The sequence below is a fragment of the Mesoplodon densirostris genome, chromosome 18 (assembly GCF_025265405.1).
Source record: "Mesoplodon densirostris isolate mMesDen1 chromosome 18, mMesDen1 primary haplotype, whole genome shotgun sequence".
NCBI classification, from domain to species: Eukaryota; Metazoa; Chordata; class Mammalia; order Artiodactyla; family Ziphiidae; genus Mesoplodon; species Mesoplodon densirostris.
In genome coordinates this window covers 2634938-2706184 of record NC_082678.1, presented here as the reverse complement: position 1 = coordinate 2706184, position 71247 = coordinate 2634938, and the positions used below count along the sequence as shown (strand labels likewise).

At 44.9% G+C, this 71247-nt stretch overlaps 2 protein-coding genes, 2 non-coding genes and 1 pseudogene across 4 annotated transcripts; 2 read left to right on the top strand and 3 right to left on the bottom strand.

Annotated features, from left to right (window-relative positions):
• Window positions 1-11954: 11954 nt before the first annotated feature.
• LOC132479369 (small nucleolar RNA SNORA3/SNORA45 family) lies at window positions 11955-12082 on the bottom strand. The gene has a single exon (XR_009530491.1). It is a non-coding gene; the product is annotated as a small nucleolar RNA SNORA3/SNORA45 family (small nucleolar RNA).
• A 2042-nt stretch (window positions 12083-14124) lies between these two features.
• LOC132478606 (DNA repair protein RAD51 homolog 1-like) lies at window positions 14125-15113 on the bottom strand. Its single transcript, XM_060081876.1, has 2 exons — window positions 14884-15113; window positions 14125-14833 (listed from the first exon to the last, which is right to left on the bottom strand). Exons 1-2 carry the CDS (start codon window positions 15111-15113, stop codon window positions 14125-14127), a joined length of 939 nt encoding a protein of 312 aa, XP_059937859.1.
• A 936-nt stretch (window positions 15114-16049) lies between these two features.
• Window positions 16050-54855, top strand: B4GALNT2 (beta-1,4-N-acetyl-galactosaminyltransferase 2). The gene is made up of 11 exons (XM_060081631.1): window positions 16050-16114; window positions 26328-26528; window positions 27472-27609; window positions 36755-36861; window positions 38049-38086; window positions 41023-41203; window positions 42238-42324; window positions 51144-51331; window positions 52067-52207; window positions 53851-54070; window positions 54650-54855. The coding sequence occupies exons 1-11, from the start codon at window positions 16050-16052 to the stop codon at window positions 54853-54855; spliced, it is 1572 nt and encodes a 523-aa protein (XP_059937614.1).
• Window positions 34852-35187, bottom strand: LOC132478473 (small ubiquitin-related modifier 2-like; annotated as a pseudogene).
• An 11252-nt stretch (window positions 54856-66107) lies between the features above and the next one.
• On the top strand, window positions 66108-66179 carry TRNAQ-UUG (transfer RNA glutamine (anticodon UUG)). Its single transcript has one exon. It is a non-coding gene; the product is annotated as a tRNA-Gln (tRNA).
• The last annotated feature ends 5068 nt before the right edge of the window (window positions 66180-71247 follow it).

Sequence of the window (71247 nt, the reverse complement as noted above, 5' to 3'; positions counted from 1 at the left end):
ACGGAATTAGGAACTGAAACTGTCTCCTGGAGGTTTGGGAAGAGAAGTGAATATACAGGTTGGTAGGCCTCCTTGTTTTCCTTAGCCCCTCACTTGCTTGTGCTGCCCTGATTTTACTCTGAGGACAACTGGAACAGCTCTGAGTCACCAGAGGTGTGGCCAGGCACTAGTTGTTCCAAGGTAATGGCATAACTCCAGTAGCGCCTCCTTGAGTTTATATAACCACCTTCGGCTGACCTTGAGCCAAAGCTGCTATCCTATACCTTCCACCAAGAACTCCACCCCAGGTTTTTTCACAATCTTCCCATTTCATGGTGTTTTCCCTCCATAGCTAGTTCAGCTTATTGGTAAAAACCAGAACCACACCATAGTTCACTTCTAAATATTTAGCAATTTCCATTGAGATTTCCTCTTTAAGGCATGCATCATTTTAAAGTCTGTGTCTCAGTTTACAAATTAATAAGGGTTCCTGGTGTGTGTGTGTGTGTGTGTGTGTGTGTGTGTGTGTGTGTGATTCTAACTGCTCTGCATTGTGGTTAGAGAATGTGGTCTATAAGTTGCTGACTTTTTGGAGATTTTGGGGGGCACAGTAAACAGTCCATTTCGTAAATGTTTGTGTGTGTGCTTAAAAAGAATGTATATTCTCTATCTTTTGAGTACATATATGTGTGTATGTGTATATATGTCAGTGTACATAAGTGTGCGTGCGCGCGCACACACACACACTTGATCAAGGTTGTTAACTGGATTATTCGATTCTAGTAAATCCTCACTAGAATTTTGTCTGCTTGAACTGTTTATGTTAAAATCTCCAACTATATTTGGACGCTTGTTAATTTCTCCTTATAATTACATTTTTGAGGTTCTATTATAAGGAGACAGAAGATTTCCTGATTACTATCTATTCTTTTAAGAGTGTTCCTTTTATCTTTACAAAATATTACTCCTTGTCTCTGTTAATATTCATTGCCTAAGATTTTACTGTTTGAATTTTTTTTTTTTTTTTTTTTGCGTTACGCGGGCCTCTCACTGCTGTGGCCTCTCCCGTTGCGGAGCACAGGCTCCGGACGCGCAGGCTCAGCGGCCATGGCTCACAAGCCCAGCCGCTCTGCGGCCTGTGGGATCCTCCCGGACCAGGGCATGAACCCGTGTCCCCTGCATCGGCAGGCGGACTCTCAACCATTGTGCCACCAGGGAAGCCCAGTTTCCTTTTTCTTGCAGCCATTCACAGGTGGGCAGGGTTCCCTGAGGCAGGTATGATTATATTAACAGAAGCAACGCAAAGCAAAGGTAAAGTCAAAGAAACAGATCGAACAAGGAATCCGATTTAGCTACACCTCCTCTGGAAAAGACCACTTTGAGGAAGTGACATTTAACCAGAGACTGAAAATAAAAGCCAGACAAAAGAAGCATGGAGGATTGGAGGCGTCTTTCGGGGAGAAGGAATAGCATGTGAGACCTTGAACAACCTTTGAGCCTCACCAAGATCATAGCATAATTTATTTAGGACCTTCCCTCCTTGAGGGCCCAACCCTGTACATCTAGAGCTTAATTCTTATTCTCGAGCAAATGACTCCACTTGCCTTTTGAGATTATGGCAAGCCAGGTGTTGGGGGAGGTAATCAAGAGGACCTGGCTTCTGGTTGACCCTCGAGGTGGATGTAGGCACTCCTCGCCCACTCCCCTGTCCTTGGAAGGTACACTCTGTGCATTGTTCCCACAGCGGGAGCCGTTCCAAGGACACAGCCTTGAGAGAGTAAGGTGGTGTTGGGACCATCAACATCGGTATACGTGATTGAACCCTGTTAAGACCTCTGTATAAACTGAAGATTCTGGCAGATGGATGCTGAGATCTCCTTGTCTTGCTGCTGCTCAAGACAAGCCTTTAAGTTCCCTTGCTTAGTAAAATTGCCAGCTACCAATCTGGAGTGGTCCTCTTCTTTCTTCAGTCTCTCCTTGCCCTCCGTGTACACGGGCCAGTTTGCAAACCAACACCAGGGTGTTTTGTCCCTGCTCCTTCAGTCCTTTGAACAGCTGACCCCCATCTTCTTCTTGTTTTTTAAATTTCATCATAGGACTTCCCTGGTGGCTCAGTGATTAAGAATCCACCTGCCAATGCAGGGGACACGGGTTCGAGCCCTGGGCCGGGAAGATCCCACCTACCACAGAGCAACTAAGCCCGAGAGCCACAACTACTGAAGCCCGTGCGCCTAGAGCCTGAAGCCTGCGCACTGCAGCGAAGAGTAGCCCCTGCTAGCCGCAACTAGAGAAAGCCCGAGCACAGCAATGAAGACCCAGCACAACCAAAACTAACTAACTAAATAAATTTATATAAAAATAATTTCAGCATACATTTATTGAGCATCAGCAAGGACTAGATTTGGGGAGGAGGAAGGGCGAGTGACCATGTGGATAAGAGAGCAATTCCACCACTCAAGGTAATCATCCACTCAGTCAATGAACAGTGCCTAGTTTGTGCAATTTGCTGTACAGCAGTGATTAACACAACACTGTAAATCAACTATACGTCAATTTAAAAAAAAAAGAGTTTGGCCTTTGACCCAGTGACACCAGTAATGGAGGTGGGTGTAATGGACACTGGAAGTGGCTGGAATAACCAAGCACAGAGGAGGTTCAAATGACTTAAGAACTTGCCAATTTATCAAGTGACAGCCAGAAATGGGCCCACACATAGGGAGAAGTGGAGTTCTTGTTATGGTGGTAAAATATATAGTAACCAGCCACCATGAAAAAGCCTGAAGTCAATCTGGGAGAGGCTACCCTCAGGCTGGCCCAGACAGCACCTGGTGTAAGATGTGCACAGACCTGGCCACATGTTAGGGCTCCAGGTAGACTGGAGAGGCCCTTTCTTCCCTATCTCTCAGGGCAGCAGTGAACACTGCTTGGCTCTGGGTCTAGACACCCAGGGACCACAGCCAGGCTTGGCCATGGGGAACTGGTGTTTAAACCCCTGGCTAATCAAGCTGAAAAACAGCAAACATCCTCAATTAGCTAACTTTCCCTTCCTGCCAATCACAAAGAATGCACCCTGGAACCAAAATCACAAGTCACAATGTTACTGAAGAAAAGTTCTGTGTCCAATGCACAATGAGGCCAAGCTGAGGCTTCGGAGTTTGGAGCAGAGAAAGGTTTATTTCAGAGCTAAGCAAGGAGAATGGGTGGCTCATGCTCAAAAACCCCTAACTCCCGAATGGTTTTGGGGGAGAAGATTTTATAGGCAAAATTTGGGGTGAGGGCTGCAGTGTGTGTGACTTTCTTCTGATTGGCTGGTAGTGAGGTGATGGTTGGTGTTCCAGGAATTGAGACAGGCTGGGATTTGGGACCTGGGACACTTTGCTGCAGTGCTTGCACCTGGACAAAAGTCTCCTCAAGCAACAAAATACAAGGAAACTATAAGAGACTAAAAACAACGGCATCCATGCGCAGTTGGGGCAAATTATGGACAAGATACAAAAAGACGAAAAAAAACCCCAGCTGCCATTTCTGAAGAGCGGGAGCAAATACCAGGGTGTCAGGAGCAAAAGCAGGGTACTGCGCATGCCCCCTGCACTCAACACAGCCAAAAGGGTGGGTAAACCTCCTAAGCCACCCCTTTGGCTTGACCCCTGGACACACCCCCTACCCTCACCCCCTGTAAGGGACCAGCTCATCCCCCGCCCCGTCTCTACTCTGGAGCCAGCAAGGGAACCTGTTACTTGTTTTCGCTCCCCCTCCCTGCTGCAGCAGGGGCCCCAATAAAGCCTTGCCTGAATTTCTTGTTTGGCCTCTTAATCAATTTCTATTGATGGGGGAAGACCAAGAACCCTGGTCAGCAACAGAATCTTGTGTTCAGCCTGAAGTTACCACCTCCGCTTGGGTGGGGGCCTTACTTCCTGTAGAAGAACTCAAAGGTATTGTTATGTATATTCCCTGAGGAGGAACCAGGATCTTGCCCCATCGCTGCACTATAGTTTCTTGATAGTTCCTCCTTTGTTTCTGCATTCCCTATTTCCCTATTTGAATCTGCCCTTTGGTACTCAGGGAAGGTTTAGAAGGCTGAAGCCTTTATCGTGCAAATACGAAATGGGGGACCTGATCAACTATACTTCAATAAGATTTAAAAAAAATAAAAAGTTTCAAAAAAAGAAAGTAAAAAAAAGAAAAGAAATAGGGGGCACCCAAAAAGCTTTTGTGCCCAGGAGGACCCCACAGGGTCCTTCTCGGTTCAACAATACTTCTGTGAGGCAAGAGTTAATCTGGCTGAATTAATCCAGTCCCACTTCCAAGTCACAAGAAGAGCTCCCCATTTAGATAGAGCTGGGGGGCGGGGGGCGGTAGAGTGGAGTCAGCACTGGCCTTAGAGACACAACTCCTGGGTGCAAGTCCTAGCTCGAGGCTGGCCACAAAGATTTGAACAAGTCATGAAATCTCTCACAGGCTGGGTCTTCACATCTGCGAAGCGGTTCATAGCTTTATTATCCGTTAAAGTAAGGAGGACAATGCATGTGAAAGCCCTTGGTAAACGATGAGGTGTTTTTATTACATGTAAGTGGCAAATAGTACAAGGTACAACGCTTTGCTGATTAGTCTTGCCCAGGAAACATAGCATCCCTTTCACAGCTATTCCTAGAAAATAGTTACCTATAATAGCTACTTCAGAACTCTCTCCAGCAGGGTTTCTCTTTTCTGCTGACTGCTGAGAAGCTCTGAGCTGAATTTGGGACTCACCTGCAGCAAGGTCATAGATCCCTCTGGTAGCAGATCTCTTTCCAGACTTATTTGGTTTGATTGATTGTCATTTTTCTCGTTTATTTGCACGACATTCTATTTTATGTCTCTGTCTTAAATTCCTTTTTGGGACACGGCAGGGTATAAGTTAAGTACGCAGTATATACACATAGAAACACCGGTCATTTTGCAAAAGCATTTTAAATGCCTTTATTTTTTAAAATAAATTTATTTATTTTATTTATTTATTTTTGGCTGTGTTGGGTCTTTGTTGCTGCGCTGGGGCTTTCTCTAGTTGTGGCGATCTGGGGCTACTCTTTGTTGGGGTATTCGGGCTTCTCACTGTGGTGGCTTCTCTTGTTGCAGAAAATGGGCTCTAGGCACACGGGCTTCAGTAGTTGTGGCGCGTGGGCTCATTAGTTGTGGCTCGCAGACTCTAGAGCGCAGGCTCAGTAGCTGTGGCGCAGGGGCTCAGTTGCTCCGTGGCATGTGGGATCTTCCCGGACAAGGGCTCGAACCCGTGTTCCCTGCATTGGCAGGCAGATTCTTAACCACGGTGCCACCTGGCAAGCCCAATGACACCGTTTTGTCTAGTTTAAAGCAAGGTTATGGGGCTTCCCTGGTGGCGTAGTGGTTGAGTCCGCCTGCCGATGCAGGGGACACGAGTTCGTGCCCTCGTCCGGGGAAGATCCCACATGCCGCGGAGCGGCTGGGCCCGTGAGCCATGGCCGCTGAGCCTGCGCGTCCGGAGCCTGTGCTCCGCAAGGGGAGAGGCCACAACAGTGAGAGGCCCACGTACCGCAAAAAAAAAAAAAAAAAAAAAAAAAAAAAAAAAAAAGCAAGGTTATGTTTGTGACTTAAGCTGGGTCAAATACAGTGAATATAGTAAAATACAATCGCACTTGAGATGAACCACAGGAAGCCGCCCAGCACCGCACCTGGCTTATGAAAAGGGTCCGGCAAGGGCTAATTTCATGTGAAATTCACCAGACTCTTCCAGACACAGAGGCATTAAGCGGCTGTAAGGGGCTGTTAGAGGGATTCAACCCACTCCAGTTTTCCTCCCCTGCGTCTTTTGCCGGAACTGTTCCGGTGGGGTGTGGGGTGCGGAGCGAGGTGGAGGCGGGGCAAAGGCGGAACTCAAGCGCGAGCTGCGCGGGAGGCAGTGAGGCTCGCGGACAGGTGGATACGGTTTCTATGGGAAGGAAAGCGAGAGGCCGCGATAATAGGGAGCCTAGAGGTGGGCGCGGGGATTGTTACTCCTTAAGGTGCAGCGGAAACTCCGTTTACACACGAGCGGGAGAAGTGGTCCCAGACCGAGGCTGGGAAGTTGGGAGAGAAGCGCGGGAGCGGGACTGCAGCCCTTGGGTAGGGTGCGCTACGCGTTCGAAGAGTGCTGCGAGGACGGGCTCCGACAGCCTAGGGCGGGTGACCCGGCCGGGAGAAGGGAAGCGCGGGTGCCGCGGGGTAAAACGCCGGGTCCACGCGGTTCTCCGCAGAAAGGCCCCCTTTTTCACCTCGGACCACCAACAAGGTGGCGTCTGGCCAGCGTGGGGGTTCCGCGTACAAGGGACACAAACTGCACCACTCGCCCGGGGCTTCCGAGTCACCCAGACTCACTTGGATTCCCAGCTCTTCCACCTACTAGCTGATCACCCCACTTCTCCTCAGCTTCCCCGTCCTAAAAGTGGGGCTAATAACAGCACTCGTCTCTTGGGGCTGTTGGGACGAATAAATGGTACAACGTAAATAAAGCGTTTAGCCCCCAAGCCCTTGCCTGGTATCTATCACAAGCAGGGGCTGTGGTCATTACTGTCACCTTTCCGGCAATTCCCTGGCGGTCCAGTGGTTAGGACTCAGGGCGTCCACTGCACGGGGCACTGGGTTCGATCCCTGGTCCGGGAACTAAGATCCTGCAAGGTGCGGTCGTCCCCAAAAGACCACAAAGATGCCGGGACGGACTGGCGCCAAGCTGGGCGGAAGGCAAGACCCAGGCGGTGGGCGGCGGTTGGTGGTGACGTGGACGGGTCCGACCCAAGTTCTCGCGGCTTCCTCTACCCCGGGTCGGTGCTGAGGGCGGGACAATCGGCGGGGTGGCTGCCCGGCTCCACCACCTGGGAACGTGCGAGGCGGTGGGTTTCGGGATGACTTCGTGCGGGTGAGTGTCCCCGAAGCAGAGAAAAGCGGGAGGTCAGACTTGGCCAGCCGGACGCGCCGTCGGGTAACGGCCAGGTGCGGGGGCCGCGGCAGCCAGGGCCGAGGGAGGGGGCAGCCGGCCTCTAAATTAAGTCCAACCGGTCCCCTGCGTAGGTGGGACAGCGAGGAGACAGTACCTGGGGACGGTATTGAGAGGCCCTGCTCGTTATCCAGCGCTGCGCTCCAGGGAACACTGGTTTTCGAGGTGGAAAATTCGACGTGGAGGTTGCCTCTCGTGCTTGGAGTGCGTAGCGCGGTGGTGCCGAGCGTGGGGGGCGGCCTGGAACCCGGACGCTCTGACCAGGGCTGGACATGTGGGTCCCTGGTGATGTGGGTCCGGACCGCGGGCTCTGGGCAGTCGGGAAACCGAGGCTGCTCCTTCTTACGCAGCTTCAGAAAACAGCCCAGGGTTTTGGAGTCAGGGGTTTCGAAAAGTAGGTTTTCAGGTTCAGGTGACAGCCTCGAGGCAGAGCGAGAGTCTGTTTTGGGGCTCCGGGCGCTAAAGACTCCAAGGAATAGCATAATAATTAACGGGGGAAAAGTAGACTTGGAGGGCTCATTTAGTTTTTATAAACCAGGAAGAAGGATCAGAAATACATTTTGTGCCTTTTTATCCCCAAAGTTTACTTTTTATTTTTCAAAGCTAGGACGATCATTTAACGCTAACAAGGAAGGTGTCTCCCGACAATGCAAAAACGTGTTGGTCAGATGATGTTTTATGAGCATTAAAATGAAGCACACGTTGTACAGAGGCTGTGGCGGAGTGAGGGGAAGGAGGCAGCCCTTGTGTCGCTGAAAATCCCTGGCTAAGGCTTTCGTTCCAGCACCTTTCTCATTCCCACACCCGCCCTTAATGAGTGATGAGGAGTCCTGGCACCAGGCTCCAAACTGGTGCCAACGAATTTAAAGCTGGCAAGTCCTCGGCAAACTTGACTTTCCTTTCACATATGGACAGCTGGAATCGTGAACAAAAGGTCTGGGTTTTAAATGATGTTGTTGCTGTTTAATTTACATCTCTATGATCTTAAGGCGGCTGGCCTTTGTGGCCTTGGGGAACTAACGTTTCTTCCTCCGAAGAAACTATTTCTTTTAAACTTTTCTTTGCCCTTTTAGTTTTCTTTTTTTATTAAAAAGTATCTGGCTTTGGGGCTTCCCTGGTGGCGCACTGGTTGAGAGTCTGCCTGCCGATGCAGGGGACACGGGTTCGTGCCCCCACCGGAGCCGTGGCTGCTGAGCCTGCGCGTCCGGAGCCTGTGCTCCGCAACGGGAGAGGCCACAACAGTGAGAGGCCCGCGTACCGCAAAAAAGAAAAAAAAAAAAAAAAAAGTATCTGGCTTTGAAATAGGTATTTCTGATTTTTGTCCCTCTGAGATAGGCTAGTTGACTCCAACACACCCTACCAACCCAGGAAATGATCACTACAGTAGCATGCAGTAAACTCAGTAAATGTTAGGGTTTTTTTTTTGCATATTAGTAAGCTTTTTTTATTTTTTTTTTATTATTTTTTTTTTGCGGTATGCGGGCCTCTCACTGTTGTGGCCTCCCCCGTTGCGGAGCACAGGCTCCGGACGCGCAGGCTCAGCGGCCATGGCTCACGGGCCCAGCCGCTCCGCGGCATATGGGATCCTCCCAGACCGGGGCACGAACCCGTATCCCCTGCATCGGCAGGCGGACTCTCAACCACTTGCGCCACCAAGGAGGCCCAGTAAGCTTTTTTAAAAAACTAAAATGCCAGTGACTTAGGCTAGCTGGCAGGAATAATCTAGGTTTTCATGTTTTTTATTCTTTGGTAATACTGCAGGACCTTCATCAGCAAATGCAGCATGTGGCATATGAGTCAGGGAAAATAAAGCAGCGTTATGTTGAGCAGGGTATCTCCAAAAACAGTTTTCAGACTGATGGGAAATACAGACAAGAGGGCTGTTAGTTGGTAAATTCATTTCATTTCCTTCAGTGTGGAGCTCTTATTTGTTACGAATAGGCCCTGTTCTAGATTGTGCCACAAGTGCTCACCGAAGCACTCTTTGAAGAATTATGTCCATGCCATAGTTGTGGAAATGGAGAATGAAATGAAGTTTGCCCAAGGACTGCAATGGAAGGAGCAGGTTGGAATCCAACTCCATTTGGGGATAAAGCCAATATTTTTTTGATTGTGTGGGACATTCTATTCATAATATTTCATTCCACAAAAGTTTGATAATCCTACCACGTGCGAGGCATCGTACTAGGTACTGGGAATACAACGGACGTGACCTCTTGGAGAAGTTACGACTCTAGCATATTTGACATCATCAGCTGATCATTTATTAATACTCCCCTTCTCTATAGGACAGAATTATTTTCAGTAATAATATGTAATACCAATGATAATTACTGTTGTCTGGCTTTCTTTTCATTTGAAGACAATTTTTAAAAACTACAATTTTTAAAGGTATGCAACTGGGTAAAATATTTTATGTATGAATTAATCCATAAGTGGTACATTTACACTTACCAGACAAAATATACTTGGCAGTTTGCACTGTTTTAAATTTTAAACACTAATGAAAAACTCAAAGTGGTCAGTCACACTAATGGCCGAATTGAAGTAACTGCTGCTTGGTTTCATCTTTAAAATCACTGTGCTGTTAGTGTTTATTTCACATCTATTGCGTAGATGGAGGAATGAGTAGTGCCCCCTAGGTTAGGGACACAAACTTCTCCCTAAGCCAGCCTGAACAATTCTGAATGTTACATATTTACTCTGATTGCAAGTTTACTCTTGAAAGGAACCTATTTTGCTGAGCCAGGTAGTATGTTAAAATCTCACACCATGATTGTGGATATGTCTATTTCTCCTTTTAATTCTTTCAGGATTTTGCTTTATGTATTTTGAGGCTATGTTATTAGAATAAAGAATTGTTATCTCTTCCTGTGAACTGAATATTTTATAACTTGAGGTATTTATCTGTGGTTTTGACTTTTTGTCTTAAAAGTCTACTTCATTTGATATTAATATAGAGATATCAACTTTATCTTCGTTACACTTGGCATATTTATCTTCCTTTTTACTCTCAGTTTCTATATCACTGTTTTAGATATGTCTCCTGCAAACCGTGTATAACTGGGCTTCTTTTTTCCATCCAGTCTGATTACTTTGTGTTTTAATTGGAGCATTTAATCAATTTACATTTATGTAATTATTGATACAATTGGTTTAAATCTAACTTCTCAATAAGTCCTTTCTATTTGTTCTACCTGATCTATGTTCTTCTCTTTTCTTGCGCTATTTTGTGTTCTTTTTTTTATTATCCCATTTTCCTATTGAATATTAGTTCTTATTTGTACTATTTCTATAGTAGTTACTCTATAGATTATAACATATTCTTGACCTATCATAGTCTAAAATTACTTGGCATTTTTAATCTTCTTCCTAGACAATGCAAAGACCTTGGAACAATTTTAGTCTGTTTGCTGCCTTTCCTGATTTACATGTCATTACTTTACCCTTTTTTGGTTATATTGTGCTTTATAATTTTTTTTACTGTTTTGTTTAGGAACAAAACAGTATTATTTTATACAGTCAGTAGTCATCTAGACTTACCCACTTATTTTTTTTATTTTTTTTTATTTTATTTTTTTGCTGTACGCGGGCCTCTCACTGTTGTGGCCTCTCCCGTTGCGGAGCACAGGCTCCGGACGCGCAGGCTCCGCAGCCATGGCTCATGGGCCCAGCCGCTCCGCGGCATGTGGGATCCTCCCGGACCGGGGCACGAACCCATGTCCCCTGCATCGGCAGGCGGACTCTCAACCACTGCGCCACCAGGGAAGCCCCTTACCCACTTATTTGTCATTTTTATTTCTCTTCCTTCTTTCCTTATGATCTTCCTTCTGGAGTAATGTGCCTTTAGTAGTTACTTTAGTGCAAGTATACTGGTGACAGATTCCCTCAAATGTTGCTTGTCTGAAAATGCCTTTATGGGCACCTTGATTTTTGAATAGTTCTGACGGTATAGAAGATATTTCAGTGTCTCTGGCTTCCCGTATAATCTGCTGGAAAGTTAACTAGCAATCTCTTTTAAAGGTAATCTTTTCTCTTCTGGCTGTTCTCCTTGTATTTTATTTATTTATTTATTGAAAAGCACTTGTTAACATTTAATTAATCTCCCACCATGTGGGTTCAAGCTACCAGGACACATGCCCCACCCACACCCTTAATCTCAGCTCTTCTGCTGAAGAATTTGGCCTTCAGTTGACAGGCTGCTTTGGGAGCTTTCTCTTCCCCAGAACTTTGTAGTAGCCTGATGGCACCACATCAGTGACAGGAGCCGCTCCAGTCTTGTTCTTGGTGGCATCTACTCGTGTCTGCTCACTGACCAAGGTTCCACAATTTATCAAGGTTGACAGCTGGGCAGAAGCTCTGGTTCTTCTTTAAGTGGTAATGCCTCCTATCAACTTTCCCAAAGTATCCTCGGTGACTGGGGAGAGAAGGCAACCATTTTCATTACCTCACTCCAATTAAAAAGCTATGTTTATCATCTTCACAGTCCATCTCCCCCCATTACAGTGTAAAAGTTGTTCACTCTTGCAGAAGAGTGACATAGCAGGTACTCCACTTGTTGAATAAAACAAATCTTTAAAAAGCCACCAGGGACTTCCCTGGCGGTCCAGTGGGTAGGACTCCGCGTTCCCAATGCAGGGGGCTCGGGTTTGATCCCGGGTCAGGGAACTAGATCCCACATGCATGCCACAACTAAGAAGTCTGCATGCCACAACTAAAGATCCCATGTGCTGCATCTAAGACCCGGTGCAGCCGAAATAAATAAATAAAAAATAAAAATAAAATGTAAAAAAAAAAAGCCACCGAAGACTATCAGATGGGAAAGACTAGCCTTTTCATGGAACCAGAATAAGTCACTGAGAAAGTCAGTGCCAAGACGAGAACTTAGGTCACTTGACAGCTTCTACACATTCCTATAACAGAGGTCTCCTAAACATTCCCCTAATTTGTGGGCATAAGTGGATCTAACAGTTGTGTGAGTCAATCTGACACATGTCACTAACCTGGTGACTGACTATACCATGAGGGCCACAGCCCGTGAGTAAAGTCAGCAGTTACTCCCGGAGGACTCTAGCACATTAAGGCGATAGCTGATGCCCAAGTGTGACTAGCCTTGATTCTCCTTGTATTTTATTTTATTTTATTTATTTATTTATTTTTTTTTTTTTTTGCGGTATGCGGGCCTCTCACCGTTGTGGCCTCCCCCGCTGCGGAGCACAGGCTCCGGATGCGCAGGCTCCAGACGCACAGGCTCAGCGGCCATGGCTCACGGGCCCAGCCGCCCCGCGGCACACGGGATCCTCCCAGACCGGGGCACGAACCCGCATCCCCTGCATCGGCAGGCGGACTCTCAACCACTTGCGCCACCAGGGAGGCCCCTCTCCTTGTATTTTAATCTTTACTACTGATATAATGTTCTTTGGTGCGTATTTAGTTTTAAATTTTCTTCCTTGTGGCTGAAATAGAATTTCTTGAAAACTCCTTCATTAATTTGGAAAGTTTTCAATCATTTTTTTTCTTCACGTATTACTCTGCCCCGTTCTCTCTCCTCTAATACTCCAGTGCTCACTGTATCCTCTGTGTCCTTAATTCTTTTCAGTAATTTGAGATCTTTTGTTCCTCTGTCATTCATTTTGGCAGTTATCTTCTTATTTTATATATATATATTTTTTAATGTTTTTTTTTCTGTTACTGTGGCTTTATTATTTCATCTCAGGTTTGTTCTGTAATGTAGAAATGAAAGAAGGCCTAGGAGGTATTCTGTTCTTTAAAGTCAGGGAACAGAACTGTTTTTAAAACAAAGTTGCATTAAATTGTGTCATCCTATCTCCGTACATACAGTAGGATCAACACAGGCAACAGCAGAGATTTGCACTGCCTCTCCTCCTAATACTAGCTGAGAGGCCCTTTGAAATTGGAAGAGTTGGTTAGAACCCATCCTGAGTAGAAGTTTGAAGAGGAAGGAGTATCTCAAACCCCTGAAGTAGAATAATCTGGGCAAGAACCAGCCCTATACAATACAAAACTTAAAGAATAAAAACAAAGGCCACAGGAAAGCCATGGTGTAGCCGTCTTGTGAGATCTTCTATTAGGTTAAAGGAGTATAAAATGAATCATCTGAATGTGGGACTTCCCTTTTAAATTTTCAATTTTAAAGCAATAGAAACTGATCACCCTACCCAGAGCCAAAATTATATTATGAAGGCCCTATCCTGAAATATTCAGCTTGTACCAGAATAACTCCTATAAACAGCACATTCATTACAAATAACTACTTTATTAGCAGTCCCACATTGAATCTACTTACTTGAAGAGCTTCTGAAGTGTTTAACGTTCCAGAACTATCTTGAATTGCTCTTAGCATTAAAAAAGAGTAGATGGTGAAGGGCCGGTAGCCCAGCAGGCCTGCTCAATACCCCTTATCTGAAAAAACATTCTTATATAAGCTAATTCAGACACACAAACTTTACCTGCTTCTGATTTAAGAGTTTTACTGACAGAGAAAAAAGAAAACAAACCTGTGAGGAGACCCACTCCCTTTGCCACATAGCTCAGGCATTTTTTCCCCAACATTATTCAGACAGCGAGAGAAGTCAGGTCTCTCCAGTTTCAGCTAGTTCTCTTAGAGACATAAGATTGGCCAATAGCAGTTAGTCCTGAGACAACCCCAAGGCACTATGATATCAAAGGTACTTCATACCTACACCCCCAAACCAAAGAATTCACATAGAGATTAATATACTCTAGAAGGAATAAACGTTTCAGATCAGCTTGTGACTACTGACCTGTCTCGTGTTTACACCATAAGAAAAGCCTGGGCTTCCCTGGTGGTGCAGTGGTTGAGAGTCCGCCTGCCGATGCAGGGGACATGGGTTCATGCCCTGGTCCAGGAAGATCTCACATGCCGTGGAGCGGCTGGGCCTGTGAGCCATGGCCGCTGAGCCTGTGCGTCCGGAGCCTGTGCTCTGCAATGGGAGAGGCCACAACAGTGAGAGGCCCGTGTACCGCCAAAAAAAAAAAAAAAAAAAAAAGAAAAGCCGATATAATAGCTGTTTTCCTGGCAGGTCACAACAGGAAGAGGCCTGTGAAGAACCTCAGGGAGCAGTCCTCTCCATTAGGCTGCAGCACTTAAGGTTTATCTCTGGAAAAAAGCCAACGATTCAGTCCTTGGCATCTACTCCATCCGCATTGATGGCAAACATAGCTTCAGCTTCAGGAAGACAAGGAGAGTCATAGATTCTGCAGATTCTCGTTTCCCCTCTTCCTTTTCTCAGCCTTGTCGTTGAGGCATAAGCAATGATATTTCCTCCAATAGGTTTTTTAGGATCTGCAGCAAACATGGCTGCTCCATCCACTTGGGCTACCACTGCTACACCAAACTCATCAGCAAGTCGCAGAAGCATCCGCAGAAACCTGGCCAAGTGCATCTGCCTGGCTGAAAGCTCACCTCGACCCGAATAGTCTGTTCTGTAGAGGGCGGTGGCGCTGTCTACAATTAGCAGTGCATACGTGGACTCTACCATCATGGCTGATGCTTGATAAAGGAGCTGGGTCTGGTGGTCTGTGTTGAACCCTCGAGCATATGCTACATTATCCAGGACATCACTGCCAGAGAGGCCATATCTCTCAGCCACTGCTAGCAGCCGTTCTGGCCTAAAGGTACCCTCGGTGTCAATGTACATGGCCTTTCCTTCACCTCCACCTCGGTCAATGGGAAGCTGGCATGTTACAGCCAACGTATGACAGATCTGGGTCTTCCCAGTTCGGAATTCTCCAAACATGTCTGTGATGGATCCAGTCTCAATTCCTCCTTGAAGTAGTTTGTCAGGCTCTTTGGAGCCAGAAGTAATCTGTATGATCTCAGACCGCCTTTGGTGGAACTCAGTTGCAGTGGTGAAACCCATTGGAACTAATTTAACTGCCTCAGAATTTTATCAGCTTTGGCTTCACTAATTCTCTTAATATTTATTAGCTCCTTCTTTGGTGCATAGGCAACAGCCTCCACAGTATGGAATCCAGCTTCTTCCAATTTCTTCACATCATTAGCATGTATGCCACATTGCTGTAATCGAGAAATAGGTTGTGGGCCAAAGCTCTCTTCTTCCACTGAAGTATCTGCATTTGCTTCAAGCTGCACCTGCATAGCCATTACTTAGTGTTCAATACTCCGCCTGCAGCGTAACTCGCCCGGGCGGGCTGCGTGCTCCGACTACAGTCCGCCGGACCCGCGCGCGCCCGACCCCGGACGGACTGCAGACCCCCTCGCCTGCGCCCCACTTCTCTACGCCCTTGCTCCGGCCTTCTGCACGAAACCCAGGCGAGTTTCAGCTCCTAACTGTGCTCCTGGGGCGCGTCTCAGGTCTCTTCAGGCCTCGGTCTCCGGCGGCAGCGCCCACTCCGTCTAACGCTCTTATTTTATTTTTTTATTGAAATATAGTTGATTTACAGTGTTTCAGGTGTACAGCAAAGCGATTCAGTTATATATATACATATATTTATATCTATTCTTTTTCAGTTTCTTTTCCATAATAGGTTATTACAAGACACTGAATATAGTTCCTTGTGCCGTACAGTAGGTCCTTGTTGTTTATCTGCTTTATATATAGCAGTGTATATCTGTTAATCTCAAATTCCTAATTTATTCCTCCCGCCCCTCCGCCCGCCTTGGCAGTTATAGTCTGACTTATCTTCCAGTCTTGTCTAATTGTCTGTTAAACTCATCCACTTAACTTTTCAATAGTGTTATTTTATTTTGTATTTCTAAAATTTCTGTCTGTTTCTTTTTGTATTCTCCAATTTTGTGTTAAAATTCTCAATAATTAATTTATAGTTCTTTAATACTAAGTCTATTTACTTTACAATATATGTCTGATAACTCCAGTATCTGAAGCCCTGTGTTTTTATTGCCTTATTTTCCTCTTTTTAAAAACGCTATCTCCGCATGTGCCAAACAGTGTCTTTACAAAATAGTTCGTGAAAATAATCTGAGACCTAGGATAACTTCTGCCAGAGATGATTTATGTTTCGTTCTGCTAGGCACTGGGTTCACTAGCAATGTGGGATTGCCTCAATCCAACTTCAAGAGATGACGGGAAGCCTTGTGGCCATGCCTGGGAATTCCTGTCCGATTCTGGTTCACTCCTCCGAGGTGTAAGCCATTGGAGTTCCAATGCAAAGCAAAGGGGATTCACCAGGAAACCCCCGCCCCCCACCCCCGCCGCCCATCTCCACTCACGATGGATCTTGGACTCTAACGTTTATTCCCTTAACCCCAAGGGGCTGAGATAAACATGAACAGCCTGTGAGCTGCCCACTTAGGAATCAGCAAACACATCCAGAGGAAAAAGTAACCTCCATCCTTAGCCTCCGTTATCTCTTGAATCCAGTCCCAGTAATTCTTCACTGTCTTGGTAGCCATCTGATCCTTTCAGGCAGATTTGTTGTTGTTGTTGTTGTTCAGCTTTTCTAGTTGTCATCAGTGAGAAAGTTGGTCTGAGTTGCCCAGTCCATTGGTATTGGAGGCAGAAGTCTCTTTTGCCTCTCAGGCTCTTAGACTAGCCAGTAGAGGAGGCAGGAGCTCCGTCAGAATGTTTTTCTGACTTTCTACCAATCACAGTAGAGGATGGGGTATAGCCAATTCTAATTTAGTTCAAGGAAATAAAAGATAATGTTATCTGTGTTCTTAATATAGTGAAGCAATTCATAGGTATTATATAGTTACATAATAACTCATAGTTATGTAAATAATTTGACTAAGTTTCTGTTACTTGCAACCAAAAATTCCTGAGTAAAATATTTAAAAGTAGTGTGTATATATCACCTTTGCCCACAATTTCACCAAACCTTATTTATAATTAATTAATTAATATATTTATTTTATTTATTGGGCTACATTGGGTCTTCATTGCTGCGCGTGGGCTTTCTCTAGTTGCAGCGAGCGGGGGCTACTCTTCGTTGCAGTGCGTGGGCTTCTCATTGCAGTGGCTTCTCTTGTTGCGGAGCACGGGCTCTAGGCGCACGGGCTTCAGTAGTCGTGACACGTGGGCTCAGTAGTTGTGGCTCACGGGCTCTAGAGTGCAGGCTCAATAGTTGTGGTGCTCGGGCTTAGTTGCTCTGTGGCATGTGGGATCTTCCCTGACCAGGGCTCGAACCAGTGTCCCCTCCATTGGCAGGCGGATTCTTAACCACTGCGCCACCAGGGAAGTCCCACCCTTTTTAGTTATTAACTTAATAGGCATAAAATGCTACTTCAGTGTTATTTTCAATATCAACCTTTTTAACTTACAGGTGAGAACAAATATTTTCCTGTGTGTTCACCTACTAAATGTACTTATCCTTTGGTCAGTCATTTCTTCATATTCTGTGCCCATTTATTACTTGGTGTCTTGGTGTTTTTCTCATAGGTAAATTAAGATTAAACCTTTGCTCTCATATTTGTTAGGAACCATTTCAGTAGTCCAATGCTACCATTTTTTTTTTTTGCGGTACGCGGGCCTCTCACTGTTGTGGCCTCTCCCGTTGCGGAGCACAGGCTCCGACGCACAGGCTCAGCGGCCATGGCTCACGGGCCCAGCCGCTCCGCGGCATGTGGAATCTTCCCGGACCGGGGCACGAACCCGTGTCCCCTACATCGGCAGGCGGACCCTCAATCACTGCGCCACCAGGGAGGCCCCAATGCTACTATTTTGATTTCAGTTTTTTCCCACTGTGCAGACATTTTAAAAAGCTCTGATGCATCTCTAAGTATTTAAATCTTTCTCTTTGCAGATGTTTCTATGTTGTCAAAGTGTCATGGTTCACAAAGGGATTATTGTAATAAAGCGCACAGAATCATGAGTACTTTTTTAGGCAAAAGGAAAATCTTGACTAATCGGTGTCTACTGTCTGCAGAGACAGCTTAACATCAGACCCTACTTGCTCAGGTACAAGAGTGCTTTGGGGCAATGAGGGTCACCACCTTTGACTCAGGACTCAGGCTGCCTCTCTAGTTTCTGCCTGGTCCCAAAGCTCTCTGTACTTGGACTAGGAGAACCACTTGGCAGGGTTAACAGCTTCACCTGGCTTGAAGGGACAAGTTGCCAGCAGCTGATACACATGACAAGCTCATTTCCTTATTTCTCACTGACTTTATAAACTGGATTATGGTCCTTTTTCGAATGTTTCTCAAATATGGTCCAACCAGAATAGCAGACCCATACAATTGTAATTTTAATATCCCCACGTAAGCACATAAACAGTGTGATTTTAACAGTGTAGAACATTTGTAGTTGTCTGTTAAAAATTCGGCTGTTGAACATTTTATTAGGAATCTCCTACCGAACAATTCCTATTAATGACTGCATCACAAAATGCTGTCCCTAGCTGGAACCAGCTTTGGTAAATCAAAACTCCAAGCTGAGAGGGGTCTGATCAGATGGTTGAACTTGACTAAGAGGAAGTAAAGGCCTTTTTTCTGCAGGCATGTCTATAACTTGAATAGTTTAAATATATCTATCTTGTTCTGAATGCCATTTTAGAAAATTCAGATGTTACAGAAATATATAACAAAATAGTGAAAATTCCACATAAAATTCCACTCAAGTATTTCTGGACTTTGTTTGTTTGTTTTTAATATTTATTTGGCTGCGTCGGGTCTTAGCCGCGGCACACGATATCTTTTGTTGCGGCATGTGGGCTTCTCTCTAGTTGTGGTGCTTGGGCTCTAGAGTGCTCGGGCTCAGTAGATGTTGCACGGCGAGCTCTCTAGTTGCTGCGCAGAGGCTTAGTTGCAGTGTGTGGGCTTAGTTGCCCCTTGGCATGGGAGATCTTAGTTCCCCAACCAGGGATCAAACCTGCGTCCCCTGCATTGGAAGGCAGATTCTTAACCACTGGACCACCAGGGAAGTCCCAAGTATTTCTGGACTTTGGCTTACTTTGGTTTATTCCATTTACCTATATGCTTATTCTTGAATCAATAACATGCTTTTAGTTAACTCTAGCTTTACAATAATTTTGTTCTCTAGTAGTATGGCTCTCCTTATGTATAATATCTTCCTTGCTATTCTCATGTGTTACTTCCAGTTAGAGTCATTTTGACAAATGAAAAAAAAATTTTGTTGTGGGTTCATTTATGTAGTTATTGTATTGAATTTATACATTAATATAGGGTGAAGTTCCATTTTCACAATGTGGAATTAGTCTAGTCAATAATAAGAAATTTATCTCCATTTATTTGTACTTCCCTAATATACTGGTTTTTCTTAATTCTTTTAATTAATTAATTTATTTATTTATTTATTAGCTGTGTTGGGTCTTTGTTGCTGTGCACTGGCTTTCTCTAGTTGCACAGAGTGGGGGCTACTCTTCATTGCGGTGCGCTGGCTTGTCATTCCGGTGGCTTCTATTGTTGCGGAGCACGGGCTCTAGGCGTGGGCTTCAGTAGTGCAGCCAGCAGGCTCAGTAGTTGCAGCATGTGGGCTCAGTAGTTGTGGCTCACGGGCTTAGTTGCTCCCCGGCGTGTGGGATCTTCCTGGACCAGGGATAGAACCCGTGTCCCCTGCACTGGCAGGCGGATTCTTAACCACTGCACCACCAGGGAAATCCCTTTCATTACGTTTTGACTCATGGCTGTTGGCTTATAGAAAACTGGGTAATGTAGTGTTTAAAAGTGTGGTCTGGTTTTGAATCCTGCATCTAACACCAACCAACTGTGCAAGTTGCTTTCGCCCTCAGCTAATTCATCTGTTAATTGGGTGGAGTAATGGAACGTCTTTATTATGTTGTTGTGAGAATTAAATGAGATGATACACACAAAGCTCTTGGCAGAGGGGTAACACATAGTACGTGGTCATTAGATTATAACTATAATTATTATTATTTTAAAAATATTTATTTTGGGGCTTCCCTGGTGGCGCAGTGGTTAAGAGTCCGCCTGCCGATGCAGGGGAACATGGGTTCGTGCCCCGGTCCGGGAGGATCCCACATGCCGCGGAGCGGCTGGGCCCGTGAGCCATGGCTGCTGAACCTGCGCGTCCAGAGCCTGTGCTCCGCAACGGGAGAGGCCACAGCAGTGAGAGACCCACGTACCACAAAAAAAAAAAAAAAAAGAAAAAAAAATTTATTTTGTAACTAGCTACCCTACTAAAATCTCAGTTTCTAATAGTTTCCCATTTAAAACATTTTAGTTTTTCCAAATATGCAATTATTACATCTTGTAAATAATTATATTTTTAATTACCCTTTTAGTTATATATCATTTTAGTCCATAAGCTAATTTTATTGCATTTATTAATACTTTCATGATAATATTAAATAATAGCAGTGGGCATTCTTATCTTGTTCCTGGATATAATGGAGTTTTGCATAATGCTGGCTTTGGCTTGAAAGGTAAATCTTTTGCCATGTTAAGAAAGCATCCCCCTATTCTTATTTTACCTGAGGAATTTTTACTTAATTGTTTATAAATCCCAAAGTTTTATTTTTAAAATTGTCAAACTAAAGAAAGCTTGAAACAATGTTACTGAATACACTCATACACCCTGCACCTAGATCCACCTAGATTAATATTTTACCACATTTGCTTTATCTCTCACCCCTTCTTTCAAATGGCTGAACCATTGAAAAGAATTTTCAGACATGTTAACACTTCACCCTTAAATACTCGAGCATACTTCTAAGAATAACAGCATTCTCCTATATAATCATAATATAATGATCTCACCTAAAAAAAATGAACAATCCCCTAACATGATCTAACATTCAGCCCATGCTCAAATATTCACAATTGTCCCCTAAATGGCTTTTTAAATTTATTTTATTGAAGTATAGTTGATTTACAATGATGTGTTAATTTCTATTGTATAGCAAAATGATTCAGTTATGCACATATGTACATTCTTTTTCATATTCTTTCCCATTATGGCTTATCACAGGATATTGAATATAGTTCCCTGTGCTATACAGTAGGACCTTGTTGCTTATCCATTCTATATATAATAGTTTGCATCTTCTAGTCCCAAACTCCCAATCCTTCCCTCCTCCACCCCCCTCCTCCTTGGCAACCACAAGTCTGTCCTCTATGTCTGTGAGTGTTTTTTTCTTTTGATTGCTCTGTGCGGCCTTGTGGGATCTCAGTTCCATGACTAGGGATTGAACTGAGGCCATGGAAGTGAAAGCAGAGAATCCTGACCATTAGGCCACCAGGGAACTCCCCTGTGAGTCTGTTTCTATTTTGTAGATAAGTTCATTTGTGTCATATTTTAGATTCTACATATAAGTGATTGTCATATGATATTTTTTTCTGTCTGACTTACTTCACTTAGTGTGATAATCTCTAGGTCCAGTCAACATGCTGCAAATGGCATTATTTCATTCTTGTTTGTGGCCAAGTAGTATTCCATTGTGTGTGTGTGTGTGTGTGTGTGTGTTATATACATATATACCACATCTTCTTTTATCCATTTATCTATCGATAGACATTTAGATTGCATCCATGTCTTGGCTATTGTAAATAGTGCTGCAGTGAACATTGTGGTGCATGTGTCTTCTCAAATTATAGTTTTCTCCGGATATTTGCCCAGGAGTGGGATTGCAGGATCATATGGCAACTCTATTTTTAGTTTGAGAAACCTCCATACTGTTTTCCGTAGCGACTGCACCAATTTACATCTCAACCAAAAATGTAGGAGGGTTCTGTTTTCTTCACACCCTCTGCAGCATTTGTTATTTGTAGATTTTTAAATTATGGCCATTCTGACTAATGTGAGATGGTACCTCACTGTAGTTTTGATTTGCATTTATCTAATAATTAGTGCTAAACGTCTTTCAAAACTGTTTTTTGAAACAATGATCCAGTCAAAGTTCACACATTGCATTTTGTTGTTTGATCTTTTTAGTCTCCTTAAACTATCAAAAGCTACCCCATCCCTCCACTTTTTTCTTTTTTCTCTTTTCATAGCATTGTCTTTTTGAAGAGCCCAGGCCAGTTGTCTTACAGAACGTTCCCCATCCTGATGTGTCTGATAGTTGTTGATGGTGTTATTCAGTTTGCTTCTTTATCTGCTGTTATTTCCTACAAACTGGTAGTGAGGTCTCTGAGTCTTGATTACATTTTGATTCAACATTTTTGGCATTAATACTCCATAAGTGATTTGTGTGCTTCATATCACATCATATCAGGGGGACATTTTGTTAGGCTGTCTCATTATTAGTGATGCTCATTTGGATCACGTGGTTAAGGTAGTGACTACCTGATCATTCCATTGTAAAGGTGAGTTTTTTTCTCTTTGTAAATAGTAAGCAATCTGGATGTTGGCACCATTCAATATCCTGCTCCCCAACAGCCTTCCACCCGATGGTTTTAATGTACATTGATGGTCCTGGCCAGAATCATTTATTACATTGGTGGTAGAAAAGTGGTGATTTATTTCTCTAATTCTATCATTTCTCCTACATACATTAATTTTCATTTTTTTGTAAAGAGGGGCTTTTTTTCTTCAATGGAAGATTAAGATTTCCATTACAGAAAAATTGATAAAATATATTTGCATGCAAAAATATAAGCAAAGAAAAAAGGGAAAAGTTCTGGAGATCCATTGTACAACAATGTGAACAATATACTTAACGTTACTGAGCTGTACACTTAGAAATGGTTAAGGTGGTAAACTTTATGTTTATTCCCACAATTAAACATTTTTTTTTAAAAGAAAAAAGACAAGTGACAAATTGGGAAAGACAACCTTAGCTATTTACACCACAGACAAAAGGTGAATATCTCTATACATCAAGAGCTTCTAAAATTAGGGAAGGAAAAGCCTGTAGAAGAATGAGCTAGAGCAGGGCTTCTCCAATTGTGGGCCGTAGACTCCTGAGGGTCCCAGTGACCCCTCAGGGAGTCTGCAAGGTGAAAACTTTTTCATGATCATAGTAGGATGCTATTTGCTTTTTTCACTGTGCTGACATTTGCACTGATGATGCAAGGGCAGTGATGGGCAAAACTGCTGGTACCTCAGCCTGAACTGGTGGGAGGTGTACTTTCCCACCACACTCAGGGAAAAAAGCCAGTTTACTTAAGAATATCCTTGATGAAACAGTACAATCAATTGATTTTTTTAAGCGTCAATTTTAAGTAGATTTTTTGATGAAAGGTACACGTCGAACACTCCTGCCAGAGCCTGAACTGCTGTGATCGTTGTCTCAAGAAAAAGTGCTTGTGCAATTTGAGTAGCGAGCTGAAGTAGCTGCTTTCCTTTTTTTTATAAACTTATTTACTTTTGGCTGTGTTGGGTCTTCATTGCTGCAGGCGGGCTTTCTTTAGTTGTGGCGAGCGGGGGGCTACTCTTCATGGTGGTGTGTGAGCTTCTCATTGCGGTGGCTTCTCTTGTTGTGGAACACGGGCTCTAGGCGCATAAGCTTCAGTAGTTGTGGCACGTGGGCTCCGTAGTTGTGGCTCGCGGGCACGGGCTCTAGGTGTGCGGTCTTCAGTAGTTGTGGCACACGGGTTTAGTTTTTCCACGGTATGTGGGATCTTCCTGGATCAGGGCTCTAACCCGTGTCCCCCGCACTGGCAGGTGGATCCTTAACCACTGCACCACCAGGGAAGACCGTGAAGTAGCTGCTTTTTAATAGAAATCTCTTTTTTTCTTTTTATAAATTTATTTATTTATTTATTTTTGGCTGCGTTGGGTCTTTGTTGCTGCACCCCGTCCTCCTCTAGTTGCAGTGAGTGGGGACTACGCTTTGTTGCAGTGCGCGGGCTTCTTATTGCCGTGGCTTCTCTTGTTGCGGAGCACTGGCTGTAGGGCGCAGGCTTCAGTAGTTGTGGCTCGCGGGCTCTAGAGCGCAGGCTCAGTAGATGTGGAGCACAGGCTTAGCTGCTCCGCGACATGTGGGATCTTCCCGGACCAGGGCTCGAACCCGTGTGCCCTGCACTGGCAGGCGGATTCCTAACCACTGTGCCACCAGGGAAGCCCCTGAAGTAGCTGCTTTTTAAAGGAAATGTTTTTTGCTTGGAAGAATAAGAATGAATAAGAATAAGCTGGTTATTCAGACTCCTGTACAGGGTAGATGTCTTCTCAAAAACATGGACCAAGTGATCTGACAGCTGCCAGTACTCGTTGCCAATCATAAAGTTCAAGCTTTCCAAATACTTAGGACTTTGTAAAACTTATTTCCACCGCAATGAGTTTGACAGTCTTAACATTTAGAGACTTTTCTGATGAGATTGGTGTTGATATTAATGAATGTGAATTCTCGATATTGCATTAAAAATACATCAGCAGGGCTTCCCTGGTGGTGCAGTGGTTAAGAATCCACCTGCCAATGTAGGGGACACGGGTTCGAGCCCTGGTCCAGGAAGATCCCACATGCCGTGGAGCAACTAAGCCTGTGCGCCACAACTACTGAGCTCACATGCTGCAACTACTGAAGCCCTCACGCCTAGAGCCCGTGCTCCGCAACAAGAGAAGCCGCAACAATGAGAAGCCCGAGCACCACAAGGAAAAGTAGCCCCCGCTCATCGCAACTAGAGAAAGCCGGTGCACAGCAACAAAGACCCAACACAGCAAATAAATAAATAAATACATACATACATACATACATACATACATACATACATACATACATACATACATACATACATACATAAATAAGCAAGCAAGCAAGCATTTGGAGGATCAGTGTAACTCAGTTAACCAATATTTTCCATATGACTAATGCATACTGTAATAAAATCATGAGTAGGTAGAATATCCATTCAAAGTCCAAATCATACCAGTGGATTTTAATGTAACTGTACAAAAAATTCATTGATATGGTTTCAGATTCCACACTGCTGCTAACCTTTTTTAAAATTATTATTTATTTATTTATTATTTTTTAAACATCTTTATTGGAGTATAATTGCTTGACAATGGTGTGTTAGTTTCTGCTTTATAACAAAGTGAATCAGTTATACATATACATATGTTCCCATATCTCTTCCTTCTTGTGTCTCCCTCCCTTGCACCCTCCCTATCCCACCCCTCTAGGTGGTCACAAACCACCGAGCTGATCTCCCTGTGCTATGCGGCTGCTTCCCACTAGCTATCTACCTTACGTTTGGTAGTGTATATATGTCCATGCCACTCTCTCACTTTGTCACAGCTTACCCTTCCCCCTCCCCATATCCTCAAGTCCATTCTGTAGTAGGTCTGTGTCTTTATTCCTGTCTTGCCCCTAGGTTCTTCATGACTTTTTTTTTTTTCTTAGATTCCATATATATGTATTAACATATGGTATTTGTTTTTCTCCTTCTGACTTACTTCACTCTGTATGACAGACTCTAGGTCTATCCACCTCACTACAAATAACTCAATTTCGTTTCTTTTTATGGCTGAGTAATATTCCATTGTATATATGTGCCATATCTTCCTTATGCATTCATCTGTTGATGGACACTTAGGTTGCTTCCATGTCCTGGCTATTGTAAATAGAGCTGCAGTGAACATTTTGGTACATGACTCTTTTTGAATTATGGTTTTCTCAGGGTATATGCCCAGTAGTGGGATTGCTGGGTCATATGGTAATTCTATTTGTAGTTTTTTTTTTTTTTTTTTTTTTTTCGCGGTACGCGGGCCTCTCACTGTTGTGGCCTCTCCCATTGCGGAGCAAAGGCTCTGGACGCACAGGCTCAGCGGCCATGGCTCACGGGCCCAGCCGCCCCGCGGCATGTGGGATCTTCCCGCACCGGGGCACAAACCCGTGTCCCCTGCATCGGCAGGCAGACTCTCAACCACTGCACCACCAGGAAAGCCCTCTAAAAGCTCTTTAACAGAATATGAGTTCTATAATTTAGTTGCTCTATTGCTTTATATATTTTTGAGACTTGATCCGTTAAGGACTGTGATTTTAGAGTGTTAGATGTGAGAATGTTAGAATCTATGACTATCTTTGTATTTGTAATCCTTCTCCTTCCATATCCTGCCATTCTTTGCTTTGTGTGCTGTAATGCTATTATTTAATGGATAAAGTTTATGACCTTTACATCTGTTTTGTGGATCATGCATGTGATTATGATAAGTGATCCTTTTGGTCCCACTTAATAATTTTTTTGCCTTGAATTCAACTGTGCCGACATTAATATTGCAAACCTTACTCTTTATTTCCCCTTGGGCTCTTTTTGCCTATTCTTTTATTTGTGATTTTTTATTGAGTCTCTCTGTTGCAAATTGATTCTTTACTCTTCTATTTAACAGAAATCAATCTTGCTAAGTAGTGTAAGATACAGGTTTAACTGACATTTTTCCTCCAGTTACTGTTCCCGTCTATATTACACAATCAAGTCTTTTTTGTTTACATAATCAAGAAAAATAACTTTAACAGCCTTTGCTCTTTTGTGTCCCAACAGCTCCAGATGTCTGTGGATCCTCAAGATGTCGGTCTTACTCTTGGCCCTGGGCATTGTGTTATTTATGTTCATAAGTGGATACCTTTATACTCAGTCCAGTAACCACAAACCACAGCTCCCTCACCCTACTCTGGCTGCCGGGGTGCTGAAGCTTCTACCTGAGGAACGTGTCAGGAGCCTCTTTACCTATGATGGAATCTGGTGAGTTAGCAAGTTATTCCACCTTGGTCTGACCTTTCCTTCCTGTGTCTCACAGTGTCCTGTTGTGCCCACTTTACAGCCAGTTCCCTACCTTCCTGCACCTGTGTTGATTGCGAACGTGATTCCAAACCACAGAACCAGGAAAGGGCTTGGTCTGCAGGGCACGGACTCTGTTCCCAGTGAAGTCCCTTACGATTTTGGAGGGCCTGTTTAACCCAAACTACAGGAAAGATGTTGCCTTTCTGTCCCTCTGGCCTCCTCTTCTGGTCGGGGGTGCTGAGATGCCACTGACATTCCTGCGACTCTCAAGTTTAAAGAAGCTTGGGGAATTCCCTGGCTGTCCAGTGGTTAGGACTCTGAGCTTACACTGCCGGGACTGGGCTAGATTGCTGGTCGGGGAACTAAGATCACACAAGCCGCACAGTGTGGCAGAAGTTTGGTGCAGGAGATGACTGAAGAGAAGGGGCCATTTTTTTTTTTTTTGGATTATAAAATTTATTTTTTATTATTTTATTGGAGTCTAGTTGATTTACAATGTTGTGTTAGTTTCAGGTGTACAGCAAAGTGATTCAGTTATATACAGAATATTGTGGTAGAGTTCCCTGTGCTATACAGTAGGTCCTTGTTGGTTATCTCTTTTATCTATAGTAGTGTGTCTATGTTAATCCCAAGCTCCTAATTTATCCCTCCCCACCACGTTTCCCCTTTGGTGGCCATAATGTTGGTTTTGAGAGGGGGGCCTTCTTGCCCTTTCCCCTTCCTTCCCCTCCCTGTGTCTTTGGGAACAGCCACTGCTGGCATTCTAGAGTCTCAACCCAACCCAGATGGTGGCTATGGGAAAGGAGAGTCTGAGGGGAGCAACACACTGGGTTAGGCTTCAGGCCCCGCCTTACCCACCAGCCCACCCACCCAATCCGTGATCTTAGTCCTCATCTTGTTTTAGGCTCTTCCCGAAAAACCAGTGCAAATGTGAAGCCTCGGAACGTCAGGGAAGCTATAACTTTGAGGATGCCTATGGCCAGAGTGACCTCCCTGCGGTGAAACTGAGGAGACAGGCTGAATTTGAACACTTTCAGAGGAGGTAATGCAGACTCTGAGGGCTCTTGGGCCCGGAGGTGGAACAGAAGCTCTCCTACTGTCTCCGGAGGGTGTGGGTCCAGGGAGAGAAGGAAGGCACTCCCACTCTGTCAGGGTCCCTGGAAGGAACTATTAGGAGTAAACCAAGTAAGGAGAACTGAGGAAATAGTCCTTCAATACAGATTTCTAAAACTCCGGAATTCCCTGGAGGTCTAGTGTTAGTACTTGGCGCTTTCATTGCCCGGGCCCTGCGTTTGATCCCTGGCTGGGGAACTAAGAGCCTGCAAGCCATGCTGCATGGCAAAAACAAAACAAAACAAAACACAAAACCCACCACACTTGACACGTCTCAAGCATTGCATAATAGAGAAAGAGCAAAGGAGTGAAGAGACTTTGAAACATCAGTGCGGTGTTGGTGGCAGTCTTCACGCACCCAGGCCATCAGAGCACGTACCTTTAGAGTCTCACCATGTTGCACTCTCTTATTCATTTATATGTTAAGAATGTACTGTCCCTCTGCTATGTGCAAAGCCCGGAGTTAAACCTTCCGGGTGTATCGGCCAGGATTGTCAGTTGAAAAGAGCAGGGATGGATTGTGTCTGGCTCATATCAAGAGGGAATTTGTAGGAAGGATGTTGGCACTTCCCCTAAATCCATAGGTGGTAGGATGACCAGGCTGGGAAGTCAAGAACCAGGGGAGCACGGAATGGCTGAGCAGGTCTTTTCCCATTTTTTCCCCTCCTAGCAATCATTTACGAGTTTCAGTGGAAAGCGTGCTGTACTAAGTAATAACATTGTGATTAAGGACTTGAACTCTGGAACAGGCTGGATGGCAAGTTCCTGAGCATCATGGTACTTCAGTGTCTTCATATGAAAAACTGTAACAGAGATACCTCCTTCATAGGTTTATTGTAAGGAACATTGTGTTAACATACAAAAGGCTAGTAACTCATAAAGGGCCTGACATATAGAAGCACTGCAGAAATATTACCTACTGTCATTGTTGTGGTTTATTATTAACGTTATCATTCTTATAGTTCTTCACAGGCAATACATAATACATTAAGAGGGACTTTCCTGGTGGTCCAGTGGTTAAGACTCCACGCTTCCACTGCAGGGGTTGCAAGTTCGATCCCTGATTGGGGAACTAAGATCCGCATACTGTGCAGTGCGGCCAAAAAAAAAAAAAAGAGAGAGAAAAGAAATACATAAATCACCTAAATAGTAGATTGTTGTAAGTGCTATGTGGAGAGGTAAATTAAAATATCGTGGGGCTTCCCTGGTGGCGCAGTGGTTGAGAGTCCTGCCTGCCGATGCAGGGGACACGGGTTCGTGCCCCGGTCCGGGAAGATCCCACATGCCACGGAGCGGCTGGGCCCGTGAGCCATGGCCGCTGAGCCTGCGTGTCCGGAGCCTGTGCTCCGCAACGGGAGAAGCCGCAACAGTGAGAGGCCCGCGTACCGCAAAAAAAAAAAAAAAAAAAAAAAATTGTGGTTGATGGCATAAAATTTAATGGTACAATGAAAGAAGGTGACCTTGAACTCTGATTTGTATATCAAGCAGGAGTCTCCCACAATCCTCCATCCCAGAAGAGCATCCTAGAAGGAAGAGTTAACACAGGGCCCAAAGCCAGAGTGGGCCTTTCTTTTTTTTTTTTTTTTTCTTTTTTTTTTTTTTTGCGGTGTGCGGGCCTCTCACTGTTGTGGCCTCTCCCGTTGCGGAGCACAGGCTCCGGACGCGCAGGCCCAGCGGCCATGGCTCACGGGCCCAGCCGCTCCGCGGCATATGGGATCCTCCCAGACCGGGGCACGAACCCGCATCCCCTGCATCGGCAGGCGGACTCTCAACCACTGCGCCACCAGGGAGGCCCCAGAGTGGGCCTTTCTTGATGGCTGCATGACACGAAAGCAGGCCATAGCCGTTGCCGCCTAGTGCATCAGCTGGAGGCTGGCAGTATGAGTCCAGAGGGGCCAGTGGTGACGGCCCTGGTAAGCCAGCAGGAGGAGTGTGCATTTTGCTTTCTGGGTGACGCAAAGAATTGAACAGTTTTAAAAAGAGGCAAATTATTCTATGAGATACTTTCATATATAAAATATCACTCTGGCTTTTCTATGGAGGATAACCTGGGGGGAAGGCAAGGGAAGGCAGGGAGACCTGTTGAGGAGCTGTTGGGGGGAAGGTAAACTTTCCTTCTGCTGCCGCGACGGACGTTGTCTGTGCCTCTTTGATGAACGGTCCCTAGGCCACTGCCTTACTGCTCAGTTGACTGAGCCTAAGTCTTGAATTAAAGAAGGGAAAGGGGCAGTCAGGCCCCTCCAGGTTTGGTTGTGGGAATCAGTCACTACCCCAGACTCCATACAAATGCAAGACTCCCCAGAAGAGGGAACAGCAGCAGGTGGGAGCGTTGGAGATCAGGAAGCCAGTGCAGTGTGCCGGTGATCCTGGCGGGGGTGTGAGCCCTGGCTCCTTGTGGCTGTGCAAGGAACGTGGGGCTCAGTGGCTAACAGTGCTGCCAGGGAACAGACTGGCTGCCTCCTCCACGTCTCAGCTAGGTGACCCTGGGCAAGCAGCTTAACCTCCTCTGTACTGTGGGGATGATAATAGTCCCTCGGGTTGACGTTTAGTAAGTTGATCCAAGGAAGGCCTTTATAGCCTCATTGAAGTTATAGGATAGTAGAGGAGGTAAGAAAAATATATAGATAGACAGATGATACGATAAGCTCTTACACCAAGCAGAACCTTTGCCCCGGCCATGTGCCCCTGTAACACCGTCTGCCTGCTTCCTGCCAGGATGGTTCCCACCGTTTGCCTCCTGGTCTCCCTTTGCCACTGTCTGTGAGGTCCCTGTGCTCGGGGACTTGAGGTGCTTGGCACAGAGCAGGGCTAACAGGCGTCTGTAGAATAAGTGGATGGTGGGAGGGGAAACACGGGAGCACGTTTATGAGGGAACATGGCTCTGTCTGTATCCTGGGTGGCACCGGGCTGCAGAGGGAGAGAAGTCACGGCCGTCCCCAGCAGGGAGTGCCTCAGGTGTGCACCTGGCAGGAGGTGCACGGTGGGGGAAGGGAGAGCAGGGAGGGAGCTTTGGAGAGATTGGAGCAAGTGGGCTGGGAGGCAGGGAGGGATAAGAGGAGGTACTAGCTGGGAGTGGGGACTGGTCTGGAGGGAGCTGGGCAGAAGGAATTACAAGAAGGAACAGATTCCAAACTGGGAAGTCCGAAGACGGGCCATGTTCACACTTGACCCCTCCTTCACCTGTTGGAAATGCCCAACTCTCTTGGGATTATACCTGGCAATCCGGGTATGAACAAAAACAGAGTCCAGTAATGATAATTGACATGAATTGGGTCTCAGGCCATTAAGGAAGTAGCTGGGCGGGGAGACTCAGGGCACTGAGCAAGGCACTGAGGTACAAGGGTACAAGGTACAAAGATCAATCTGATCTAGACAACATCTCTCAATAAGTTTACAGTATAATATTACAGTATATAAAATTACAGTATAATAGAGACCTCCCCCCCGGGGTCAAGTGGCCACTCTCCCCATCACAGCCTCCCTTCGCCACCATCATCACAGAGCACATGGGCAGTCTGTGGCCCAGGGAGTGTTTTCAGCAAATTGCATGGAACTCAAGAGTTCAATGCCAAGCTCAATGTTATAATAGCAGTCAGAGGGAGGGATGTGGTAGGTTTTAAGAGGGAGAGCAGCATCTAGCTCTGAGAATTGAAAAAGGAACATTCAAGAAAAAGGTGACATTCAGAGCTGGCCTGACCTCTGTTACTGAACAGATGACTTTGTATTCTAGCTTTTGGAGTCTGGCTCTGGGTTCTCACCCTTCCAGGAAAGGGACTTTATTGATCTCTTTGTCCTCAGTTTAGCACTGTGCCGGGCAAGTCAAGAAATGAATGAATAAGAGGCATGGGGTGATGTGTGACTCTGGACAGAGCTCTGGGTGTGATTCACTTCCTGAGGGAAGAGGGGCAGTTTGGAGGATAAAGCTTCAGGCATTAAAAAGGAATGAAGTAGATCCCGCTGCACCTTTAGAAGGTGAAGTAAATCTGCACCTTTCTGCATCAAGGTGCAGAAAGTTTGTACAGTGTATTAGTTTGTGTTTTTAGAAGAGGGGTGGACATTTGTGTGGTTGCGTGCGTGTGTAGAGGTGTGTTTATGTATGTTGGGGGGAGAAGTATGAACAGTGGTGTAAATGTTTAACAATGGGCTTTAGATAGTGGCTTGTAGTGTTTGCCAATTTCTGTGGTTTAATAATCACACTGTGGCTGATTTCAAGCTACAGACAAGATATCACTGAATTCCAGTTATAAAATATCTCCACCATACAGATACAATAGATGAAAATAAGCTCGAGAGCAGAATAATAGGAAAATGTAGTAAAATAATTTGGAAGTGGAGAATTTTGAGTATTTGTTACCTGTGTTCCCATTGTACTTAATTTTAAATGTATATAATTTAATTTTTATTACTGGCTGTGTTTAAAAGCTGGCTTTCAAAGTTCCTGAAAATCCAACAATTGACTCTCCTGTATCAGTACAACCAGATCTCACACACCACTATTATACATGAGTATCAATGGCTGTGTCCCTTGGTGGCAGGCAAGTGAGTAAGCAAGCCCCTTTCACACACAGTGTCCAAGCTTTCCAGGGGACAGCGGGCTGGGCCAAGTCATTGAGGCACCTGCTTTCAATGGCTGATACGCTGGCTACCAATTTAGGGGTATCCAAGAGGCCCGGCTCTGGGAAATTTTTCTGCTAGTCAGTCCCCCATGCTCAGGAAGGAAGATCCTGCTTGGGGCTAATGGTGTCTTTCTCCTCACCTCAGTCCTTCAAGGGCTCAAGATCTTCACATTTTCCCCTGCGGTCTGAGGGACGCCCCCCCCCCACCCCAGTTGTAATTACACTCTGGGTAAACTACACTCAGATGCACAGACTCCATCTGCCGGCTCACTCTGTTCTTTTGCACACCGCTGACGGTCCAGTGGCTTCTTGCTGGTATGGGCCAGGTCTGGAACTTGTGGGATGGGTAGGACTCAGACCTGGGTTTTTATCTGGCAATACAGGTGTAAGCCAAGCTATCAGAGCTTGGGTACCGCATCCCAGTAGGTATCAGCTGAGCGGGACCAGACAGCTCTCAGGCCAGGAGGCTGGACACCGACACTCTCGGAGCCTAACAATGTCCCTGCCCAGATCCTCCTAGCGCTGTTCTTAGCAAAACGCATCAGTCAACAGGATTGTTTCCACATTCTCTTTCACACACTCTTCCCCTGTTTCATTTGGCATCTTCAGGCTAGAAACCTGCCTATCTCAGCTCAGCAAGTACAAACTTGATTGGCCCAGATCAGTGGCTCCCAAAAGATTTTCTGTCCCAGCACACTTGGGGGAACTTCTTGGTAACAGCAAGTAGAGATTCTTCTGGGGGTGATGGGGGGCCTGGGTAGTAAAAGGGATGTTATTCCACACTAATTTTTATACTGTTACACACAGATGAACACACATAATCACACACATATTTATGTGTTTATATATATATCCATATAAACGTATACTACTGGCGTTTATGTGTATATATATATTTTTATATATAAATTTATTTAGTTAGTTTTTGGCTGCGTTGGGTCTTTGTTGCTGCACGCGGGCTTTCTCTGGTTGCGGCGAGCGGGGGCTACTCTTCGCTGCGGTGCGCGGGCATCTCACTGCCATGGCTTTTCTTGTAGCAGAGCACGGGCTCTAGGCTCACGAGCTTCAGTAGTTGCAGCACGCAGGCTCAGTAGTTGTGGCGCATGGGCTTAGTTGCTCTGAGCCATGTGGGATCTTCCCGGACCAGGGCTCGAACCCACGTCCCCTGCATTGGCAGGCGGATTCTTACCGCTGCGCCACCAGGGAAGTACCTTGTGTGTATATTTTTTAATGTAATTGGTACCATAAGAACAAATGACTCTGAAATTTGCTTTCATTCAATGATTTTTTTCGTTTTATTATATTTTTTAAATATTTATTTATTTATTTATTGGATTGCACCGGGTCTTAGTTGCGGCAGGTGGGCTCCTTAGTTGTAGCATGTGAACTCTAGTTGTGGCATGCATGTGGGATCTAGTTCCCTGACCAGGGATCAAACCCAGGCCCCCTGCATTGGGAGCGCGGAGTCTTAACCACGGTGCCACCAGGGAAGTCCCTTTTTTTTTTCCATTTTAAACAAGAAGTTTATTTAAACAACAAGATGTTTGACTTGAAGAGAAAAACTATCCAGGATGCATTTCTTTTCGAGGAATTTATACCTCCTTAAATACAGATTGCTTTACCTGTAACAGCTACGTGCAAGAGGGTTATAAAATTGTCCTTGGTTTTACAAAGATCAATGAAAAACACTAAAATTCTCCAATAGAACAAGGTATGCAAGGATTTTTTTAAATAAATTTATTTATTTTATTTATTTATTTTTGGCTGCATTGGGTCTTCCGTTGCTGTGCGCTGGCTTTCTCTAGTTGCGGCGAGCGGGGGCTACTCTTCGTTGTTGTGCGAGGACTTTTCATTGCAATGGCCTCTCTTGCTGTGGAGCACAGGCTCTAGGCACGCAGGCTTCAGTAGTTGTGGCACATGGGCTTCAGTAGTTGTGGCTCACGGGCTCAAGAGCGCAGGCTCAGTAGTTGTGGCACACGGGCCCAGCTACTCCGCGGCATGTGGGATCCTCCCAGACCAGGGCTCAAACCTGTGTCCCCTGCATTGGCAGGCAGATCCTTAACCACTGCGCCACCAGGGAAGCCCTGCAAGGATTTTTTTATCTTGGTATTCTTGTGTTAAACAGTGAGAGCAAAATAACTTACTGAATATGAAGACAAGAGCCGAGTGAGCTGTTGCTAATGGAGCAGGGGGTATTTTCTCATAACCAGTGTTCCCCCATCCCATCTCCATTTGATGCCAATCAAAACATACCACTGGCTATTTAGTTTTTAAAAATGCAACACGTGAGAATTCCCTGGCAGTCCAGTGGTTAAAACCCCAAGTTTCCACTTCCATGGCCCGGGTTCCATCCCTGGTAGGAGCGCTGTGCAGCCAGAAAGCAAGCAAGCAGTATGTTTGTGCACATACACTTGTCACACACACCAGGAATGGGGAAGGGGAAAATGAAAGAACAGAGAAAACGATACTGTAGTTGTTAAGATGTGGTGGAACCAAATTGTGGTCTTCTGAGAATGTCTCCTTGGTCTGGAGGAACAAAGTAGCAGGTTCTCTTTTTAGTGGATACCTCCTGTCTGCTGCTGGGACACATCAGTGGTATCTCCAGCCTCCATTTCCAACTGTGTGGGTGTGTCTTTCTCATTGATTGGCTGCCCATCAAATCGGAATCGGATCTGCCTCATGGACAAACCCTGCTGGTCACACAGGCTTCCGTCCGCTTGCTAAGTGGTGTGTGCCTCTTCATCTGAAACTGCGCGGCGGAATCATCCTACCCCGCCGCCTTCAAATCACGTGATAACCATTCTCAGTCTTGACTCCTTCCTTGGGCTTTTTGTCCGTCATCCGAGCGCCGGAGTCTCCTCAGCTGCCATTTCACAAAAGAGGTACCAGGTCTGCACCAAATGAGCACTCAAGCAACACCAAGAGCCTCAATGATATATTTTTAAGAGCGTTCGATACATCCAGCACATTCCTTTTAATTGCTATACAGCTATGAATATGAATGCAATGAATTTTATTAAGCCATTCCCCTATTGAAAGATATTCAGATTTTTGCAAATTTTTCATTATTATATTTACATAATTTATACTAATATTACATTATACTTACATTCTTTCTTTCATTTATTAAGATGTGTGTAAGGATGTTCACTTCAGGCAATGCTGAAACAAACCTCCTTATGCATGTCCTACTGTTGACAACCACAAGTTTCTCCCCTTACCTAGCATCTGAATTGCTCAATCGTAGGATATGCTTATTTCTGCTTTTAATAAATATGGCCAGATTGCCTTCAAGAGGACCCATATTACTTCACACTTTCATGAAGAGTCGGTAAGTGTAGTACCTTATTTACATACTCCACCTAATCAACACTTGCTATCATACAATTTTAAAACTTCAAGGAAAAGGTATCATTGTTTTTTTCATTGTTTTTAAAGTTGCATTTCCCTGATTAATATTGCAGCTGAGTTTGTTTCATGTATTTATTAGCCATTTGTATTTCCTCTTCTGTTAATTGCCTATTTCTGTACCTTTTTCCATTTTAAAATTTTGTCCTTTTCATGTTCCCATAAATACTTCAGTAGTCTAATCTTTCTTCCAGGTAATCTAAATGATTTCCATGGTTAAACGGATCCCTGAAGCCTACTTATCAACCGTATTACCTTAGTCCCTCAAACAGTCAGTATCACTGGATTGTGTTATGCCTTTGACTGAAGGTTGTTACAACAACAAAGCCATCTGGAAATGGTCATGTGTTTGCTGTAAAAATATTGAGACAACATCCACTCCTAGATAAAGTTTTTTTTTTTTTTTTTTTTGCGGTTCGCAGGCCTCTCACTGTTATGGCTTCTCCCGTTGCGGAGCACAGGCTCCGGACGCGCAGGCTCAGCGGCCATGGCTCACGGGCCCAGCCGCTCCGCGGCATGTGGGATCTTCCCGGACCGGGGCACGAACCCGTGTCCACTGCATCGGCAGGCGGACTCTCAACCACTGCACCACCAGGGAAGCCCCTAGATAAAGTTTTATATATTTTATTTGTTCAGGGACAAGATAAGTTTTACCACTGTTCAGGAGTTGGTCTGCTTTGCCCTTTGTCCAGTGTATTGGTTATCAATTACTTTGTACCTTGGCTACCAGGAAGTTCAGATGTGTCTTTGGTGTTTAGCAGCTGCTGCTGGGTTGGCCGATATGGTCTGATTATTTTGTTTCTTCTTTTTTGTTGGTTGTGGTTTTGATTTTGAATGTGCTTTGTTGTAATCTGCTTCAATTCCTTTGTGGAATTAGCGGCTGGAGGGAGGGGCAGGAATAAAGGAGGAGAGAAAATGGAGGGCAGATGGGGCCAGTCTACTTTCAGTTTCTCACCATTGGCAGCACAAAGCTCTGGGTACAAACATCACTTTAAGAACTAACTAGGGACAGGCGTCAAAGCAGCTGCCAATGGTTTTGTTTCTCTGCAGAGAAGGGCTGCCTCGCCCACCGCCCCTGCTGGCTCAGCCCAACCTGCCCTTTGGGTACCCTGTCCATGGGGTGGAAGTGATGCCCCTGCACACGGTTCCCATCCCAGGTAGGTACATCTCCATTCAGAAAAGACCTGAGCAACTTTCTTATTCCTTCTTAAGCAAAAGAAGGAAGCAGAAGGGAACAGTCATTCATTGGGTACCTGCTGTGTACCCAGCACACTGAGGCTGGACATGGTTTCATTTAATGAAATGAAACCATTTCATTAGTCTCACCCTTTCCACCACTGGGAATCGCCCTGAGTAGCTGTGACCTCCCTGGGTATCCGAGATAACAGAGAAGAGGACAGACATCTATGTGCATTGAGGAATCTTGGGACATAATTGGCTTTTTGGTGGCCTCCAGCATCATGGGAGCAGGCAAAGCATGAGCCCATCTCCAGGGAGTGCATATGGCAAAGGATATTTATGCCAGTTAAAACTCCCCTCTACGAGGGAATTTTACACACTCTTTTAGTTCAGCATCACATCCCTGTGAGGTAAATATTATTTTGCCAACTTCACAGAGTTATCTAAGGCCACATAAGAAGAATATGTCTGAATTAGAGCTTGAATTGATCATAAGAACAGAGATAGATTCTAAAATAAAATCATTTGGGATGAATTGCTAGTGTTTTTGAATAGTCATTTAAAAAATGATTTGCCACTTTGGGTAGTTCTTTTTTTTATTATGGTAAAACATACATAACATAAAATTTACCATTTTAACCATTTTTAAGTATCTAGTTCTGTGGCATTAAGTACATTCACATTGTTCTGCAACCATCACCAGCAACCATCTCTAGAACTTTTTCATCTTTCCAACTGAAACTCTGCACCCATTTAACAGTAACTCCCTTTTCCTCCCAGTCCCTGGCAACCACCATTCTGTTTTCTGTCTCTATGAATTTGACTATTTCAGGAAACTCATATAAGGATGATTCATTATTCATCTATTGCTTCCTTCCCTTTAGTAACAGAGATACCTGGAAGGGACTGGATTAATTCACAGCACCCATCCAAAACTGAGGGTGGGCATTGGAGGCTTTAGAACTGCTGGAATTTGAGAAGGACCATGGGACACCATCTAATAGAACCCTGGGGAGAAGGGAGTGGTCAGCAAACTCCCTGGATAGGTGACACTTAAAGGGACTCTGGAGGGATGTGTAGGAGTTGGCCAGGAAGGTGAGAGCATCAGGGAGTCCTTGGCATCCTCTCAAATGTTGTTTTTCGTCCTTTTTCCTGTGTTCTCCAGGTCTCCAGTTTGAAGGACCAGATGCTCCCATCTATGAGGCAAGAGTCCCCTTCCCAGCTCCCTTTTGCACTTGGCATCCTGTCTTTGGCTCACTGCCTGTGCCCTCTTCCCCCCATGGTAGCTGGTTTCTGATTTTTTTTTTTTTTTTTTTTGCGGTATGCGGGCCTCTCACTGTTGTGGCCTCTCCCGTTGCGGAGCACAGGCTCCGGATGCGCAGGCCCAGCGGCCATGGCTCACGGGCCCAGCCGCTCCGCGGCATATGGGATCCTCCCAGACCGGGGCACGAACCCGTATCCCCTGCATCGGCAGGTGGACTCTCAACCACTTGCGCCACCAGGGAGGCCCTGGTTTCTGATTTTGACAGAGTCTCTATCTTGATTAAATATTAGACGTGAGTCCATGGTGGGGAGAGGGGGAAGGGTGTCTCTAGAAGTCATGAGTTTTCCAGCCGTCGGGTAGCTGGAGCTCCAGGGAGGACTTCCAGAGGACTGGGCCACCAAGGGCCCTGCTGCCTTCAGCTACGAGAGGAAGCTGCCGCCGCAGCCGGGCTGTGTTGCCTCTGTTTGGGTCAGCGCCAGCAAGGCGGGTGCTCTGTGGCCTGCCCTTCTTTCCCACTTAAGATAACTCCAAATCACGGTCTATGCAAGTATGTCTAAGGGGTGGGGTGTAAATCACATCCAGAACCCTAACTGAAAAGGAGTCTGGGAAATATAGTTTTAGTTTTCCCCCTTCTGCATGCCACACGAGTCTGTAATGGGTGGTGATTGAGCAGAGCTGCTCTCTCCTCCAGAGGGCGCCTCTGGCCACCTCCCCCACAACTACCCTCACCGCTGCTGCCCCCTACACCTTTGTCACTTTTTCTCTACTCTGTGTTACCTTCTTTTAAAATCTTTTTTTTTTAAAATAAATTCACTTTATTTATTTATTTATTTATTTATTTATTTGGCTGCGTTGGGTCTTCGTTTCTGTGCGAGGGCTTTCTCTGGTTGCGGCGAGCGGGGGCCACTCTTCATCGCTGTGCGTGGGCCTCTCACTGTCGCGGCCTCTCCTGTTGCGGTGCACAGGCTCCAGATGCGCAGGCTCAGTCGTTGTGGCTCACGGGCCCAGTTGCTCTGCAGCATGTGGGATCTTCCCAGACCAGGGCTCGAACCTGTGTCCCCTGCATGGGCAGGCAGATTCTCAACCAGTGCGCCACCAGGGAAGCCCTGTGTTACCTTCTTTTTTGTGTGTGTGTGTGTTACCTTCTTCATGGCACTTATCATACCTGAATTACTTTATATGTGTCATGATATGCTTATTGCCACTCTTCCTCACTAGACTATAAGCTTCTTGAGGGCAGGGAGTCTGTCTTATTCACTGCTCTTTTCCCAGTGCCTGTAGTTTGGATCTCAGAAAGTATCTCTCGAATGACTAAAGTGTTTTCAGCAGGAATGACATAATCTAGGTTACTTTTCCTAAAGATAACTGGCTGTTGGAAAAGACAAGAAGGCAAGGGAAGAGAGTAGCAGTGGGGATGGAGAGAAGCAGACGGATTCTAGCTACATGTTGAAGGTGGACCGGGCCGGACTCACTCATGGATTGGCTGTAGGTGTTGGGGAAAGAGCAGGACAAGATGACTTCACTTGGGGACTGGAACAGCTGAGTGGGTGGAGGTGCCATTCACAAGGCAAGGAGAGCCAGGGACAGGGTGGAAAACAGGTTTATCGAGAAGAAAACGTAGTTCAGTTTTGAAGATATCAGTTTGAGCTGCTTGTGAAACTTCCCAGCAGAGCAACTAACCAGGCAGCTGGATCTCAGAAAGATAGGAGCTGAAGATGTACTTTAAAAAAAATTTTTTTTTTATTTTATTTATTTATATTTGGCTGCGTTGGGTCTTCATTGCTGCACGCGGGCTTTCTCTAGTTGCGGCAAGCGGGGGCTACTCATCGTTGCGGTGCGCAGGCATCTCACTGCGGTGGCTTCCCTAGTTGCAGAGCACAGGCTCTAGGTGTGCGTGCTTCAGTAGTTGTGGTGCGTGGGCTCAGTAGTTGTGGCTCACAGGTTCTAGAGCACAGGCTCAGTAGTTGCGGTGCACAGCCTTAGTTGCTCCACAGCATGTGGGATCTTCCAGACCAGGGATCGAATCCTTGTCCCCTGCATTGGCGGGCGTATTCTTAACCACTGCCCCAGCAGGGAAGTCCCTGAAGATGTACATTTTTAAACCATCAGCATATGAATCGTATTTAAAGCTGCCTCCTCCTCTAGTGAAAAGGTGTAGATAAGAAGGGAAGAGGACGCAGAACCAACCCTGAACAGCTCTCTGTGGAGTCAGATAGACAAGGAGGAGCCGGCAAACGGAATTCAGAGGGAGCAGCCATGGGGCTTCCCTGGTGGCGCAGTGGTTTAAGAATCTGCCTGCCAGTGCAGGGGGCACAGGTTCAATCCCTGGTCTGGGAAGATCCCACATGCCGCGGAGCAACTAAGCCCTTGCGGCACAACTACTGAGCCCATATGTGCCGCAACTACTGAAGCCTGCACGCCTAGAGTCCATGCTCAGCAACAAGAGAAGCCACTGAAATGAGAAATGAGAAGCCTGCGCTGCAACAAAGAGTAGCCCCCCTCACCACAACTAGGGAAAGCCCGCGCGCAGCAACGAAGACCCAACGCAGCCATAAATAAATAAATTTAAATAAAGAGAGAGAGAGAGAGAGAGAGAGAGAGAGAGAGATGAGCAGCGGGGGTAGGAAGAAATCTTTAAGAATGGCATCCTGCAAGACAAGAGTTAAGAATGCTTCAGAAATGGCTCTTGAACACACCAGGCCCTAGGACTTGATTATTCTTCACTGGGGCTGGGGCAGCAACCGCAGAGCCAGACCCTAGGTTTCAGGGGCACCCGTGATCCTTATCCTCTCGTGTTTATGCGCTCTGCCCACTGCTGACCATTCTGGGTATGTGCTGTTCTTTGCATTTTGTCTTTCTATCTCATCCACCCTAGGTCACCCTGACAGCTTCTCTGGGTACACTGAACACCCTCGCTGACATCCCAGACAGTGTGGTGCAGGGCAGAGGCCAGAAGCAGCTGAACATTTCGACCAGTAACCGGAAACTTTTGAATTTCATACTCCAGCACGTGACATACACAAGCACAGAGTATCAGCGCTGCAGGGTGGATGTAGGTGAGAGGCTGTCCTTGGATGCTTAGGGACCTGTCCAAAATGCTTAGGGATCCAGAAAAACACCACCAGGCCCTCAAAGTCTTCCTCCTCCAGGAAGCCTGCCTCTCTGGCTCCTGTTTCTATCTCTAAACACCTAACTTCCCAATTACTGTACCCAGTGCTATCCCCCACGTTGCCATTGACCACATAGAGTGACTCGAAGGAAAGGACAGGCAAAATGCCTGCTCGACTCTCCATGAAGACAGATCATTCATGCTGTGTCCCTAGAAACCATCCAGTTCTCTTCCTCATTCTCAGTAGCAAGCAAACCTGAAGATTTTGGCTACAGTAGATGGGAGGCAGCCTATGCATCAGTATCTTGTCCTGGGCACTAACAGGAAAAAGGGATGTGGGGAACTAGAAGCCCCCAGGTTAGTGGCTTTGTCTTCATCCTCCCATCCCAGTCCCCATTCCCGTCCCCAGAGTTCCTGGGAGAACAAGTCCTGCCACCGGCAGGGCAGCCCCAGTTTCTTTCTGGATGAATTAAAGGCACCCGTTCCCATTTTGAGCAGCTACACAGGATGCATTCCCAGGACACCAACAGAAAAAATGAAGTGTGGGACAGATTTCCCAAGAGCACAAACTAGAGGCAGAGTTCTCGTCACCTTCAGATTTTCAAACATTTCTTATCATAAAATGACCCTGTGAGGTATAAAATGGGGCAGGTAGTATTATCCTGGTTTTGTAGATAGAGAAGGAGGTGAAGTGATTTACCCAAGGAATTTCAGATAACAAGGCAAAGTCAAACTTAATCCATCCCTCTGATTCCAAGCCCACTTTACCCGACAGATTCTTACGGGGAGGAAATGTGAGTTTTGGAGGTGATCAGCAGGTTGCCCCAGGGATGCACAGCAGGTTATGAGTCACACTGCCATAGACTCTGCGGTCCTCACTCTCGCTCCACCAGTCCACTCCCGCATCCCGGCAGCTTCCCGGGCAGCGTGGGGAGTGACCCAGACACAGTGCACCCACCCTGACCTTATTTCTCTCTCCAGTGAGTCTGGAGTCCAAGTCCTCAGTGGCCAAGTTTCCGGTGACCATCCGCCTTCCTGTTATGCCCAAGTTATATGACCCTGGACCAGGTAAGGCCCTTGTCCCTGGGGCTTCATGGTGGGTCCTATAGAATATTGGTGAGATTCAGAAGGGATCCCATCTGAGGTGGAGGAGGAGAAAAATTACAAAGATAGAGTGGTACTAGAGCAGGAATATATACATCAATGGAATCAAATTAAAAATCCAGAAATAGACCTGCTGATATTTTACCATGTGATAAAGGTATCTTTTCAAATTAAAGGGAGAAAAGATGGATTATTCAAGAAATCATGCAGGATAACTGTGTAACTATGTGGAAAAGAACAAGCTGAATCTATCTCACAGCTCATACCAAGATAAATTCCAAATAGGCAAATATCTATTTTTTTTTTTAAGTACTAGAAAAAAACATGGAGTTTAAAAATAACTTTGGGGCTTCCCTGGTGGCGCAGTGGTTGCAGGTCCGCCTGCCGATGCAGGGGACATGGGTTCGTCTCTGGGTCCGGGAGGATCCCACATGCCGTGGAGTGGCTGGGCCCGTGAGCCATGGCTGCTGGGCCTGCGCGTCTGGAGCCTGTGCTCCGCGGCGGGAGAGGCCACGGCAGTGAGAGGCCCGCATACCGCAAAAAACAAAAAAAAAACCCAAAAAACAAAAAACTTTGGAGGGACTTCCCTGGTGGTCCAGTGGTTAGGATTCCGTGTTTCCACTGCAGGGAGCATGAGTTCAATCCCTCCGGGAACTAAGATCCCGCATGCCGTGCGGCGCAGCCAAACAAACAAACAAACAAACAAACAAACAAACAAATAAATAAAATCTTTGGCATATAAGGCTTTTCTAAATATGACACAAAACCCACAGGCCATAAGGAAAAGACTAAAAACATAAAATACATAACAATTTTTAATGTTTTTATGACAGAAACTTACCATATGCAAAGTCAAATGACAAAGGACAAATTGGGAAAAAATATCTTCAACACACATTAAAGTCAAAGGTCTAATTTTACTTAAGAGCACTTGTGAATCAATAAGAAAAGAACATCAATAAGAAAAGAACAATAAGAAAAGAATAAGCCAGTTCACAAAAAATTAAATTCAAGAATACTTTTAGCAAAAAAAAAAAAAAAAAAAGAATACTTTTAGCCATTAAAGTATATGCTCAATTTCATGCTAAGAAAAGTGCAAATGAAAACTACATTCATATTGTATTGGAGGAGTGGGGAAACATAAACTGCGAGCGGTATCTTAGTTCCCTGACCAGGGATGGAACCCACGCCCCCTGCAGTGGAAGTGCAGATTCTTAACCACTGCACCGCCAGGGAAGTCCTATCAGCATTTTAAATGTATATGTGCTTTGGTCCAGCCACTTATCATGTGGCTTCTAGAAATTATCCTAAGATGCTTACATCTGTGTGAAATGACATTTGTTTGAAGGTATTTATTGCAGCATTGTTTGCAATGACAAAAACCTTAAAAGTGGGAGGCACTGGTTAAATCAAGTGTGGTCCATCAGTATAATGAAATGCCACGCAATGCCATTCAGAAGGACGGAAGAGGAAAACAGGAGCAGGAAGGTTTTTATTCTGATACAAAATGCTTTCTAAGATGTACAGAAAAGAGTAAAGAGTAAGCTACCTTTTCTGTAAAAAGAAAGGGGGAAAGAAGACATAACTGCTTGATTACAGAAAAATAAACAAGAAATTAGTAATACTGGTAAACTCCTGGGAAGAAACCAAGTAGTTGGGAACAGGGATGGGAAGAAGTATTTTCATGGTATAACTTTCAATACATTTAGAATTTTGAACAGTTGACATTTTTTTACTGTATTACCTATATATTCAAAATGTAATCTATTCAAATAGATTATTTTCAAAATATAAATTGTTATTTTAAAGTAACATTATTAAATATCTATGGAGAGGGATTTAAAGTATGGGCTTAACATCATAACTATCTCAAAATAAAAGAAATAAGTACAAGGAGTTCACCAAAAACCTTTTTTGGCTTCAGATTTGTTTTAAAGATAAAGTGTTACCGATAAAATGGAAATCACCACAATCTTATTCCCCTCCCTTCTTCCAGCAATCATGATCTCTCTTTTCCCTGTTTTTGTACATTTTAATATGTAGATTTCTATTCTTACACATGTGTACACACACACAGCATATACATTGTGGTACAATGCATTTTTGAACTTCTCATAAAAGTTACATTGTATGGCATGAAGTTCTAGTTTCTGACCTTTTGTCAGTCCATGGCTTGTCTTTTGATTTTGCTTCGGGGTCTTTTGTTATTATAAAGCTTTATCCTTTAATAAAATTGATTCATTGGTTTTTTTCTAGCTTTTGCTTTTTGTGCCTTATTCAAGAAATTCTTCCCTACATTGGAGCCATAAAGATACCCTCCTGTATTTTTTTCAAAAGTTGCACATGTTTGGTTCTTACATTTAGATACTTACGTGTGGCATGTGAAGAGGGCCTAATTTTTTGTATATGGAGAGCTTGTTGTCCCACCACCACAGACCTAGTGGTGCAGCCACCTCCTGCTCGGACAGCCGGCCCCCTCACACACCCACTTTCATGCATGCAGGGGTCTGAACCTTTCTTAGGTCACATTGATCTATTTATCCTTGGGCTCATTCCACAATGTTTCCATACACTTTATAACAGGTTTTGTATCTAGTGGGGATAAATTCTATACTTCAGGATGACTGCATTTCATTTAGCAAAATTTTCTCAGCCCTTCTTGGTCTTTTACTTTTTCATTAGAGTTTTGGCATCAGCTCATCAAGGTCCTCCAAAATCCCTTGAGATTTTTTTTTTTTTTTTTCGGTACGCGGGCCTCTCACTGTTGTGGCCTCTCCCGTTGCGGAGCACAGGCTCCGGACGCGCAGGCTCAGCGGCCATGGCTCACGGGCCCAGCCGCTCCGCGGCATATGGGATCCTCCCAGACCGGGGCACGAACCCGTATCCCCTGCATCGGCAGGCGGACTCCCAACCACTGCGCCACCAGGGAGGCCCCTCCCTTGAGATTTTGATGAGAATTTCATAGAATTTGTAGATTAATTAGAGATGAATTGACAGTTTTATGAAGTTGAATATTCCCAACCATGAATCTGGTATACCTCTCCATGTTATAATCTCCATGTCATAGTCTCTTCATAGGTTCTTCAATAATTTATTTTCTAGTTTTATTTGTAAAGGAATTGCACACTTTACTGGATTTAGTCTTAGGTACTTTATATTTCTTATTGCTTTTATAAATTGGATCTTCTTCTTCTACATTTTAATTGGTTGCTGTTGGTATATAAGACATTAGTGATTTTTGAATGTTGAACTTACACAAGCAGCATCGTTCTTGCACTCATATTAGTGATTGTTTTTAACATAGAGTCTCTTGAACAAATAATAATTTTTACCTCTTCTTTTCCAGTTCTTATCATTTGTTTAGTTTTCTTGTCTTACTGTATTTTGCTAAAATCTCTGGTACAGTGTTGAATAATAGCAGTGGTAGCAGGCACTTTTGCTTGTTCCTGACTTTAAGAACATTTGAATGCTCTACCATTCATGTTTGCTGGGTAAGAGTGTGGTAGATGTGTCAGGGTCAGAAAGTTTCCTTCTTTCCTTCTATTTCTGATGTGGACCATTTTTTAAAAGTCTTTATTGAATTTGTCACAATATTTTATGTTTTATGTTTTGTTTTTTTGGCTGCGAGGCATGTGGGGTCTTAGCTCCTCGACTAGGGATTGAACCTGCACCCCTTGCTTTGGAAGGCGAAGTCTTAACCTCTGGACCACCAGGGAAGTCCCTTTCCTTCTATTACTGCTGCTAAGAATTTTTCTATTTCTACTTTTATTTCCTTGCATAGAGTTTCTATATGAATGAGTATTGAATTTTATCAGATAAATTGTCTGTACCCATTGAAATAATTTTTCTCCTTTAATTGGGTTTATGTAGTGACTTACATTGATTGATTTTCTGCTGTTGAAATTTTTCCTGTATTTCTGGAATAAACCCATCTTGATTGCAATGTATTAGTTGATTAAATGCTGAATTAAATTTGAAGCAATTTTATATAGTATTCTTGCATCTGTATTCAAAACTGAGACTATTTTTTCCTGTAATGTCCTTGCCCAGTTTTGTTATCAATATTATACAAGTCTCGTAAGACAAGTTGGATAGCTTTCCTTTTTTCACTGTTTGCTGAAGTGAATTGTAATAAAATAGGAATAATACATCTCTTGGAGTTTTATTACAACTTATCTGATCCTTATGTCTTTTTTTTTTTTTTTTTGGTCCAAGTTTTGGGGACGGTGGTTAAGGATGTGTGAATGTGGATGGGAAGGAGTGAGAGAAAGGGAAGAAATTTAAAACTATCAGTTCTGTGTCTTTAATGATTTTTGATCTGTATGTACATTGAGTCAATTTTTTAAATGTTTCTGTAGGTTGTCTTAAATTTGATGTAAATTGCCTTTATTTTTTTTTGTCATAGAGCTGTTCATAACATTCTCTTATGTTTGCTAAAAAATTTTAAATATCTGAAGTCAGGTCTCCCTTTTGGTTCTTTACATTTTTTAAACAACTTTATTGGAGTATAATTGCTTCACAATGGTGTGTTAGTTTCTGCTTTATAATAAAGTGAATCAGTTATACATATGCATCTGTTCCCATAGGTTCTTTACATTTATCTTCCATAATTTTAAGTTGGTTTCATATCTAAATTTCTCGTTTCATTTATGCCTGTTTTTGTTCCATATTTTCTTTTTCATATAGGTGATTCTGTGATTTGTCACTTTAAAGATTTTAAACATTCTCATTTTAAATCCTTTTCAGTTTCCTCTATTATTTTGTCTATCTAGAGTGGTAGATACACACTGTGCAGGGTAGATTTGCTGGCTGTAGTTTTCTTTGAGTGTCTTGGAATTTTTGCTGGTGGCTCATCTTGAGTAGGAGGCTTTTGCTTGTCTGTTTCGTTTTCTCCTCTCTCCCTCTTTCTGCCTCTTTCCGCTCTCTCTCTCCTGATTTGTTCCCATCTCACAGCTTTACAATTGCTTCTACTCCCAGTAGCCCAAGATTCCTAGTCCATCATTTCATACTGGAGTATGAAATGTATACTGTCCCCTAGTGTTATTGGCGTCACTGAAGAGCCAGTTGCTGGGCCTGAGGGTGGCTTGGCACAGGGCTTGGCTGTGATGTGGTGTCATCTCTGCACCCAGAGTTGTGTACAGGGATGATGGATGCTTGGGGTTCCTTGCCCAGCAGGTAGTATGTGGTGAGAGATGGAGGGAGTGCAGCCTGGCTTCAGTCCGTGGCTTCTAGCAAAAAGCCTGGCTGTGGACCCACATACCTTATGAGACACTTTTATTCCACTAAAACACTCAGACTTGGCCTCCCAGCCTCCTCTGCTGTTCTGACCTCAGATTGCTGCAAGCCCAGCTCCAGCTCTGCTCACAGCTGTTGATATATGTTCTTGGAAGAAATGTTGTCTATTTTTGAGCACGGCTATGTCTGCATTTTTGTTTATCATTGCTATGTGTTTGGAACAATACGGAATTTCAAAGCAAAATTCTATACCACCAACTTGGCTGGGAGTCCCCTACCTTGACGACCTCCTATGGTAATTCAGGCCCCTGATTCTCTCTTTACTATAACAAAAGAACCAAACTTATCATGTGGCTTGAGAAGAGAAAAGGTAGGAGAGGATTCATTTGCCATGCTCTTGAACATGATTTACTTGACACTTTCTGTTACTGAGCCCTTTCCAGATTCTTGGGCAGCAGCAATACCACAGAAATGAATATTGCTTCTGCAAGACTCTTAGGCACGCAGAGCTTTTTATTAAAAGAGATAGTTTGTGCACAAGAGAGAAGGCAGGAGACAAGCCTCTTGGACAGCCTTATCCACCAGAGGGCAGACAGCAGAAGCAAGAAGAACTACAATCCTGTAGCCTGTGGAATGAAAACCATATTCATAGAAAGATAGACAAAATGAAAATGCAGAGGGCTATGTACCAGATGAAGGAACAAGATAAAACCCCAGAAAAACAATTAAATGAAGTGGAGATAGGCAACCTTCCAGAAAAAGAATTCAGAATAATGATAGTGAAGATGATCCAGGACCTCAGAAAAAGAATGGAGGCAAAGATCGAGAAGATGCAAGAAATGTTTAATAAAGACCTAGAAGAAGTAAAGAACAAACAAACAGAGATGAACAATACAATAACTGAAATGAAAACTACACTAGAAGGAATCAAGAGCAGGATAACAGAGACAGAAGAATGGATACGTGACCTGGAAGACAGAATGGTGGAATTCACTGCTGCAGAACAGAATAAAGAAAAAAGAACGAAAAGAACTGAAGACAACCTAAGAGACCTCTGGGACAACACTAAATGCAACAACATTCGCATTATAGGGGTCCCAGAAGGAGAAGAGAGAGAGAAAGGACCCGAGAAAATATTTGAAGAGATTATAGTCGAAAACCTCCCTTACATGGGAAAGGAAATAGCCACCCAAGTCCAGGAAGCGCAGAGAGTCCCATACAGGATAAACCCAAGGAGAAACATGCCGAGACACATAGTAATCAAATTGACAAAAATTAAAGACAAAGAAAAATTATTGAAAGTAGCAAGGGAAAAATGACAAATAACATACAAGGGAACTCCCATAAGGTTAACATCTGATTTCTCAGCAGAAACTCTATAAGGCAGAAGAGAGTGGCATGATACATTTAAAATGATGAACGGGAAGAACCTACAACCAAGATTGCTCTACCCGGCAAGGATCTCATTCAGATACGACAGAGAATTCAAAAGCTTTACAGACATGCAAAAGCTAAAGAATTCAGCACCACCAAACCAGCTCTACAACAAATGCTAAAGGAACTTCTCTAAGTGGGAAACACAAGGGAAGAAAAGGACCTACAAAAACAAACCCATAACAATTAAGAAAATGGTCATAGGAACATGCATATCGATAATTACCTTAAACATGAATGGCTTAAATGCTCCAAGCAAAAGACACAGGCTCGCTGAATGGATACAAAAACAAGACCCATCTATATGCTGTCTACAAGAGACCCACTTCAGACCTAGGGACACATACAGACTGAAAGTGAGGGTATGGAAAAAGATATTCCATGCAAATGGAAATCAAAAGAAAGCTGGAGTAGCAATACTCATATCAGATAAAATAGACTTTAAAATAAAGAATGTTACAAGAAACAAGGAAGGACACTACATAATGATCAAGGGATCAATCCAAGAAGGAGATGTAACAATTATAAATATATATGCACCCAACACAGCCACACCTCAATACATAAGGCAACTGCTAACAGCTATAAAAGAGGAAATCGACAGTTACACAGTAATAGTGGGGGACTTTAACACCTCACTTATACCAATGGACAGATCATCCAAACAGAAATTTAATAAGGAAACACAAGTTTTAAATGACACAACATACCAGATAATTTAATTGATATTTATAAGACAGGACATGGAAGCAACCTAAGTGTCCATCGACAGATGAATGGATAAAGAAGATGTGGTACATACATACAATGCAATATTACTCAGCCATAAAAAGGAACGAAATTGGGTCATTTGTAGAGATGTGGATGGATCTAGAGACTGTCATACAGAGTGAAGTAAGTCAGAAAGAAAAACAAATATTGTATATTAATGCATAGATTTGGAACCTAGAAGAATGGTATAGATGAATCGGTTTGCAGGGCAGAAATAGAGACACAGATGTAGAGAACAAATGTATGGACACCACGTGGCCGGGTGGTGGTGGTGGTGGGATGAATGGGGAGATTGGGATTGACATGTATACACTAATATGTATAAAATGGATAACTAATAAGAAGCTTCTGTATAAAAAATAAAATAAAATAAAATTCAAAATTTTTAAAAGAAAGAGAGAGAGAGAGAGAGAAGGCGGGAAAAAAGTGCCAGCTCCCTGAGTAGAAGGGGAGAATTGCTTTTTTTTTTTTTTTTTTGCCGTACGCGGGCCTCTCACTGCTGTGGCCTCTCCCGTTGCGGAGCACAGGCTCTGGACGCGCAGGCTCAGCGGCCACGGCTCACGGGCCCAGCCGCTCCGCGGCATGTGGGATCCTCCCGGACCGGGTCACGAACCCGTGTCCCCTGCATGTGCAGGCGGACTCTCAACCACTGCGCCACCAGGGAAGCCTCGAGAGTTGCTTTTATAACAAAAGGGAGGTTTGTCTCATGATCACGGATAATTTCCAGAAATCATCCAACTTCTTTGTCAGCAGCAGGTGGGTCCATGTTGGCTGTCAGGAATAGGGAGTGCTTCTGTGAGGGGAAGAAATGCATGAGAATGTTCTGTAAGAAAGCCCAGGAACAGATTGGTATAAAATTCACAGTTGAGCTTCTTGTCTTGTGGCAACTAAGTATACTCTTAGTGGCACAGAGATAAAGTTAATCTTTTATTCCTGTGAGTCTGGTTTTTTTCCTCTGGGACTCGGGCCCCCAGGGCCTTTGTTCTTTAGTTTGCAAGGTTTGTTTACCCCAGATCGGTCTTTTCCCAAAATGGCTGTGCTCTTGTCTCCCTGTGTCATTTCCACTCACTCCCACAGACCCAGGAGAAGCTGGGTAATGCTGCAGCATGTACAGAAAAGGGTTTATGGAATGGTTTCTGATTTCTGTCATTCTGAGAAGTGGCTCTGCAGTCGGGTTCTGTTGCATTCACCCACAAACAACAGGTGAGGGTGTAGCTTTCAGCATGCGTTCACTTCACCTGACCCCACCGCACCAGATGACCCACGTGCCCCTGGAATGATGCAAGTCAGGATAGTGAGGCTTCCTGAAGACAGAGCTCTGACATCTACCCTTTCTTGCTCAGAGAGGAAGCTCAGAGACCTGGTGACCATTGCCACCAAAACTTTCCTCCGTCCCCACAAGCTCATGACCATGCTCCAGAGCATTCGTGAGTATTACCCAGACTTGACCGTGATCGTGGCTGATGACAGCAAGGAGCCCCTGAAAATTAATGACAGCCATGTGGAGTATTACACCATGCCTTATGGGAAGGTACGTCCCTCCCAGATGGGGAGACACCTGGTTCCCAGGACAAGAGGGCCCACCGTCAGGTTCTGCCCTGAATGGGGCTGCTTCAGTGGCCCTCCCAAGGCAGCAGGGTCCTGGCATGGGAGGGGTGTCCCCTTGCTGATTCCCAATTCACAGAGAAATCAGGCCACCCTCCCTTTTCTGCATTAACAGGGTGGTTAATCTGCCTCTCTTCACACTTGGTGTGGAAATTGATTGAGGGCCTTCTAAGTGAGTTGAGGTGTCTGACTGTCTAAGGTTTCCTGACATGCAGGTCCAACAGCAGAGAAACCTCTCATCCCTATAATTCCCCCCTCGCTGGAGTGTCTCTCTCCCCCATGCACCATCTTTCAAGCACACACAGGAGGAAGTGAATAGTGGATATTATACGTACCAGAGTGTCCCCCCCTCCAACACCGTCCAGGCTGCATGAGGGGAAAGGGCGGGAGAGCCACAGAGACTCTCTCGGGTGAAAGGGGACTTCCATTTGTCCATATTAGCCACAGGGCCAAGGAAGGACTTTCTGCCTTTGTCTCAGTCTTTGATCCAGAGAGTCCCTGTCCTTCTCCCAGTGTCTCTGAGACATGGACTCCCTTTAACCCCGAGGTTCTCAGCCACTGTTTGTGGTGCAGCCTGGTTGTTGGGAACTGAGAACGCTCCCAGGTGACGCTGATATGTAGCAGGGCAGGCAACCACCATCTAACCTCACTCTACTCACAGGGTTGGTTTGCTGGTAGGAACCTGGCCATATCTCAGGTCACCACCAAATACGTTCTCTGGGTGGACGATGACTTTCTCTTCAACGACAAGACCAAGATTGAGGTGCTGGTGGATGTCCTAGAGAAGACGGAACTGGACGTGGTAAGGGAGAGTTGCTGGTTCTACCCCATTGCAATCTGACAAGTGAGAGGGGAAGGGGAGGAGAAAGGAAGAGAGGAAAGTATTCAAAAGAAGAGGAGGGAAAGAGAGAAGGGAGGGCGGAAGGGGCGGGGGAGGGCCCGGTGCAGGAGGCGATGCAGCATTGCTCTGGGGTTGAGACCGTCACACGGGAAATCAGACACGCGAGTTCTGCTTCTGCGTCTGTTCTTACGTTTCTTTGAGCAAATTACACCAACACCCACGCGCAAAACTCACCGTTGTTCTGTTTTTAAAATGGTGTGTTTCTTACTTCTACCTTCCTCCCTGCAGTGGCCGGAGAAAGCGAGCGGGCCTCTGGCACTGTCACACACCATTACTAAAATGAAAATGGCACAAGGCTGTAAAAGCCTGTGTGGCCCTAAGGACATGAAAAAATAACAAAAACATCAAAAGTCAAGTCACATATAGAAAAGGGAAGAAAAAGGGGACAATAATTAATAATGCTGTGTTGTATTCTTGAAATTTGCAGAGATTACTAGGTAGAGGTGATGGATTTGTTAATTAGCTTGAGTATGGTGATCTTTTCACAATGTATACATATATCAAAATATCAAGCTTAAATATATACAATTTTAATATGTCAAAGATATCTCAATAAAGCTGTTAAAAAGAAAGAAAATGTATAAGAAGTAGCACAGTGACCACAGTTACTTCATACTCCAGATGGACAGTCCCCAAAGCATCTGGCTTGACTAAGATGTCTCTAGAGACCCAATCACAATAGCGTAAATGACATAGAAAGCGCAGTTCCCACCCGTGTAAGAATGCAAGCTGGCACTCGACTCTCCTTCCAGGGTCATCCTGGACCAGCTTCCTTCCCCATTGTCCATCTTGGTGGACCTCAGCTGCACGGTCGGAAGAAATGGGGAGAGGGGAAGTGTAGGACAAGAAGTTCTCTTTTAAGATTGAGATCTTTATAAAAGTTGCAGACATCTGTTCTGGATCACCTCCTTTCAGCCAGGACTTAGACACATGGTCAGACCTTGCAAGGGAAGTGGGAAAATCTCATCTTTAGTGGGGTAATTGGCTAGACTTTAATTTAATCCAGTTAAAACTCAAGAGGGTTCATTTACTAAGTGGGGAGGGAAGGAACAGGTGATGGCAGACAATCAGACTGCTGTGCCACCCTGGGTGATGATGATGGTTCAGGAATAGATATAATTGCTTGTCCTGTTTTGCTCGGGCTCCAACAGCTAGATGCATGCATCTCCCACGAGTGCAGGGACAGGCAGCCCAGACAGGTGAGCCGGGAGCAGAGAATGGAAGGAAGGCAGCTTGAGAATAACTACTGGCTGCAGGAAGTCCACACAGGGACCCCTGCACGAGCAGGCTGCCTCTTGCTTGCCTCTAAACACCACTCCTTGTACTGGAAGGGAGTGAGTCACCTTCTGGAAGGAGTGAGCTCGCTGGAGGGTAATCGGAGCAGAGATGTCTGCCCTTTGCACTTGGTGTAAGTGTAGTATGAAGGGTAGATAAAGGGTGTGATTCTTGTCATAACCGAGGTTCGGTCCAGTAAGGCTTCTTGACAGCGGCTACATGGATATTGAGTCTATTCTCTAATGTGGATTTCTCTGCCCACCGGCTAGGTAGGCGGCAGTGTGCTTGGAAACGTGTTCCAGTTTAAGCTCTTCCTGGAGCACAGTGAGAATGGGGACTGTCTCCACCGGCGATCAGGGTCTTTCCGGCCCCTGGACGGCTTCCCCAGCTGCGTGGTGACCAGTGGTGTTGTCAACTTCTTCCTGGCCCACACAGAGCGGCTCCAAAGAGTTGGCTTCGACCCCCGCCTCCAGCGAGTGGCTCACTCAGGTGGGGAGGCTGGAGAGTGAGGAAGGGAGCTGTGCTGTGGACTGTTCTCAGAAGCCCGTTTTTGCCCAAGGAGGGAGGGCCGTGTGCCACTGCTCAGGGGAGCTTGTCCTTTCTCCCCAAAATGGGGAGCTCACCCTTTCTCCCTAAAATGGAGACCTCGTGGTCTCTCTTGCCTCCCTCCACTCTCTCTGCCTTCTTGCCTCCCCCAGGCTGTTCTGCTTCTCCAAGACACCCTTCCCCTTCCTTTGCCTACAGCTCTGGCCCCTCCCTCTTTTCCCACCCGCTCCTTTGCCAGACATCCTGTCCTGTGTAACCGCAGCTGGTGACCTTCCCTCTCATTCCCCTCAGTCCTGGAGTCCACAGTTCCATCCAGTTGGAAGCCACTCTGTGTCTCTCTACCCATATCACTGTCTGTCCTTCCAACTCAGTAGCCTGGGCAGGTGGCTTCACAGGGGGGGAAGCTCCCCAGGGGTATAAATTATGTCCCCTCCCCCTGACTCTCCTCCCAGACCTGCAGCATGGCCCTGGGTCTCTGGCGGAAGCTCACATGTCCTTCTTGCACTTTCCCTCTCTTGGCAGAGTTCTTTATTGATGGGCTCGGGAGCCTGCTTGTGGGGTCCTGCTCAAATGTGATTATAGGTCACCAGCCCCGTTCTCCAGCGGCGGACCCAGAGCTGGCAGCCCTGGAGAGGAGCTACAACGTATACCGGACCGACACCGAAGCTCAGATCCAGTTCAAGTTGGCTCTCCACTACTTTAAGAACCATCTCCAATGTACCACATAAAGGTTGTCCGGGCACCGGAAAAGCGCTATGCTGACTGGTGGCAGGTATCTAAAACAGAGGAACTGGTGGATGGGCTATCAAAATTTGAACTCCAGATAAGACGGACAGGGCAGATGGGTCTGGCTCAGGTACTGGAAATATCAGTCAAAAGCTGTGGGTCATTAAAAATGGACCAATCACTGATCAGGGCAATGGAGACTGTATTCATTACTGTTTGTATGATGTCTTACCATTTATGAAACATTTGTACATATAGTATCTCACATTATCTCATTTCATCTCACACGAAAGAGTATATGATGGGTTGGTATCCTCAGTCAAAAAGATGGCTGCTGGGTCCTTGAGGGTTATTTGGTGGAAATTATATCACAGATCATCTCCAGCATCACTGTCTGTGGACAGTGCTTTGGAATGCTGCTAAGATTTGAGCAGCAAAGTGCTTAGGTAAAAGAAAAAGACACATTTTTAAATTTGTCAGATTCTTCCTCTCTGATAACATAAATAGCAATAGAGTCTTGCCCACTACCTAGTGTTTATTTTCTTGCCATTCAATTCATGGTTCCAAAAGTACTAGAGGGCCTCCCTGGTGGCGCAGTGGTTAAGAGTCCGCCTGCCGATGCAGGGGATACGGGTTCGTGCCCCGGTCTGGGAGGATCCCATATGCCGCGGAGCGGCTGGGCCCGTGAGCCATGGCCGCTGGGCCTGCGCATCCGGAGCCTGTGCTCCGCAACGGGAGAGGCCACAACAGTGAGAGGCCCACATACCGCAAAAAGAAAAAAAAAAAAAAAAAAAAAAAAAAAGTACTAGAAAATTAGTGTGCTGTTCACAACAATTGAACGTGTGGCTTAAGAACATTTAAAAATAGTAAACAAAGATCTCTGAACAACATACTATGATACATTTTGTTTTGTTTTTTTAATAGATCTTTATTGGAGTAAGATCTTACCTTAATTTTTTTTTTTTTTTTTTTTTTTTTTTTTGCGGTACGCGGGCCTCTCACTGTTGTGGCCTCTCCCATTGCGGAGCACAGGCTCCAGACGCGCAGACTCAGCGGCCATGGCTCACGGGCCCAGCCACTCCGCAGCATGTGGGATCTTCCCGGACCGGGACACGAACCCGTGTGCCCCGCGTCGGCAGGCAGACTCTCAACCACTGCGCCACCAGGGAAGCCCTACCTTAATTTTTAATGTAAAAGAGTCCTCAATGCCTCGTGCCAAAAATAAACATCCTAAATTGGATAGTTTAAAAAAATAAAAATAGAAGCAATTTTTTATTACTCTGATTTTTATACATGTAGTTCTAGATGTATCATGCTTGAAGTGTGATACCAATTCTTGTTTATTTATTTATTTATTTTTGGCTGCATTGGGTCTTAATTGCTGCGCGTGGGCTTTCTCTAGTTGTGGTGGGGGGGCGGGGCTGCTCTTCATTGCGGTGCACGCGCTTCTCATTGCAGTGGTTTCTCTTGTGGAGCACAGGTTCTAGGTGCGCGAGGTGAGAGCTCAGGGTCGGTAGTTGTGGCGCTTGGGCTTAGTTGCTCTGCGGCACGTGGGATCTTCCCGGACCAGGGCACGAACCCACGTCCCTTGCATTGGCAGGTGGATTCTTAACTGCTGTGCCACCAGGGAAGTTCCAATACCAATTCTTTTTTTTTTTTTTTTTTTTTTTTTTGTGGTACGCGGTCCTCTCACTGCTGTGGCCTCTCCCGCTGCGGAGCACAGGCTCCGGACGCACAGGCTCAGCGGCCACGGCTCACGGGCCCAGCCGCTCCGCAGCATGTGGGATCCTCCCGGACCGGGGCACGAACCCATGTCCCCTGCATCGGCAGGCGGACTCTCAACCACTGCGCCACCAGGGAAGCCCCAATACCAATTCTTTACACTGGGAATTAAGTGGTTATTGAATGCAAAAATTGTAATTATTTTTATAAAAATATTTAATGGCTTAAATTTTTAAAAATTAAAGTAACTACAAAAGGGACTTCCCTGGTGGTCCAGGGGTTAAGACTCCATGCTCCCAGTGAAGGGGGCCCAGGTTCAATCCCTGGTTGGGGCACTAAGATACCACATGCCTCAGGGCACGGCCAAAAAAGAAACCTTTTTTTTAAAAAAAGGGGGGATAATAAAATAACTACAAAAATCACAGCTTTACAATATTTTGGATTTTGCCTTTTTAAAGATATATTTGTCAAGGTAAGAGGATAGAACATTTATTTTAACAATTTGTTAAAATAGCTTTTAAATATTTAAATATATAAACATAGCTAAAATGTAAATTAAATATTTAGACAAATATTTAATTTGTCCCAGGCCTGGTTCCAAAAAAAAATGTCTGCCTTCCTGGTGAATTTCTTGCATTCTTGAGACAGGGAGATACAGGTGTGTGCTTTCATGGCAATTGTAGCATCCTAAAACATCCCCCAGCAGGGACTGTTGTGATGTGCTGTGTTTACCATCGGTAGGTTCCAGGAAAATCCTCTTCCCTGTCCCAAGAACTGGAAACTTCTACTCCAGCAGGGAGGAGTTCTTAAAATGGAGGGTGTTTGCCTAAACTGTGAGCCAGTTCTCCAAGAATTCTTCTCCAGGAATAGATCAACTACCCAGAGAGTGTGTGCCTCCATTCCCTAGTCCAAATATATTGGATTAAGAGAAGCTGTACCAAGAGCCAAGCAGATTGTCTCTCTTGGAATTTGAATTGGGCCTGAGAACATCCAGTGGGGCTCTGTGGGTGGCTGGATGGCAGGCGTCACACTCCGGAGCAGCGGGGCAGCCCCTTACGGTGCAGACCGGGGAGCAGAGAAAGCTAGTCTGCAGTGAGAAAAGAATCCGACATATGGACTTCCCTGGTGGCGCAGTGGTTGAGAATCTGCCTGCCAATGCAGGAGACACAGGTTCGAGCCCTGGTCTGGGAAGATCCCCACACGCCTCGGAGCAACTAGGCCCGTGAGCCACAACTACTGAGTCTGCGCGTCTGGAGCCTGTGCTCCTCAACAAGAGAGGCCGCGACAGTGAGAGGCCCGCGCACCACGATGAGGAGTGGTCCCTGCTCGCCGCAACTAGAGGAAGCCCTCGCACAGAAACGAAGACCCAACACGGCAAAAATAAATAAATAAATAAATTTATTAAAAAAATAAAAAAATAATTCGACATAAGCACAAAAAGGAGCTGAAATGAGAGACTCCTGGTGGCCTTCTGGATCTTTCCTGGGGTCTGGCTGTACTCCTTCCCTGGGGTTTTGTGAAACACTATACCCTTATAATTCTCCTTTTTTGCTTAATCGAATTTCAGTCGGCTCCTGTGACTTATAAGCAAAGTGTCCTAAATAATACAACCATTCTGTGTGTCTGTGTGTCTTCAAAACAGAAAGGCATAAATAAAAGGTTTTCTCTTTGGGTGGTTTGGAAGCAAAAATCAGATCACAGAAAATAACTGCCGCACAGGCCTCCCTCCAACCTTCAATTTCAGACACAACTGAGCAGCCTGGACCAAACCAATGACAAAGGTATCCTTCCAGGACAGTGAAGGGCCTCTGATACTTGCGGCTAAACTCCTAATTCCTGGACAACTTGGTGCAGATAATCGTATGGGCCTCCAGGGGGAGCTCAAGTCCACTCTCTCTGTTTCCCCTCTACTTAGTCCCACCCTCCTGCTCAGGAAAGGAAAATTCCTAAGACTTTCAGAAAGGAGGGATCCTATTGGCTACTGGGCTAGTGGCCTTTTTTTTTGCGTGCATGGGCGTGTCCATTTCCTGTGGCTGAAGTGGAAACGGGACTGGGGTCCGCCTCATTCTGGATAGTCTCTCCCTGACTCAGGAAGGTACCTCCCCAACTGTTGTTTGATTGTTGATAGACTAACAACATATACAAGCCACTACCAAGTGTACCTATGAGAATGCATTTGTCTGCAAGTACCAGAAACTTGACCCAAACTGTCTTAAACTGTCATATATAGGTTGAAGCCCAGAGGTAGGGCAGAGCACAGGTGTCCTATGACCGACAGGAATATGTATTAGGGATTCCAAGCCCACAGGTCTCTGCACCTGGCCTCTGCCTTGATGCTCTTCAAAACGGTCATCTAGGGGCCTCCCTGGTGGCGCAAGTGGTTGAGAGTGCGCCTGCCGATGCAGGGGACACGGGTTCGTGCCCCGGTCTGGGAGGATCCCATATGCCGCGGAGCGGCTGGGCCCGTGAGCCATGGCCGCTGAGCCTGCGCGTCCGGAGCCTGTGCTCCGCAACGGGGGAGGCCACAACAGTGAGAGGCCCGCATACCGCAAAAAAAAAAAAAAAAAAAAAAAAAAAAAACGGTCATCTAAGGTACAGAAAGACCATCTACAATTTGCTCTTTGCCCCCGGGTTTTTCCTCTTAATGGGTCGGAAATGTTTAAAGCATCGCAGTGTAGTCGGCTGGGCTTTGACTCAAACTGGTCTCCTGCGAAGTGTGCTGCTTCTGCCAGTGCGTTCTCTTGGGTTGGAGGTTTTAGCTTTTCTAGTCCTGCAAGCCTCCAAGTCATAGGACATCCAGTAAACCTGGATTGCAAGACACTCTTAGCAAAACCATATTACACCTGCTTTAAAACAGGCTGCCTCAGCCTAAAACTTCTCTCTCTCATAGGACCAACATGAAGACTAACACATGTCAACATCCTGATGTTTTCCTACCATTTCCCATTCTTGATATTCTACAGTCTTGATAGGCCCATAGTTTGTGTTTCAGACACCAGTAACAACTTCAGGATCACCAGCTTCCCAGCAAGTCTCTGCTCTCTACCCCATTTCTTCTGCTCAAACCTACATCTAATGACCCTCACAGTATTCATGTCTATATACGGCTCTTTTCCTTAATCCTTTGCCTGGATGCTCCAGCTACCTTTCTGCCCTTCAGCCTCCCTGCTCCAGTTTCAGACAACTCTCCCATATAACACCTACATCCCTCATAAGAACCTGCTGTATAAAAAATAAATAAATAAAATTTAAAAATTAAATAAATAAGTAAAACAGAAAAAAAAAACAAACCTACATCCCTCTTGAAATTTTACCAAGAGATTATCAAAGTTTTCATTGTATAACTGAGTAATCTGTATTAACTGCACAAGCCCCTCTTCTATCCTGTGTGCTTGGAAATATCCCAGATCTCTGCATGCAAGAACACAGAGGCATTAATCATAAAAGGAAAGAAAAAAGATAAATTTGACTTGATTGAAATTAAAACCTGCTAATCAAAAGACACTATTAAGAGAGTGAAGAGGGCTTCCCTAGTAGTGCAGTGATTGAGAGTCCGCCTGCCGATGTAGAGGACACGGGTTCACGCCCCAGTCCGGGAGGATCCCACGTGCCGCGGAGTGGCTGGGCCCCTGGGCCTGCACGTCCGAAGCCTGTGCTCTGCAAAGGGAGAGGCCGCAGCAGTGAGAGGCCCACGTACTGCAAAAAAAAAAAAAAAAAGAGAGTGAAGAAACTTCCCTGGTGGCACAGTGGTTAAGACTCTGCACTCCCAATGTAGGGGTCCCGGGTTTGATCCCTGGTCGGGGAACTAGATCCCGCATGTATGCCGCAACGAAGGAGCCCGCCTACCACAACTAAGACCCAGTACAACCAAATAAATAAATATACTTTTTTAAATTAGCAAAATTAAAAAAAAAAGAAAGTGAAAAGACAAGCCACAGACTGGAAGAAAATATCTGCAGTACAAATATTTGATAAAGGATCCATATATATAATTATCATATATATATCCATAATGGGTCCATATATATATATATAAGTATGTATAAATATATAATTCTTATAAATCAATAAGATAAAGACAGTTGTTTTTTTCTAAATGGGCAAAATACTTGAAGCTCTTAGAAAAGAAGATATTCAAATAGCTAGTGAGCATGTAAAAAAATACGTTCAACATCATTAACCATTAGGGAAGTGCAAATTAAAAGCAAAAGGAAACATTATTATACACTTCCTAGAATGGCTAAATTTAAACGACTAATAATACCACTTGTTAGCTAAGGTGTGAAGCAACTGGAACTCTCTCATACACTGCTGGTGGGAGTGTAAAATAGCACAAGCACTTTGGAAAGCTGTTTGGCAGTTCCTAATAAATGTAAATGTACACTTACCCTACGACCCAGCAATTCCATTCCTAGTCTTATACCCAAGACCAAAAAAGGTTTGTAAAGGAATTTTACTTATATTAGGCCCAAACTGGAAACAACCCAAATGTCCATCAACTGAAGAATGGACCAACAAATTGTGGTATATTCATACAGTGGAGTACTTCTCAGCAATGAAAAACATACTGCTGATATATAGTGACATGGATGAATCTCGAAAACATGTTTAGCAAAAGAAGCCACACGCAATAGATACTGCAAAACAGTATACATATACTGTAATAACAGGCAAAACTAATTTCTGGTGATAGAAACCAGAGTAGTGATTTCAGTAAAAACTGGAAGAAGGCACCAGGGAACTTTCTGGAGTGATGGAAATGCCCTATATCTTGATCTAGGTGATGATCACACAAGTGTACACATTTGTAAAAAATAATTGATTCCGTTAAGATTTGTGCATTTTCCTTAATGTAAATAATATCTCAAAATAAAATGCCTTTTAAAAAGTGAGGTATATTTCATATGTACTGTTATGGAACAATGCTCAAGATATGGTGCTAAATAAATAAAACCAGGTGCAGAACAATGTTTTGATATCTTTTTCTAGAAAAGAATTATGCATATGCATGTATATCTGTGTAAGAATGAAATATCTCTAGAAGGACCATATCAGAAGTTGCCTCTGAGATCAGAAAAAAATTTTAGTCAGGAAGTTTTATTTATCTGTGTTTTCCTTTTATACCTTTTGAATTTTGTATTATGCTCATGTATTATCCATTTAAATATTTTTAACATTTTAATTATGTTAAGTGCAAAAGCAGAACATAAAATTATATATACAGTGAGACTAAAAATGCATTTAAAAAAAGGAAATGAAATATCAAATGTAAAAGTGCTTGTTGGTATTGCAGTTATTTAAAAATCTTCCTTCTACTTTACTGTATTTTCTACATTTTCCATAAATGTTTTACCTTTGTAATCTGAAAAGATAATTGTTTTATTCTTTTTAAAATTTATTTATTTATTTTTGGCTGCCTTCCATCTTCATTGCAGTGGCTTCTCTTGTTGTGAAGCACGGGCTCCAGTAGTTGTGGCTCGCGGGCTCAGTAGTTGTGGCTCATGGGCTCTAAAGCACAGGCTCTGTAGTTGTGGCACACTGGCCTTGGTTGCTCTGCGGCACGTGTGCTTTTCCTGGACCAGGGATCGCACCTGTGTCCCCTGCATTGGCAGGCAGATTCTTAACCACTGTGCCACGAGGGAAGTCCCAAGATAGCTATTTAATTTAATTTATTTATTTTTTTTCCGGTACACGGGCCTCTCACTGTTGTGGCCTCTCCCATCGCGGAGCACGGGCTCCAGATGCACAGGCCCAGCGGCCACGGCTCACGGGCCCAGCCGCTCCGCGGCACGCAGGATCCCCCCGGACCGGGGCACGAACCCGCGTCGCCTGCACCGGCAGGCGGACCCTCAACCACTGCGCCACCAGGGAAGCCCCCCAAGATAGTTATTTTAAAAACAGAAAATGAAAACACTCAAGAAAAGGATAAAAGATGAATGCTGCTTTTTTTTGTTGTTCAAAAAAAGTAAGTGGCCTGGGAGGGATACATTAGGAGTTTGGGATTAACAGATATACACTACTATGTATAAAATAGATAAACAAGGACCTACTGTATAGCACAGGGAACTATATTCAATATCTTGTAATAACCTATAAGGGAAAAGAATCTGAAAAAGAATATATATATGTATATATTATATATAACTGATCACTTTGCTGTACACCTGAAACTAACACAACATTGTAAATCAACTATACTTCAATTTAAAAAAAAAAAAAACTAAGCAGTCAGATTTCCCCATCAGACCCTGGGGAATGCCAGGCCCAGAGCGGGGGCCTGGACTGGAGCGACTGGGTAGGGGCAAGCTGTCACCCTGCACAAAGTGGTGGCTTGCCTGGCAAAACCAGTGCTCCCAAGGCGAAGTAGGGACTTGTGGCAGATCTCACTTATTTTATTTTTTTTTTGCGGTACGTGGGCCTCTCACTGCTGTGGCCTCTCCCGTTGCGGAGCACAGGCTCCGGATGCACAGGCTCAGCGGCCATGGCTCACGGGCCCAGCCGCTCTGTGGCTATGTGGGATCTTCCCAGACCGGGGCACGAACCCGTGTCCCCTGCATCGGCAGGCGGACTCTCATCCACTGCGCCACCAGGGAAGCCCAGATCTCACTTAGCCTGAGTGGCGAGGACACAGAACAAGGCCCATTCTATCCCAGCTGTGAGCAGCCTAGCACGGATACAGGAAACTGTCTGAACACAGCCTTGAGAGTGAATATGAATACTTTCCATGTTGACTCCTCAAAGCATTATTGTCCCTACTCCATTGTCTATATATTTACAGGCTCATAAGAAACTTGGGAGAATATCTTTAAAGCCCCTAATCCTGGATTTCAGCCCTCTTTTCTTAACCCTTGGCCTCATTGTACTTTCTGGGGTACACTCTGTCCCAGTTCAGCCCTCAGCTAGGATGCCACAGCTGAAGCCACACTAACCCCACCTCCAGCAGAGCCCTGGACTCCCCCAGCTTCAGGAGCCACCTTGTGGAAGCTTGAGAGTCTGTTCTCAAAGACATCATGGGATGCCATCTTTGGGATGTCATGTGCAGTGGATTTATATTAAAAGAAACTAGTCACACCGGGGCAGGGAGATTACATATTGTCTCCGTTTTCTCTGTTATCATTAAATATGTATATATAGAATATGATGCTCTAAAGGGTCTCTGAACACAAAATTAGAATGTTGTTTCTTCCTCCTAAGTTCTCCTGTGCCCTCTAAGGGGGTTCAGGGAACATGTCTGTTAAGGCACTAGCCACACATAAAGATAAGCAAGTCCCAAAGAATTCACAGCCCAACCAAGGGGAAGAGAGAGGGAAGATGGGAGAGACTGAGCCGCAGAACACAATTTCTTATAATTCCAATGAGTCATGACAAAAGCAGTAAGGGAGGTGGTCCTTTTACGTTCCTTGAGGAATGAACAAGTGGAGGATTTCATTTGGGCTGGTAAGATTTTTTTCAAGCTGAGAAAGAAAGTGGAGGGAACTGCAAAGAAGAACCTGGGAGTGGAGTAGGGAGAGTGGGAATAGGAGGGCAGTCATTCCTTGTCCCGCACACCGGACAGAGAAACTGTCATACACTTTCAAAGGATATAATCATCACCCTTTAGTAGCTTTCTACAGTAGCTTTTGAAAACTTAATTTGATACCCTCTAGCCAGTACAGAACCCTTGTAAGAAGGAAATAGATGGGAAAGCCGAGGTCCAGAGCTGCTAAAGTCATTTGATGTTAAGTCAATTTGATATTAAGTCACTCCAGCCTTAAGAGAGGGACACCCTTATCTCATAGGAGCTGAAGGGGAATTTGGTTCATACTTCAAAATGGAGAATCATTAATGTTTCTTCTGACAATATACAATAATTATAAACGATTTTTTCAAGCAATACAAAAAAACAGGACTTCATAAGTGTACTCCCAGGAGATAAATGTCATCAACAGATCTTTTCGGATTTGGGCTAAGCAGGTTCTTGACTATATGCAACCGAAAGGGACACGGGGTACCTTACATAGAAAAGGAACTTATTAGGAGGACGTTATATAGTTCACAGCACCAGAGGGAAAGGAAACTCAGAAAGATGGGCAAGAATGAAGGGGAACCAGGCAACCAGGAACCCAGCCAAGGTCAGGGTCCTGGACAGTCTAGTTAGGATGACACTTCTGCTGCCAGACGACATGGCACGGCTGCCATCACTGCCCCTGAGACTCTGGATGGCACAGCCACCACCGGCAGCCACCTAAGTTCTAAAACGTTCCTGCTTCTGGATTCTAAATCCAACTGGCCAAGTTAAGGACACACATTTTCACTCTGGCTGCCAGAAGCCTGGAGAGTGAGCGTGTCTGCCTTGGGGCACAGCTCTGCTTTCACCCAGTCCCCTGCAATGTTGAGTCTCAAGAGACGGAGCCAGTCAGATGGCCGAGGACGAATAAATGGCAGATATTCATTACATGTGTATTCATTCAGCTTTTCTGTTTGTGTGTAAGTTGGATTTTGTTATACACACTAATTGGCAAGTCGATTTTTGTTTTGGTTTTGGTTTCTTTAGGACAGTATATCTTTTCATGCCAATACAATAAATTCCCCCCTAAATTCCTGCACGGTATTTATTGTATAGATATTGTCAGTATTTATTTAATCAAGTTTCACTCAATGGACATTTATTTTTATTCTTTACTATTAAAAACCACACGGCTGAGAACATCCTTGACCAATTGGCACTCGTCCTAGTAGTCCCTTAGGATAAATTTCCAAAAGTGCAATTGCTGAGCAAACGGCATATAAAATTTTATCTGTCGCCAGATTGACCTGAAGAAACATTATCCTTTTACACCTTCACTAAAACTTATGAGAAAGTCCAAAAGGGATTGTCTCTTTCACTGATCTGATTCTAATCTACACGTTAAAAGGAACCATGCCCCAAGTAGCGTTTAAAATAGGAGAGGGAAATGGAAGCGGAACTTTCTGTGCAGATTTCTCGGTGGCTCTAGCTACGTGGAACGCCAAGGAATCAGGTGGGGCGCACTTCCTAGCGGCGATTCGCGCTTGGGGCACCTGGGCCTTGAACGGCTGTCCCTCGACGTGCCAGTCAGCTTCCCTCCCCGCTCAGCCAAAATAACCTACCAGGGGTAGTCGCTGTGTAAATAAATAAACAAACAATACGAAGCCCAGGATGCGAGCGCCGAGCCTCCTGCTCGGGGTCTATGGGTCGGAGCCGGCCTTCTCCGGCCCAACATCGCGTGCCTAGCCCCGCTAAGGCCGACCCCGCCAGCCTGCCGCCCCCCCGGGCTTCCCCAAACCCGGTGAGGACCCCTGGAGGAGAGCAGGGAGAGAGGCAGCAAGAAATGACACCCTGGGGCCGGGATCGTATAGGACGCCGGGGACGCTGAAGCCCTCATTGCTCCGTTCCTGCCTGCCAGTTCGGCTTGGGGACAGAGCCCAGGACCCAGAGCCGGTAAACCCGGCATCCACTGCCGTTTTCGAAAGGCAGCCCGGCGCGCCAGCTATGTGGCTTCAGGAGGCTCTCGGCCGCCCAGAACACCGAGCAGGTCCCATGGTGTAATGGTTAGCACTCTGGACTTTGAATCCAGCGATCCGAGTTCAAATCTCGGTGGGACCTCTCGAAACCTTTTGGTTCTACAATTCCTGTTTTGGAGGCCCCTGGCGGCAGTGGCCATCTCAGGCTGTGCCGGCGTCCCACCCCGTGACCTACCTGACCGAGATTTAGGGTCCCTCCCTCTTTCTCAAGATGCTTTCATTTCACAGCCTGCCTGAAGGTCGCGGTGCGCATGCGCGAGACTCGGGGCGGAAAAGTAAGTGTCTGTGGGAGCTGGAGCGTGACTTTAGCTTTGCCGGGGACGCCCGAAGGTGCCCGAGGGATCCCGAGGATTCCGCTTCGGGCGGGGAACAGTGGCAGCCTTCTGGTCTAGGAAACGCCACCGCCACCCCCACCCCTGCCCCGCAAGCTGCGGGGAATGCTTCTCCCCATTGGCTAACATGCAGAAGGGCCAAACACTTCTGCTCTGGAAACCGCGAACGAAATGGCCCAACGGAGCCGAGGGGAGCGGGAGGGAATAACCGACTGCGGAGGAGGGCGTGTGTTTGGGGGGTCCGTCCGCCCGGAAGTCGGCCAGATACTGAGGTGTGTCTGTCTGGGTTGTCCGCTACTCGGGCAGTAGACTGCGAGGTTGTCTTTCAGTCGGAAAAAAAAATCCCTTAGTCAAGGAATCCACTCTTCAATCCGTTTCAGCCGCCCAGGGTATCTCTAGCGGCGGTTTCTCGCCGTATCGATGGGCTATTTCTCCCGAGCAGACGATAGGAATCTCTATGGGGTTCACCCGCAGGGCTGAGCGAATCTCTTTTGGCGAATTTGTCCAGGGTCGCTGATTTGGGTGCTGACCAAGCGCACGTGATTTGCAGGAAAGGCTCTACCTCTGGGGGTAGCGGGAAAGAGACGTACACGGAGTATTGTCTTCTTTGGATTGGTGTCTGGGTTTTGAGAGCTGTCTGTCTCTCGGGGACAAGTGACGAGGGAGCCCGCTCACGCATTTGTGATCCCCCTACAGGGTGACTGGCCCCGCGCCTTAGGAGGATGCCATGGAAACAGAATCCTCGCTGTGCTCTCCCCATCTCTCTCCTGAGCACCCTTCCTCCCCACCCCACCCCACACACTCCTTAAACATTTGAATGAATTTGTGTGTGTGAGCGATCCCAGCTTCCAAAATACCTAAACATGAGACGTGGGAGGACTTGCACTAACATATTAAAACTTATTATCAACTATTAACTATAGGAGTTAAGACAGTGTGGTACTGGTGAAAAGAAAGACAAACATACCAATGGAACAGAATAGAGAGCCCAGATAGAGCTGCACACATACTTGGACCAGTGATTTATGACAAATATAGCACAACAGAACAGTGGGGAAAAGGACCTTTTTTTCAATAAATTATTCTGGGACAGTTGAGTGTCCATATGGAAAAATATGAGATCAAATTCCTCCCAGTTTACACTAACACAGCAATACATTGAATGTGAATTATAGACCTTTATGTGAAAAAAAGAGCAATAAAGCTTTGGAAGACAACATAGAATATCTTCATGACCTCAGGGTAGGGAAAGTCTTCTTAAGCAGGACACAAAAGGTTCTAAAAGTTTGATATATGTCACCATATTAATATGATATTCTATGTTTTTCTTATCAGAAGACCCCAATAAGGAAGTGAAAAGTAAGCCATAGAACAGGAAAAGATATTTGTAATGCATAACTGACAACTTGTATCCAGAGTATGTTAAAAGCTCCTAAAATTCAGTAAGAAAAAAGACAAACAACCTAATGGAAAATAACAAAAGACTGGGACTGGCACTTCATAAAAAAAAAGGAAATCCAAAATAACCAGTACACATGAAAAGATGCAACACATCAGTCATCAGGAAAATGCAAATTAAAAGCTAAATGAGATGCCATTGAGGTACCACTCACCAGAATGACAATGCTGAATGTTATCGAGAATATGGAATAATGTGAATTCTCAAAGGAGCGTAAATTGGTGGAAAGCAGTTTGATATCTACTAAAGTTGAAGATATCATACCCTATGATCTAGCAATTTCACTCTTGTACATATACCCACAGAAATGTGTGCTTTTGTGCACTTAGAGACATGTGTAAGAGTTTTGGGCAACATAATAGCCAAAAATTGGAACTCAAATGTCCACCTACAGTAGAATGGATAAATAATTTGCAGTAAGGCCACACAATGGAATATTACACAGCAACAAAACAAATGGACAACTACATGTAACGAAATGGGTGAATTTTTTTTTTTAAGTATTGAACAGAAGAAGGTAGATACAAAAGGATAAATGATAAATTATTCCATTTGTATAAAGTTGCTTGGGACTTCCCTGGTGGCGCAGTGGTTAAGAATCTGCCTGCCAATGCAGGGGTCACAGCTTTGAGCCCTGGTCCGGGAAGGTCCCACATCACTCATGCCGCAGAGAGCCACAACTACTGAGCCTGCGCTCTAGAGCCCGTGAGCCACAACTGCTGAAACCCGCGCACCTAGAGCCCGTTCTCCGCAACAAGAGAAGCCACCACAATGAGAAGCCCACGCACCACAACAAAGAGTAGCCCCCTTCTCGCTGCAACTAGACAAAGCCCGCACTTAGCAATGAAGACCCAACGCAACCAAAAACAAAATAAATAAATAAATTTTTAAAAATAAAAAATAAAGTTTCTAAACAGGCAAAACTAACGACTGTATATTGTCTAGAGCTGCAAACTTAGATGGTAAAATTATCCAGCAAAGCAAAGGAGTAATTCACATATAAGTGAGGATATGGAATACTTTGGGGAAGAGAGAGGGCCATGATTAGAAGGGGGCCAGCAACAGTCTTCCAGGGGTACTGGTACTATTGTATTTCTTGTCCTTGGGTGGAGGTTACATTGATGGTTCACTTTACAAAATTTTGTTAAAGTGTGCATTATGTTGTATGCACTATTCTGAATGTCAATTTAAAAAGTCAAAAAGTGATAAACAACAAGGTCCTACTGTATAGCCCAGGGAACTATATTTAATATCCTGTGATAAACCATAATGGAAAAGAATATGAAAAAGAATGTATATATATGTGTAACTGAATCGCTTTGCTATACAGCAGAAATTAACACAATATTGTAAATCAAATATACTTCAATAAGTTAAAAAAACAAAACAGGGCTTTCCTCGTGGCGCAGTGGTTGAGAGTCTGCCTGCCGATGCAGGGGACACGGGTTCATGCCCCGGTCCGGGAGGATCCCACATGCCGTGGAGCGGCTGGGCCCGTGAGCCTTGGCTGCTGAGCCTGCGCGTCCGGAGCCTGTGCTGTGCAACGGGAAAGGCCACAACAGTGAGAGGCCCGCGTACCACAAAACAAACAAACAAACAAACAAACAAAAGTCAAAAAGTACCTGCCTAGAGACATGTTTCTGCCATGGTCACAGATGAGAAATCTGAGATCAAAAGTTGTCCACAGAGAGGGAGAGTCAGGATAAAGATCCTCTCTCCATTCTGAGCCAGCCGAACCACATTCAGAGGATCAGGTTCAATTCTAGGGATCACACAAAGACACTGATAAATTTCATCCTGCCACTAACTGGGTGGGTGCATTTGGGTAAGCAATATAAAAGTTCTGAAATTGTAACTATGTGAGGTGATGGATGTGTTAACTAAACTTACTGTGGTAATCATTTGGCAATGTATACGTGTATATCAAATCATTATATTGTACACCTAAAACTTATACAATGTTATGTATCAATTACATCTCAATAAAGCTGGAAAAAAAATTCTGTGCCTCATCTGTAAAATGACAATAATGGTGCCTTTTGCGTGGCAGTGCTGTAAGACTTAATAAAATAGTAAGCAAAAAGTCCTTTTCTCTGTGTCCCATCCATGATAGGCTCAATAATGTTAACTGCTAGAAAGATAACCAGAATAATAAAGACTATGGAAAGTCAGATTCTTGAGAAAAAAACAAATGCTTATATGGGAAGGAAAATAAACCTTATAGAGCACTTGTTAGCGGTCAATTTATTTGCCTAGTTGTTCCTAGTCTTGGTTGCAACAGAGGCAGAGACTCGTGAGTCTCTGGAAGTTAGAGGGGCAAATGGGAAGAACTTTCTAACAGTCTGAGCTGTCCATCAATGGAACAGTCTTGAGAAATTTTGAGCTTCTGGTGCCTGGAAGTCTGGAGTCAGGGAGGTCAAAGGTCTTTGTCACATGGGGTGTAGAAAGATTTCTGCACTGAGATAGAGGATGAGCTCCACAAAAGTTGCCCTGCCTTCTGCCCTGAACTTTGATTTTTTTTTTTAATTTTTGAATTTTATTTTATTTATTTTTTTATACAGCAGGTCCTTATTAGTCATCAATTTTATACACATCAGTGTATACATGTCAATCCCAATCTCCCAATTCATCACACCACCATCCCCACCCCCCTGCCACTTTCCCCCCTTGGTGTCCATACGTTTGTTCTCTACATCTGTGTCCCAATTTCTGCCCTGCAAACCGGTTCATCTGTACCATTTTTCTAGGTTCCACATATATGCGGTAATATACGATATTTTCTCTTTCTGACTTACTTCACTCTGTATGACAGTCTCTAGATCCATCCACGTCTCTACAAATGACCCAATTTCGTTCCTTTTTTATGGCTGAGTAATATTCCATTGTATATATGTACCACATCTTCTTTATCCATTCATCTGTCGATGGGCATTTAGGTTGCTTCCATGACCTGGCTATTGTAAATAGTGCTGCAGTGAACATTGGGGTGCATGTGTCTTTTTGAATTATGGTTTTCTCTGAGCTTTGATTCTGCTGGGAATCCTCACGCCCACTCGGGACTTACTCCCCAGGACCTTTCTCATCCTGTCTCCAGTGGCTTTCACCATTTTTTGCTTGTTTGTTTGTACAAAGATCCTCAGTAAGATATCTGTTTTACACCACAAACCAGTTCACACATACACAAAACTGAAATAAAAGTTTGAGAAACAATATTCACCTTTATTCTATGTAAATTGCACTCTGATATTTTCTATGTTTTTATTTTTTTAAAGTTGGTCTCGGGACTTCCCTGGTGATCCAGTGGGTAAGACTCCACGCTCCCAATGCACGGGGCCCAGGTTTGATCCCTGTTCGGGAAC

Bases quoted from the DNA above. Each gene is read 5' to 3' on its own strand.
- B4GALNT2 (XM_060081631.1), top strand. From the start codon at position 16,050: ATGACGGGAAGCCTTGTGGCCATGCCTGGGAATTCCTGTCCGATTCTG. The intron at 16,115-26,327 runs GTAAGCCATTGG...GTGTCCCAACAG, and splicing joins CTGGTTCACTCCTCCGAGGT to CTCCAGATGTCTGTGGATCC. The intron at 42,325-51,143 runs GTAAGGCCCTTG...TTTCTTGCTCAG, and splicing joins GTTATATGACCCTGGACCAG to AGAGGAAGCTCAGAGACCTG.
- LOC132478606 (XM_060081876.1), bottom strand. From the start codon at position 15,113: ATGGCTATGCAGGTGCAGCTTGAAGCAAATGCAGATACTTCAGTGGAA. The intron at 14,834-14,883 runs GTTAAATTAGTT...GTTCCACCAAAG, and splicing joins GCTGATAAAATTCTGAGGCA to GCGGTCTGAGATCATACAGA.